General features: G+C 40.0%; 2 protein-coding genes across 3 annotated transcripts in view; both read right to left on the reverse strand.

Annotated features, from left to right (window-relative positions):
• Positions 1–17719, reverse strand: part of wdr19 (WD repeat domain 19) — a 22976-nt gene extending 5257 nt beyond the window's left edge. The window contains exons 1-29 of the mRNA XM_061710198.1: positions 17630–17719; positions 15739–15830; positions 15555–15620; positions 15305–15430; positions 15023–15141; positions 14805–14920; positions 14507–14587; positions 13547–13659; positions 13279–13452; positions 13126–13196; positions 12872–13044; positions 11544–11664; positions 11337–11443; positions 11099–11215; positions 10857–11012; positions 10202–10349; positions 9858–10071; positions 7253–7412; positions 7042–7152; positions 4650–4759; positions 4511–4568; positions 4202–4348; positions 2229–2311; positions 2035–2118; positions 1803–1949; positions 725–849; positions 421–530; positions 260–328; positions 91–168 (exon numbers count right to left, since the gene is read on the reverse strand). Of these exons, the coding sequence (XP_061566182.1) occupies positions 91–168; positions 260–328; positions 421–530; positions 725–849; positions 1803–1949; positions 2035–2118; positions 2229–2311; positions 4202–4348; positions 4511–4568; positions 4650–4759; positions 7042–7152; positions 7253–7412; positions 9858–10071; positions 10202–10349; positions 10857–11012; positions 11099–11215; positions 11337–11443; positions 11544–11664; positions 12872–13044; positions 13126–13196; positions 13279–13452; positions 13547–13659; positions 14507–14587; positions 14805–14920; positions 15023–15141; positions 15305–15430; positions 15555–15620; positions 15739–15830; positions 17630–17635 (3282 nt within the window). The 5' untranslated portion in view covers positions 17636–17719. The remainder of the gene's footprint in view (positions 1–90; positions 169–259; positions 329–420; positions 531–724; positions 850–1802; positions 1950–2034; positions 2119–2228; positions 2312–4201; positions 4349–4510; positions 4569–4649; positions 4760–7041; positions 7153–7252; positions 7413–9857; positions 10072–10201; positions 10350–10856; positions 11013–11098; positions 11216–11336; positions 11444–11543; positions 11665–12871; positions 13045–13125; positions 13197–13278; positions 13453–13546; positions 13660–14506; positions 14588–14804; positions 14921–15022; positions 15142–15304; positions 15431–15554; positions 15621–15738; positions 15831–17629) is intronic.
• Positions 17720–22109: 4390 nt separating this feature from the next.
• On the reverse strand, positions 22110–58225 carry klhl5 (kelch-like family member 5). 2 transcript variants are annotated; one of them, XM_061710498.1, is made up of 13 exons: positions 57510–58223; positions 52569–52760; positions 40696–40832; positions 39564–39760; positions 38102–38314; positions 32326–32512; positions 29877–30101; positions 29371–29446; positions 29089–29175; positions 27383–27457; positions 26948–27085; positions 25774–25945; positions 22110–24288 (listed from the first exon to the last, which is right to left on the reverse strand). In XM_061710498.1, exons 1-13 carry the CDS (start codon positions 58040–58042, stop codon positions 24232–24234), a joined length of 2289 nt encoding a protein of 762 aa, XP_061566482.1. In that variant the 5' UTR covers positions 58043–58223; the 3' UTR covers positions 22110–24231. The 2 variants fall into 2 exon arrangements, 1 of the variants encoding a protein (XP_061566482.1); XR_009770625.1 differs by lacking the exon at positions 22110–24288 and having other exon boundaries at positions 25810–25945; positions 29093–29175; positions 57510–58225.
• Positions 58226–72089: the final 13864 nt, after the last annotated feature.

Here is a 72089-nt window from a genome sequence, read left to right on the forward strand (position 1 = left end):
GCGCATTGCAGCTTTAAAACACAAACCATTTATAAGTAGAAATATGGCAACAGTTTAAACAAAAACACAAGGCTCCTGTGTATTGATTACCTTGGGTATACCATCACTTTCCCCCATCAGGTAATCTATCAGCTGATTGGTCAGAGAGCCGTCCTTGGCCTGGCCCACCTGGAGCAGACATGCACATAACCATAAAAACTCATAACTGAATGGGATTGTTCAGCACACATGGACTCATCTTGCACGACACCACTCTCACCGTCTCAATCGCCATCTCGATCGCCTGGTTGTCGTCCGTGTTCGGACACTTAAGAAAGTGCTTCAGAGCCTGAGAGGAAGTCATATTGTCAAAGAAGCAGTACAAGTGATAGGAATCTTTAGGATGACTGATGAGTAAATAAGCGAAGCGCTGGCTCCTACCCTGCTGTACTGCCCACACTTCTGAAAGAACTTGCCAGCCTGCAGGTTTATCTTCTCTCCCTCGAAGTACAGAGCGATGCTCTGGTAGTCCTCCTGTGTTGCCTGAGAGCCTGCAGAGCACAAACTCTGTGAGCCAAGAAGTTATAGACAATTATGACTTAATTCATTGTCCGTTTAATTAGAATTGCACTGTTAAAAAAAAGGACAGCAGAGGCCATTAGGTAAAGGAAATGAAGGGTGACCCATGGAGAGTGTAGTTTCAAGTCCACCTGCTCTGGATACACGGATTCGGACACACACTGACCGATGATGGCTGCGTAGATTTCCATCTGTCCGTGCTGCTGCGCCAGCTGGAACGCTTCATCATTGCACTGAGACAGAACCAGGAAGTGGATGGCCGAGCCGTAGTCGTTCAACCGCAGAAAGAACCTGGAACACGCAAGTTTTAATGTCAATCATTATAGGCAGTACTGGAGTTGAGGAGGGATGAGGGGGGATGGCATCCCCCCCTGAAATAAAAACAGTCAAAATCATCCCCCCTTTCCATCCCTTATGTCATTTCATCAATCAATGTGGTTTTACTGCTATTTCAACATTTAGGATCATCACCTGAAAAATAACACTAGAAAAATGTGACAATTTTCACCTGTTTCAGGTAAATTTTAACCTGAAATAAGTAGGAAAATATGCCAGTGGGACAAGATTTATATTCTTATTACAAGCAAAAACATCTGGCAGATTTTTCAACTTATTTCAAGTGAAAATCTACTTGAAACAGGTGAAAATTGTTGTTTTTTCCAGTGATGAGTCTTGTTTTAAGTGTAATGAGATTCTTTTACTAAAATGAGACATTTTAACTAGAAAAAAAAAAAAAAATTATCAACCAAAACTTTGGCCAAACTTTCAGCCCTCCGAACTTTCTCAGCCGTATTCAAATAACAAATATTCTTGTTAAGATTGTGAGTTTTTGCAGTGATCCATTTTACTTATCCTGTGAAGGACAGAATCATATTGATAAGTTCATAAAACAGTTTTTTATTGTTGTGTTTTGATGTATTTGATGTAAGCCCAGTGGATATTTAAAGCTTACAGAAGGCTGCATTTAACTGCTGCTATGTCAGTCCTGCAGTATTTCTGCAGGTGTTTTGGTCAGTGCTATTATTTGTAATATATTATATTATTTGTAATCAGCACAAATTATCTGTCTCCATATGATAAAATCCACCACCGCCCCTGATTCTTTTTTACAACTTGAGTACTGATTATAGGAATGCAAAAGCAACAAGCTCATTCTGAAAATTAATCATCAGCAGGTAAATTCAGGTATTTATTCAAAATAATTGATTCATTTTAAAGTGCATCTATTATTAATTTTGTGTCACCTGGCTACCATCTTTGCTCCATCGATGCTCTGTGTCTGCCTGACGATGCGAACGGCTTCCTCTGGACTCTTCAGGTGGTCCAGCAGCACACGGATCATGTTGTCCCAGTCTTTTGCATTCTCGTAGGCCTGCGCTGCCTCCTTGTACCTGACGCACAAACTCCTCGTTACACCAGTGCTGGTTTTAATACACTTGTCTGTGAAGAAGGAAGAAGCAGAAACTGGAAACCTACTTTCCATCAGCCTCTTTGGCCTTCGCATACTGCAGGTGAATCTTCGGAGAGGAGACATTCGGGAGCAACTCTCCCACCTTCGGCCTGAGGACAACGTGGTAAAAAGAGGAATTCAACCAGGAAGGAGAGAAATAAAGAAATGCTAATCATAAGAAACAAGAAGAAGGGAAACTGAAAGCTGAAAGCCGTCTCACCAGTTTTTGCAGCGAATAAAAACGGATGCAGCCTTGTCATAATACTGGCCTTTTTCATATAGCTGAGCAGCTTCAGAGAATTGCTGTAATGAAAGAAAAACCCACCATGAATCAAAATATGTCAAAAATGACTTCAAAATCAGTAGCTGATGCTCATTTGTTGCAGATTTTGAAACATGTGGAAGCATCTCAATAAAAAAAGATGAAGACGCAGGACGGACTGAAGACAGGTGAACACTGAATCTTCCCTGGATTTAGTATCAGATGTAATTTCCTCAGTTCTGGACAATTTTCCACACCTTCTAAATAGGAAAAAAAACAACATCTTCACAGTATGATGCTGCCACCACTGTGCTTCCTTGTGATTGTGTGAGTTATTTGCACTGTAATGGGCTTGTGTCATACGTGTGATTTTTATTCAGTTTTTAGCCTCATCTGACCAGATTACATTCTTCTACGCGTCTGAAAAGTCTCCAGTGGATTTTGGATTTCACCAAAAATACATTCCTGACAGCATTTCTGGCATCTGGGACTTAAAACGGACAAACTTACTGCTGTGGCAGTTTGCATCTCCTTCATAGAGCACAAACTTACATCAGAATCAGAATCACGTTTATTTGGCCAGGTCGGTCAGACAAGACATGGAATTTGATTCGGTTGTTATCGCTCACACTACAGTAAATAGGTTAATAGGTATAGACAAATGACAGCTCTTATTAACATATATACAATTTAAAAGTGAAAGGTGCAGCAGAATGAGGTAGATATGATTATTAGGTGCATTGTTACAGCATATGATTGTGTTATTATAATTACTGTTATTATTGTTATTGTTATTATTGCACAGTGATTACTCTGAGACTCTATGAGTGTTGAGAGTTCATCAGAGCAACAGCTTGGGGGAAGAAACTGTCTCTGAGTCTGGAGGTTTTGGCGTACAGTGCTCTGTAGCGCCGTCCAGAAGGGAGGAGTTCAAACAGACTGTGTCCTGGGTGTGAGGGGTCTGCAGAGATGCTACCTGCCCGCTTCCTGGTCCTGGACCGGTACAGGTCCTGGATAGATGTTAGTCCCAATTATCATCTCTGCAAACCTAATTGTCCGTTGCAGTCTGTGCCTGTCTAGTTTGGTGGCCGATCTGAACCAGAAGTGCAGAGAACAGACTGTATGATGGCAGAGTAGAAGGTGGGCAGCAGCTGCTGTGGCAGGTTAAACTCTCCTGAACTGACGCAGGAAGTACAACCTCTGCTGAGCTTCTTCCGGACAGAGGTCTCTGCATTTAACCCGTCTCTGATTAGACTACAGAGCAGTGGGCTGCCATATGAACGGCGCCCGGGGAGCGGTTGGGATTGAGGGCCTTGCTCAGGGGCCCAGGGTGGTTGACCTGGGTTGCATTCTAGGGGTTTGAACCTGGATCCTCTAGACTCCAGTCCACTTCTGTAACCACTAGGGTGCCACTTCCCGTCACATCTCTGATTAATAAATATTTGTTTATATTTTTAATGAACACCAGCCCAGATTTTTCTTTCTCCAGAATTTCCACATCTGTTTGTGGAGCTTCTTGGTCTTCATTGTGCTACCTGCTTGTTGGTGCCTCTTTTTTAGTGATGTTGCAAACCCTGGAGCTTTTTATGACAGATGTTCATGCACTGAAGTCATGTGACACTTTAATTACCGGTAGAGGAATTGATTGAACTAATAATGTGATTTCTGGAGGTTCTGAGGAGCACCAGATCTAAATTTAGGACTTCAAAGCAAAAGGGGGTAAATAAATGTGCATACACTGAACTTTTCATTGTTTCTTCTTAAGAATTTATCCAAATACTTTCATTCTAAGTCACCAATTTGAACTATTTGTGTTGGCATTCATAGCAATATCCATTGACATAATGCATAAACTGATCACAAACATGTTTACTGTGGTAACAGATCTCGTGATCTCGACATAACCTCCATCTATTTTCATACGAACCTACCTTCATGCTCTCCAGAATGGCTCCACATTCCTTTTTGAGGACTCTGCTCGGGTGCTGAATGGCCTGAGCGGCTCCTCGGCGAATGTCGCCCATCCTGATGGACATTCTGGCTAGTCCTGCCTGGCACGCCTCATCGTGCTCTTGGAACTGCACAGAAGGACGATCACAGCGAGAGGAGAGCCAAGATTATCATATTATCATATGTTCTATGCAACCTTTACAACTCTGAAGGATATTATTACTACTGTACGTTTAGCAAAAATATGCTAAAAATCAACTGAAGCAGCTGAGAAATGAGAGTGCACCTACTTTATTATTGTGAGTAATCCCTTTTTCATAGTGTGCCAGTGCATTAACATAATCTCCACTGCAAAGAGACAAAGAGAGATTTATCATCATTTCGATTGATCTGAATAGTACAATGTATGAGATCTGTGTATTCACTTACATAAACTCCAGATGGACTGCATACTCTTTGGATATAAAGGGAATCTGGTCCTCTGCAAGCCTCTTGGCCAGCTTCAGAGCCATGTCCCAGTGCAGTAAATCTCTTCTCATCTATTGTAAAAAACAAAGCCCCCCCACACACACATAATTACATCACATCAGATTCAATACATCTGATACGCTCTTTTCCAGATAATTGTACATTCGGACACCTTTCCTGCTCATCTATTTAAAGATATTGTCAACACAGCTGGGTTTTTCTTCCAGCTTGGGTGAATAAATCCCTGAGACCAGGTGTCGTTCCAACTGCTTTTAAACTTACTGTTGTCTAGCCACTTCCAAAAAAGAAGAATTTGGACTTCCATCCCATCCCCTCATCCCCTTTTTGATTTCAAGTCTTGGAGAGAGTTCTTAAACATTACAAAACGTTTTTTTTTGCCTTTTTATGAGTTTAGTATCTATTTGTTTGATTTTAAGCTTCACCACAGCACTCAAACTGCCCTTTTAAGAGTTTTCAATTAGCTTTTTCCAACTGTTGATGCAGGAAACTTGAGGTAAGTGCCGCTTTAGAGCTTTTTTGATGCGACTGCTGCTTTTGACACGGTTAACAGATCCACTTTTTTGACCCATCTTAAATACCCTTTGTTTGCTTTAATTTTAATTGAAAGAAACTTTTTAGTACAGTTCGGTGATTTTTTACATTTAAATCTAGAGGTTGTGATTCACTGCAGCTCTTGATGAATTATCTGTATCGCAGGAATAAGACAGAAACTTGTTTTTAATTTTAATTTATTTTGATCACTCGGATCAGATGCAAGACGGTGCTGCCACAATTGTTATTCTGTTCCTTGTGTGATGGATCATATACGATACAAATGTAACTGCCTGCATTCATGGCTGGGTCATGGATCATGGGAGAGGTGACTGGGAGATTGGATTTTTTAATTTAGAATATTGTAGAAAGCCGGTTTAATTATGCCTTGATCTTGATATATGTATGTATGTATGCACAGCAATGTATACTATATATAGGTGGGTTTGGTGTGTGTGGGTGAATCTATGCACGCGTGTAAATATGAACATCTTGATGCTGTTAAGCCGAGATAGGCCAGTTTGAGCAACATTTATTTCTTTTTCTTATTTATTTACTTTGTTTCTTTCTTTCTCTCATATATACATATATATATATATATATTTTTTTTTCTCATGTAGTTATTTTGTTTTTGTTTTTTCAAATCTTGCACTATAGTGGTTACATTGTGTTTAAAGGGTAGACAAAATAAGCTTTGGCTTCAGTCTACACCTTTTGGTCCTTGTTTGATATACATGCAAAAAAAACATTGTATTGACTACTGACTTCTATAACGTGACCAAATAAACATATCAAATCAAAAATCAAATCAAATCAATTTTTTATTGGTTGTTTGTGTTGTATTTATTTATTTTTTTGTTGTTATCTTGTCTTTTCTTTCTTTTCTAATTTTCTTTTATTTTAATTTTTAAATTGTAATTATTTTTTTGTATGGCATATATCATATGATATTGTGAGGAAGGGACAGGACTAAATAAGCGTTCTGCTTCCTCCTGTTCCCTCTTGAACACATTGTTTTGCTGTTGTGCTTTTTTTTTGGATGAGACTGTTAAATTGTTTTGCTTGTTTTGATATTTTGACGCTTTTAATTTGATGGGTTTTGTGGTGTTCGAGACAAAGCCAACAATAAACAAAATAAACTCATGGCCCTTTAAGGTAATTTGCTCATTTGTGTTTTAAAATAGTTGTTAAATGTTAGAAAAACCCATTTAAACTGAATGAATAGATCAGCCATGTTGTTGTACTAGCTTCCTCCAGTTAAAACTGTTAACCAAAGTGAATTTGAAAGAGTAATGAATGCCTATATATATATATATATATATATATATATATATATATATATATATATATATATATATATAGATATCAGGGTTTAGAACAGTTGTCAGTTTGTCATCTTCGGAGAGAGCAAAATACTGCTGCTCAGCACTTGACTGGGACAAGCAAACGTGGGCATATTAATCCCAGTTCTGGTATCCCTCCTCTGGATTCCTGTCCATCTTAGAACAGATTATACGATTTTATTGTTTCTTCTTAAAGTTTAAAGAACTGGCATCACCATATTTGTCTGAACACTTTAAAACTTATTTCCACTGTCTCATTTTAAATTTGGTTTGAGCTTAGACATCCTGTCATTAGATGGTATTTTAAATGGTCTTTATTCAATTGATTTATTTGTATTAGTAAAGCACTTTGGTCAACTTTGGCTGTTTTCAAAAGTGCTATGTAAGTAAATTGGATCTTGACCTTAGACAAGTTCATGTCAGGATAAAAGCAGGCAGCGGGTCTAACACGTACACACCTCCAGAGCAGCAATTGGACAACTAGATGAAAGATAAAGGTCTTGGGCCAGGTCGTAGTCATCCAGAAACATGGCCAAATGTCCTGCCAGTAAATTCTTATCCTCTATACCCTGGAAAGAGTAAAATATAGAGAAGGATTATGTACAATTTGTTAGAACAGGAAGAGCATTTGCCTGGTAACATTCAGACATACTGTATATGCAAACGTACCTGGATTTTCTGGAGTGACATGACCATACCCACGTTTCTGCTCATGCGGTAGACATGGATGGCAAGCTCAACCTCCATGTGGACCAGACAGGCTCTGCCTAACTCAGACCAATCTTCATCGCTGCCTCCAGACTTGCACAAGGTCCAGGCCTCATGAAACCTAGCGAGGGGTACTTGGATTACATTCATATGCCGTTTGATTATGACAGAAAAAGTGTACTGAAGTTTAAGTCAGGCGAGATGGACCGAAAACAGTCACAAGTCAGAAGTAGGGAGGAAGTTGGGGTGGATGAATAGGGAAAATCTGGATACCCACCAAAAAGAGACCAGTTATCCAGTTCCCTACCAAACTAAAAGCCAAGTTTTTGGGCAAGTATAGACTCTTTTATAACTTTAGCCATGTCATACAGGCATTTAGACCGTCTGGAAGAAATCTCTCTAGGTCTCCTAAAACAGAATTAGCTTTGTTTAACAAAAAAAAACAAACAACCTAATTGCTTGAATCAAAACTAATTTTGACTGAAAACTGAAAATTTAACATAAAGTGTCACAACACTGACTTTTTCTTTCTGAAGACATTTTTAGTCATGAAATTTCCTTTTTTCCCTCTAAGTCTGGAAATCTGCAAGGAATGCAAACTTGATTCGTGCACATTTAACGAGCCGGCTTCCTAAAAATAAGCCCATAAAATTATTGATTGAGACCATGGAGAAACTTTACTACCGCTGCCTCAGTCTGAGGCAAAGCAATATATCTGCAAAATTGTGTTTTTTCCCCCTGATATTTAATAACCAAAACATGAATACTAATCACTTTTAGGTTGCAGGTCTCTCACAATCTTTAAAATGTTAGCATTATTCTACAAATAGCCCTGTACAAAGTTAAAGGAGATATAGTATGCCATACTAATACTGACTTCAAAAGTTCAGCTACTTGAGGTCTTTTACATGAAATATCTGTGACATTGTGGAAATACCAAATAAACGCTCTTTAATATGTTCTCTCCAACTTGATGATCCAGATTTCAGAAGATTTAATTAAGCAGTTGCATCCCAAAGGGTCAGAAGAAACATCAGGCGTCTAGATGCAGAATGACAATGAAACAAAGGAAGCATATCCAATTTAAGGCATAAAAGATGATTAATTCTTACGATTCGAGTAGACAAAATCATTTTTAAAGTAAATGTTAATCTTTTGGGGCAGTGTACCAGTCTGTATATTTAGTCGGCCCAAGGTTATATTTTGCTGCTCTCAGCAGTTTTGGTTTAATCAAGGCTACATTTTACAACACAACATATTTTAACCAAAATACCACAAAGATACAACACAGCAGCAGCAGTCTCAGCCATGTAATTTACACCTTCGTTCATAGCAGGAAGTTTCAGGGATGAATTGAGCTGTGGAGTACTGCATTCTAGAACCATGCAATCTTAAATCTTGGACATAAATTACATTTGCTTTACCTATAAGCATGTAATTTAAACCTGTACTTAACCTGAGAGCTCCAGCAAACACAAAGTGGCAAATATTTCAATGCAATTTTACTCTAAAACACTAAGATTTCCCTAATCTGAAGTTCAGATAAGAAAAATGTGTTACTTTTTAAGTCTTTAGAAACCTGCCCTTGTCATGAACTGGCATAATTTGTTAAAAAAAAAAAGATGCCTGGTGCTTCCACCACAACATGGCGTGAAATCAGTAGCTAGATTCTTCTCCTCCATTGTTCTCCGGTGGTGGAACAACCTACCAAACTCTGTCCGATCTGCAGGGTCTGTACCTACTTTCAGGAGCAAGCTAAAGACTCAGCTCTTTAAGGAGCACTTCTGCATCTAGTAAACTTCTCTGCTCATCAGAATTAGTTAGAAGATCCAGCTCTTTGCAGGACTCAGCACTGAGTAAACTGCATGCACTTATGACAAGATCGCATGATGGTGTCTTTTTAGACATAGCTTTCTTGTATAAAGGGACTGTTGTGTTGAGTGAGAAGGGAACAAAAAATGTTTTTTTAAATTCTAGCACTGGCATGGCAGCATCTGTGTCCAACTGGACTCTCACCAGTCTGACCAGCACTGATCCAGCTGTACCCTCCTATGTGATTTATTGCTTGTGTTGTTCTCTCAGATGTAAGTCGCTTTGGATAAAAGCGTCTGCTAAATGACAGTAGTAGTTAAAACATGCACATCACAGGTAGGAATGCTGAAGTAACACAAAGGGAAACTAATGAGCATTATAAACCAGTTTAAAATCACATCTTAATTCTTATTAATGTCATTGATATATGTTGATTATTTATTTTTTATTTTTTTTATGTTGATTATATTTATTTTTTTTAGAAAGAGAAATTTGAAATGTAGTATTTTTTTCTCAAGCAGAGAAAAAGTTTTTTTTTTTTTTTTTTTGCACAATATGTCCCCTGTAATGTAACTGTATCCACAAGAGGCAATTTTCAGCAGCTGCATCTTCTCAAACCAAAACAGACTGGACTAAGTGTGAGGTCAAGGAAACTTTAAAACCTATGAAAAAGTAAAACAAAAGAAGTATGTTTCTAAACCTTTTTACTGTACATTAGAAGCAGACACGAGATAATAATAATGGAGTGGCTGACCTTTTGAGCATGAGAGCCTGGGCGAGCTGGTTTTTGAGGTCTGGCGGTGAATCGGTCGCTGTGTCACTCGGGCTCTTGAGGAACGAGTGCGTGCTCAGAGCCACTTCGCTGGTTTTACCACTTGTCGTCTGACAGGTCAGCTCGCCGTTGTACAGGAGCAAAGGTTTCTGGGAAAAGAGGAGAGCAGTGCTGCCCACCAACACCACCTGTGGGCCTAAACAGAGTGACAGATGGACAAAAAATGAAGTTTAAAACAAACCGAGAAAAGAAGGCAGACAGCTTTTACAGGGCTGTCATTTCATTTTTAAAAACATGCCACTGCAAGACGGCGTGGCCGTCCCTACCGTGTATTGTAGTTTTATGGAGGGCGTAGGTGTAGACCTTATCATCGTCATAGGCAACAAACACTCCTCTGTCTGCATGCCAGGTGTCCCACAGCACTCCTGTGATGGTGGGGGAAAAATTGGGAAGCTCAAAGCAGGAGGCTGTTGCCTGAACAGAAACACACACACAATATTTAGTAACACTGTTACGGTATACTTGAGATAATTGATCAGAAAAACAATTTAATCATGCCATTTCATGGATATTGCCATATACAGGACTGTCTCAGAAAATTAGAATATTGTGATTTTCTGTAATGCAATTACAAAAACAAAAATGTCATACATTCTGGATTCATTACAAATCAACTGAAATATTGCAAGCCTTTTATTATTTTAATATTGCTGATCATGGCTTACAGCTTAAGAAAACTAAAATATCCTATCTCAAAAAATTAGAATATTCTGGGAATCTTAATCTTAAACTGTAAGGCATAATCAGCAATATTAAAATAATAAAAGGCTTGCAATATTATATATATAATTGCATTACAGAAAATAAAGAACTTTATCACAATATTCTAATTTTCTGAGACAGTCCTGTATTTAACCACAATATAAATAACTTTTAATTTGGCTGTGTGGATTCAGAAAAGAGTGATATAAATGTACTGACATTTGCAGGAAGGTACAGGAAGCCGCCGTTTTTGTCATCGATGAACACCAGCCCTGTGCCGTTTAGGTCAGGAAACACTTTCCTCACACCGACTGAATGGCTGTAGCTGCTCACCGTCTCCCAATCTTCCACCAACACACACACCACGTTGCCCAACTGAGAAGAAAACACAAAGAAATAGAGCTAGAATAGCAGCAATAAAATGACAGTGTGGCTGATGGAGACAGCGAGCTGAACCTTACGTCAGTGCCGTAGTAGAGGAAGTCAGCGGTGAGGGCGTGGCAAAGGATCCGGCCTTTTCTGTCATCATCTGGAAAAAGCTTCATCTGCTTCCTCTCCTCCTGATCTCTCCCTTCAATCTGAAACACAACACAGACTTGTGGCTCATTAATGCTGAAGTCACAGACGCTGTAGCGTGTTCTGTCATAGTTCAGGGGTTAATAAAAAGTGAAGCAAAACAAGAACAAATAAGTGACACACCATATGCAGCTGCACTTTTCCTTCAAACAAAGCTGCCGCGTAGTCTGAGTTAAGGCACATGCTGGCGATTGTCCCCAGATACTCGATGTCCTTTAGCTTTCTGAAACCTGAGTGACACATTAATAACATCTCAGCGATGTAAACGTGAAGACTCTCACTCACTCAAACACAACTCAAGTGTTTCAGACTGAAGCAGCATGAACATACCAGGTTTTTGCTCCACCGGGGCGTAAAACCAGGCTCTGTTGTTCATCCCCACTGCCACGTGATAGGGTCCCAAGGCAATGAATGTGGGCTCCACTTCCACCTCTATGGCCACGGGACTCTCCTATAACACAAATTGATTGAAGAAAGAAAAAATAACTTGAAGAATTACACTAATCACTATTTTTTTTCTATTCTACCCCCTGGAGTCTGATGATGAATATGATCATAATGTATTGTAAGTCTCAAACATGACACCTATGTGGATGGGTTTCTTTTTTACAAACAATGCTAGATGTGTGTGCATTATGGACTTGTGGAAAATCTTAAACTAATTGTGACCTGGTTGTTTTGACATGAGTTGAGTGTTTTTGCTCAGCAGTTACTTTCACTGGGGTCAATATAAAAACTGTTCAGGACAACGATACCTGAAACAGAAATGAACACTTTAAACTATCAGTGCAAAAGAGCATGTTCAGTTAATTTTATGGCAACAAAGTCAACCGTGACCACACTGATGGTATAAATAATCTACCGTGATAAGAATTTAACAGATTCCTACACTTTGAATGGTTAGACATTTCCAGATGATCCACTGCAAGGAAATATGTAAATATTTTATTGAAAAGCCTAATATTTACACAAAGGAAAACTTAGATGCTCACAAAAGTTGATGGGTGTGTCCTAAGAAAAGAAGAATATGAAAAAAAAGGGGAAATTCTTTTGCAGTGGAGTCAGACTTTTGTACCTAAAGAAATTCCTCCCCCGTCTGAACTTTTACTGGCCGGGAACCACAAATTTAATTTGCTCCTTACAAAAGGCTGGGATCCCTTCCAAATATTGAACAATTCATCTTATGTACAACGCAAATTCATCCCTTCTTTGGAGGTTGCAACGGTTCACTGGTTCATAATCTTTTTAGGAACTCAGCTGTCAGACTGAGATGAGCCAGTTGCATGTGGACACTTGTAATGCAGAAACTCATCTATAACCCTGCTGTCTCTCAAGAATTTGCTATCACGAGCAATAACAAAAACTAAAATAAAAAATTCACTCAACTGAAAGGGCATCTTGTCTCTGGACAGGTTTTAGGTGTTTCCAACCTCAGAGCTACCGTCCCAAATCAGGATTTTTACAATAACAGCAGAAATCCATAACATTTTCTCAAGTTAAACTACAGCCTTTAAGGACTGTGAGGCCTCAGCATGGAGTTTTACTTTCTTTGTGCTGCACATATATAGCCTCTCTTTGCTGGTTTAAGACTAATTTCCATTATTTAGGTGAGCTGTTTTAATGTTATGCTCTTTTTGGGTACATTTGCGTGCTCTCACCCCGTCCACCTGGTTGGAGACGGTGACCTCGAGCAGGGAGGTGAGGTAGGCCAGCCGCGTACCGAAACTGTCCCCCAGGATGGGCAGCTTAAACAAGAACACATGGAGCGTCCCTTTCTGTGTAGAAACCGCTAACAGCTGACCATCATCCGTCCAGCTGAGCTGATCCAGCCCTGCAGAAGGAGAGACGAAGACATGGATGACTTGTTCGAGACAGCCTATCAAGATGACTCTTGATGGAAAAGACATTTTACCTTTAATTTCATCATCCAGTTTAACTACGTTGCTGATGCCTTTGGATTCAGAGAGCTCGTGGATCTTTATGCTGCAACAAAAGTAAAAAAAGCAGTTTTTTCTTTTATCCATGGCAGAGTAAAAGATGGGGCTCCATGCAGGTCCATATGTACCTGTTCTCTCCACAAGAAGCAGCTTTGTTTAGTGCAGGTGAGTAGGCCACACTGTTGAGACAATCTTCATGATTGCGAGTCTGGTAGATCTCACACCCTATCTCCCTGATATGTGTGGAAATAACCACAAAGTATCCGTGGGAGAAGCCGATGAGTATATATCCATCACCATACCTAGACAGCCACAGAGAAAGAGAAGAAAGACATTTTAGCTCAGAGCTCAGTACCAATGTAGAGTAGAGTGTAAGTGTATGAGCGGGTGCAATACCAGTGGTAGGACACAATATTTCCATAGCGTCGCTGAAAGGCCAACTTTATTGGGTTTTCCAGGTCATTGATGTTGAAAAGAATCAGTGACTTCTTGTCCAAAGACAAACTAATCTGAAAGGTCAGAGTTTGTTATTTTGTGAACATCTGCTGTAGTATTACACAAAGCTCTTGATCCAACTCATCAAATTGCATTACTAACAAATGTACTTGAACTAAGAGCCTGTCCTAGACGGTCTTAAAGTTAAGACACAAAGACATTTTTCTTTATAGAATAGAATAGAATATCCTTTATTTTCTCCCTCAGTGGGGAAACGTATTTGTTGACAGCAGTACACACATATAGGGGAGGGGTAAAAAGACTGAAAAGTCAGAAATAAAAAATATATAAAAAATACAAAAGATACGTATAAAATATGTATAAACAGGATATGAACAGTATATACAATTAAACAGTGCAGAAAAGCAGGTGGAGTGTTTTGAGGTAGATTGGCATTATTTTCAACATTTTAACTTTTTTTATTTGTCTCTAGTATTGATTCATAGAAGATAGATTAGATGGCTTGGTAGCAGGATATACATTGAATTTTTCAGATCAACATTCCAGCATGGTCAGTGCTCTTTTGGCCAACAGTTGCACTGCTGCACTTTATTAATCGTCCATAGCTAATACCATCCACAGGCACTTTACCTGATAAAACACCAAGACATAGTTTTCCTTTTACCTAAAACCAGGACTATGCTTTGGGCAACAAACTGCAGACCTGCATCACTGCTTTGATCAGTGGAAGACCAGAATACAACATTATGTAGGTGCAGAGGGGGACTATACTGAGAGAAAAAGGAATGAAAATGTTCTTACTAAAGATTGAATTACAGCATTTGAAAAGGTTATCTCAATGTAAGACCGTAGCCAACAACATATAATGCTTAAAATAACCAACAGAAGTTGAACACTTACGGTGCTCTCCCCTTGAGAAGACCTTTCATCTGTTTTCATCAAGGAAAAGAACATGTCTGCAGGCTCGCCACGAAACGTTGTCTAAGAAAATAAAAAGAAAGAAACTCAGAAATGCTAACTAAATCCTTGTTTTCTTGTCTTTTATAACATTAACAAAATTGTTTTGCTCTATGAAAATGCACAAGATGAACATAAGAGCAATACAGGCATCATCAAGTAAAGTGAAAAACTTTACAGTGTCAGTGGTGGAAAGATGTCTTTGCTTCCATACACACATGCTTCTTATTAGAGTGGCTACCTGTCTGATGGTGTCTCCCTCATGATTGCTGATGCTCAGAATGTTGTCATCACTTCCAAGAGCCAGTAAATTTTGTGAACTCCAGCACCCACAGGTGATTTTCTTGGTGTGTTTACCTACCAAGTGCAGATAAAGAGGTACACTTGATCAGTACAATAAAAGTGACTAAAGACTAACAAGCTATCAAAAAGTAGCTGCGTTGAGCATGTGGATTTTACCCAGTACGGGGATCTTGCGTGACGTTTGCTGATTGTAGATCAACAGGTTTCCTTTTGCCGTTCCAACAGCCAACAGAGGACCAGTCTTTGACCACAAAATGAACGACATCTGATCTTTGCTAAAGCCAAAAGCAAGAAAAAAAACGCTAATTATTAGGAACGTGAACAGAAATACTTTCACTAATATGAACCATCATAAACGGTTCTGTGTCAGAATTTTTTTTTTTTTTTACCAGTGCCAACTTCTCCCATATCAAAAAATAGGATGCAGGGTTGTCATACCTCAGCCCACTTTCTATATGGGTCGTTTTATTGACGCTGGCATCCCAGAGACAGATGGAGTTGGATTTTGAGGCTATTACTGCTAGAATGTCACCATCCTTATCCCAGTCCATCCCCACACAACGCCTGACAGAAGTGGGAGAAAGAGAGCAGAATAGAGAGAGGAAATTAACGTACTGTGAAAACGTTTGAAAAATGAGCTGTAATCAATTAAACTAAAAAGACCCCTAAAAGATATCCTCACACTTACCCTGGAAGGTTGAGTTCTGTCCATTTGTGTCCATGTCGGTCAAATATTTTCACTGTGTTGTCCTGTCTGCATAACAAGAAGCACAATTTTCAAATAAAGTGCTGATTTTAAGCCTGGATTAGTAGATTATTATATGGTTTTCAATGTTACTTTTTCTTTTTTTGTACCACAACAGCCAACTCACCCAGCAACAGCGATGTAATTACCAAGGCTTTTCTGCCACTTATACAGCAGGTTAGAACCCACCCAGGCTTTGTCAGCAAGGACAAAAACACTCTGTGAAGATAAAGTTTATCATTCAATCTGTTATCTAGTCAAGGGGTCTCGAGTAATACATTTCATATTAAATAGTGAGAATTCTCTCCTTTGTGAGAAAAGTATTGAAATGAGATCCCTGAAGTTGTTCTTTGACCCATTAAGAGAAAGATAAAATGTAATGAAGAACTGTGGAAATTCACTGTTGGGAGCTTTTGTCAGCATTTAAGAGCCAAGGTATCACAGCTTCTCTTAATTCCGCTGTAAACATTTTTTCTCCTATTTTGTTAGTTTCCAAACTGTATGGATAACCAATACTAATTTGGTGAAGTATAAGTTTAAAATATATAGTCCTGACTATAGTCAGGACTAGTATAAAAGTCTCTCTAAAAGTGCATTCAAAGCCACGTGGAGAAGTTTCAGCTAACACAAGTTTGAGCAGTTTCTCAGTGTATTAGTTTCAACCACAAAACATGTGAACGCATTGCATAGCAAACTCTTACACTGATAGAAACTACAAAATATGACTTAAAGATATATCCACTAAAATGATTCTACCAGTGTTCAGTAGAGGGCATCCTGATTGAGAACATAACCACCTCATATGGTATCAGTATCTCTCAAGACAAGATGGGTTTACAGAAGACTGCAGACGGAAACAGAACTGTCCATCCAGAGTTCATACAAGTGCACAAAGTGAAGGATGTCCACAACACAAGACCTTGACCACGTTGATTTTCACTTGATTTTCTTTTCACTGGCTCATGAAAGTTTGTTTTTGCTAAGGACTTTCCCTTAAACATGTCACGCCTTACACCACTGCCATATACAGGACTGTCTATGAAAATTAGAATATTGTGATAAAGTTCTTTATTTTCTGTAATGCAATTAAAAAAACTAAAAAATTGTCATACATTCTGGATTCATTACAAATCAACTGAAATATTGCAAGACTTTTATTATTTTAATATTGCTGATTATTGCTTACATTTTAAGATTAAGATTCCCAGAATATTCTAATTTTTTGAGATAGGATATTTGAGTTTTCTTAAGCTGTAAGCCATGATCAGCAATATTAAAATAATAAAAGGCTTGCAATATTTCAGTTGATTTGTAATGAATCCAGAATGTATGACATTTTTGTTTTTGTAATTGCATTACAGAAAATCACAATATTCTAATTTTCTGAGACAGTCTTGTAAATGCATCAATTAGACTGTTTGAACTGTTGGCTTTCTTTGGATGATTAGTATCATTACATGCATTTTTTTTCCTGGAAAGGTTTCTTAGTTTACTGTTTTGACATACATATGTGAGATATTTGCAGAGGATCCAACTTTAACAGTATATAATCCAGAGTTTATACTTTGCATTGTCTTATCTGATGCATTTCATTCCTGATTGTGTATGCATCTGTGATACATATCCTTAAACAACTAGACTTCTTAGTACTTTACCATGCACATAAAATATAAAAAGTAAACGAGGTCCTAATCTTGTCTTTGTGAGTCAGAATCCACTTCAATACGTTTGGTTATCTAACATTACAATTTGATTCACTAAATACACGCTGGAGCGTCCTACGATGACACGTGTGGAAATGTAGTTTGATAGATGTCACCAGTCCACATAATACCAACCAACAGAGGTGTTTTTTTTATCCAAACACGATGTAAATATTGTGTAAAACTGTGATAGTAACGTGATAGCCTGGAGCTAGCCAGTAAACTGCTAGCTCGGTTAAACATGCGATAAAAGTCAACTTGCGAGTCACAAATCTACAGAAAGCTGGTGCTTTGTGCCCTTTCGGTGGTACCGACCTTCATAGTGAAGTATTTTGTTCACCATATAAGTGTGAGTTGTTGTCTTCTCTTCTGAACATTTTCCACACGACTGTTTTACCCACAATGCTTCACTCGAAGCGTCTACGGCGCCATTGTCATGGCAACAGCGAGTAGCCAATCAGGCGCCTCCAACTTACAACACAAGCAACAGGCGTGGCATTTTTATTACATTTTATTCATTCAATGCAATTAAAAACACTAAAATGTCATACATTATGGATTCATTACAAATCAACTGAAATATTGCAAGCATTTTATTATTTTAATATTGCTGATTATGGTTTACAGTTTAAGATTAAGATTCCCAGAATATTCTAATTTTTTGAGATAGGATATTTGAGTTTTCTTAAACTGTAAGCCATGATCAGCAATATTAAAATAATAAAAGGCTTGCAATATTTCAGTTGATTTTTAATGAATCCAGAATGTATGACATTTTTGCATTACAGAAAATAAAGGACTTTATCACAATATTCTAATTTTCTGAGACAGTCCTGTATGTTTTTTTAGTTTTTAAGTATTTCTTTATTTGAAAAAACAGTGTTGGGATTTATCATACATTTATTAGTAGCTCAAGAACTGTTCCTGTTATCTTTGCACCGATTTTACTATGTTAGAGTTTTTTTTTAAAGTTATTGTTATTTTTCTAGTGTAGTTAACCTACATAACAATAGGCATGTAATAATGATTTTAAAAAGGTGCATAGTTAGAAAATTGATTGTTAGTTAGAAAAAACTAACAATGAATTCATATGAAAATCTGTAATAAATTAGTAAATTAAAAGACAGCCAATGATTCTGTTTTCCATTCCTCTTTATTCTTTTTTTAATGGGAAAAAATTGAAATTTTTCTCATTCCATTTTAAATTGTTTACTTATTTCATCCTATTTCTCCTAATTTCCTTTCATTCATTCGTAATCATTGATACTTCTTTGGAGCACATGTCTTATGACCTCACAGTTACTTATTTCACCTAGATAAATGAATAAATAGTAAATGAATAAACAAACAAACAAACAAACAAACAAACAAACAAACAAAAAATAATAATTTCTCACAAGTCAAGTAGAACTGAAAAGACTTTCAGACAACATAATAAACGAATCCCTAATGAAGACCATAGAACTCCATTTAACTTTTTTTCCTACAAATCCACAGAAATTCAGAAATAAAATTTAGTTGGATGTCTGGTGTTACTAAAACAGGAAACCAATTTTCATGTGGTTATTCTTACATTTATTGAACAAAACTGCAAAATTGCACTTTAAAATGAGGTTCTATACACACACTTTTAATATTGTATAACTATATACACACACACAAATATATATATATATATATATATATATATATATATATATATATATATATATATATATATATATGTATATATATATATATATAAATAATATGATGTATATAAAACATCATATTTTTCTAAAGGAATGAAGGAAATACATGTCATATGGTGAATATTTTTTGTACATTCACCACTGATCCAGAGAGGGGCAGCTTTGCGCAGCTGCTTTTGACTCCTTGACAGGAAGACAAGTCCATCTTCAGTTTTTGTGATTCAGCATTTGACAGCATTTAGCAGCAATGCTCCGTTCATTTGAAATAAAAGAAGGTCAATTCATGCTTCCCGGGGTAATGTCATTACTGATGCAGGACAGGGAAAACTCTGCAGTTACCTATAGGCTCATGGAAGAATGACAGCTCATATTTCCAGTAGGGTAATGAGATGAAACAGCAGCTGGGTGACACAAATACTCCTTAGTGTCCTCTGGGATACCGAAGCAAAATACACTATGATGACTCACATCTCATTAAGATGCACAGCAGGGAGCAGCTGAATGATTTTTCAAGTAAAAAATGGATAAAACTAAGAGGCGAGAAAAAAACCCAACTCAAATGAAATATGAAAATTGCAAAAAGATTTTAATAGTGAGATAGCAAACCCCAAATGGAGTTTTACCAAGTGGAACTTCTGTTGTTTTTTTGTTTTTTTTTGCAGGGTGTGCTACATTTTTTCAAATGCTTTGCTTTTCCAAAAATAAAGCAAAGAATTATTGGTTCCAAGCATCGTATTCCAGTCCGCTAAGAACGCATGGAACTTGATTAATTCATCTACAAGCATTAATCTTTGCTGATATTGCCGAACCTCTTGTTTCTGCAGCTGTAGAGAACAAGGGAATTTAATTAGTTTATTTATTTATTATGCAGACTATGGCATTATATTTGTTTAGTATTGATTCTGTTTATAGGATAATCATACAGAGCTTTGTCCTATTGCTTTACATTTCTTCAGGTTATTGTGCATGTGTTACAAATGATAACAAACTGTCCTAAAGGGGCATATTGAGATGACAATTTGAGATCTCCTTGTATAGGCCATTATATGTGCAAGACATCTTTATACTTTGCAGGACTTTGTCCTGACCCTATTTGTTCTTAGCATTAACTGTCTTGCTGGACGTCTGTACACATTCAGGACAGTGGTCTGTGGCAAGATAGTGACATAGATACCTGCTTCATAAAGCAGTTAAGGGTTATTCCTGCAGCACCATCCCAATTTTGTAAGATATAGTGGATCAGCATAACCCAAATTTCATCCTATGAAGTTCACCGCTCATGTACTTTGCTTCTTTTTTTTTATTACTGTAAAAATTAGGAAAAAAATATATAATTATGTTGCATAGAACCTATTGTTCATAACGCTTCACACAATTGGAAATGCATTGGAGAGTGAAAATTAAACCCCCATAAAGACTGCACATAGATGAAACTGGGTCATAATTTACAGCTACACGTGTAATGAGAATCCTTGTGACTTAAATAATACATGCTAAAACAAATTTACAGCAAAGTATTTTCACAAATCAAATGCAAATGATTCTCCAATAAGGCACTGGGCTCTTTCCTCACTCGGTTCTCTTAACTGTTTTTGCATAAATGTCCTTATTGCAATTAAAAAGCTCAGACTAGTAACCTGTTGAAACAGGTGGCATCCTGCCTGACTGCAGAGGGATTAAAAAAATGAAAATCCATGTTAATTACATTTTCTTCCTCTCCACTGTCACCTTGTGTGTGCTTATGAGCGGCTGCACTGAAAGAAAGATCTCATGCAATCTGTTGGGTTCTTCAGCCAGGTTTTTTATTTTTTAATTGGCATTATCAGTTTTGAATCTGGAATCTTTTTGAATGAATTGGATTAACTATATTTTACAAATTGGACTGAATTGGAACATATTTGAACCAAACTGTATTATCTTTAATTGGAAAAAGTGTCTCAAGATGCCTCTTGGTTTGATTTGGCACAATACAAATAGGATTAACTAAACTCAATTAGAAATGCACATTTTCAGATTGAATAATATGACAGTTCTTTTTCTCATTAGTGTCTACAATAAACCTCGTTTCTGACAATTACATTGGTACATGAGGAGTAAAATGTCACTAGTACAATGCTAATGTGAGAATGTATAAACCCACATTTCTTAAAACTGTGATAACATCTTAAAGTTGTCGACCAAAGACCTGAGAAGCATTTACATGAGCAAATTACTGACACTATAAATGAGGGTTTGTAGATGTGTCAATACTGATCACACTAATGACAGTGAAGACTCACAGCTATTGCTTTACTTCCTATTAAATTAACATCATTTGAATATTCCTAATACACTTTTAGAATTTATTATGCTTTTAACCAAGCTGGCTGCACTATATTTCTACATGGGGATGTTGAACACGTAGGAGTACAGCACTCTCGGTCCACCTCTTATTTATGTCAGGTTTAAGGGAATCAGGTACTGTTAAGGCTGCAAGACAAGGTCACTCGCATCATTTCTCAGCCCCAGGAGCCATCTGTCAGAACTGCTTATGAGTTAAAGCGTTACCTGCAATAAATAACAGCGCTTCAGTTGACTACCGGTCGCTGTCCCAGGGTTAAAGTATCTATAAATTGTGAGCAATCCTTCTTTAACACTTCTTTTAGTCAACAAACACTTCAACTGGCTGCTGCATCTCTGGTTTGACTACAGCCTCTAAGTTAGAAGCTCTTAAGAGCAATGAGCACCTATATTAGCCTCCAGGCGCAGAAAATTAATGCAGAGGCACGCTTAAGCAGCAAAAACTGCTGAGCTGCGAAGGCCGTCACTGGAGCCGAACTGATGTGGGTGTTGCTGGAGATACGAACTACGTATAAACAAACAAATTTACAAATGACATTTATAGTGATTGTGACAAATGCAGACTGCCTCCAAAAACATTTGAACCATAAACCCGAGTAGCTGGTGCTGGTAGGAAATACAGGGAAACACGTTTTAAATCACATGTTGACTTTAATCTATAAAAGACAACAGCAGCAGCAGCATATGGTTTATTATATATACAGAATTCCTTTGTTAAAAGAGGTGTAACATTTGGTACAAAAAAAAACCCAAACTACATGAGCGTCTGTGGCACCACCTTCCTTTATTACAACTGTTTATCTTCTGAATTTGTAGAAAAAAAAATTAAGCACAGAATTACACATATACTTAATGGGATGTTTATACAGAACAATGCAATAACACTACATAGAGATTTTCTATGTATTTACATAAATAATATACAATCTATATTTACACATTTACTTGGAATGTTGTTGCTGTTATTGTTAATCTTTGCCTGAATTCCCACTGCAGAGATGCTGCACTTCTTCTGCTGACATCTAAAGAGAATTAGTGTAAAGAAACAGCAGGCAGGCTTGAAGGGCAGAAACAGAATAATGCAGAAGTGCATCAGGCAACATCATAACTTCAGCTCAGCTGTGGGGAATTACGAGTCGCATGCTGGAATATTAGGGCATCTTTTCAATTTTCCCCCGTTCTTGGGGTGCTTTCGGCTTTAAGGAAGTCTTTGCACAAATCAAGTGTTTATGATGAATCATGTGAGGATGTAAAGCACATGCTGAGGGCTGCTTTAGCCCTGCATCTCTGGGCTCAGACACGATGCTTGCTTTTATTCTCACTGTAAGTTTTCTGTCTGCATACCAGTTAAATGTACAAAAAATGAAATTGCTGTCAAATGTGTCTGTTCTGTTCATGCTTCGTGAAAACACGAGTTTGTCCCACAGATTCAGATTCCCCTACCTGTCTGCCACTTTGCAGCAGCATCAAATCAAGTAACGCTTTGAACTTGATACCAAGCGAAACACCTACACCGTGTGAAAGAACATGATTAAATTTATAGTCTCGTTATATGGGCTGCTGTTCACTTTTATCGGTGTGTTCAATTTTGATCCTGCTACAAAAGGTAACGGTTTGTGTGTGGTCATGTGCGTGTGTCTCCGAGTGTGTGCACGAGGTAATGAAATGGGAACATGTGGATAAGAAGAGAGCAGCAGGGAATTGAGGATGTGGAGAGACAAAGAAAAGGAAGATTCTCATTTGAGATAAAAAATAAACTCCTTAGAGTTTCAGAAGACAGACAGACAGACAGACACACACACACATTCACAGACAATGACTTAACATTTAAGAAGAGAATTAAGGTAGCTGGTAGAAAAGCTTAACTGATCTTGTGGAGAAAAAAAAAACATGTCTGTAAATAGCTGACCTTGGGCTCTGGGGGAAATTGAAAACAAATTTTCCCTGCAGGGATCAACACAGGGCTTCAGTGTTATTATTACCACTCAGGCTGTAAACCCATTAACACTGCTTAATGGAGCTCACTGTGAAAAAGGAAAATCGCACAGTTAGAAAAATGACTGAGGAATAAGGCGAGATAATCTCTCCATGTAGTGTAACTCATCAAGAAAAGAAAAAAAACCCTCTACAGCCCGTACAAGCTCCAGATCTGAGCTGATGCAGCACAGAAGACATTACACACAAAAATATGAGATGAAACACGATGGTTTTTTTTTAAATGACAAAAACAAAGTGCTTCATAGTTCTGTATAGAAAAGCTGTTTTTGGAGTTGTGCTGATTATGTCAAACTCTTGCTTTCATCTGTCGGTGGGCAAACGCTGCAAAACAGAGCAGAAATGCTCTTACCAACCGCTGAACGAAAATACCAGGGAATGCATTAAAATAGCAACATCAGACAATATCACATGTTGTTAGGAGAGCAGCAAGAAAATGATGAGGCAGTCTTGACAATCTCTCTGTCTCATCAGAAATAGATGCTGAGAGTGATTGTGTAGGTTTACACTGCATGTGTGTCCTGCACCGTTGAGAGAAAAGGAATAATAAGCAGATTTAAATAAAGCTGTTAAGACAGCTTTTTCTCTCGTATGCAGATACATGCTGCAGATGCCTCTTCAACATGCAAGGCAGTACCCTAACCGGATGTGAAAATTTGTCGGGGAGTTCACCTGTACCTTAACCCTAATCATTCCCTGAAAGGTAGAGTATTGTGAGAATTAAGGAGGAATAGAAAAATGAGGGAAAAACCTGAAGAGAGCTCAGAAATAAATAATTCATTTCCCATTGAAGGCAGCTGGTTCACTTTTTGTCCCGTCGGTGTCAGCTGTGACGATGAGGACGGCCTCTGAGTGAAAGCATGTGCGGACAGTCATCAGTTGTTCGTGTTTTCACAATCTGACGACCACCACGCACGCGCCGGCCCTGCCCAAACATAGAGGCGCTACCTGGAGGACAACACAGGAAACGCAAGAATCACAAACCCAGTCGGACACAGGTAACAGGCGCGGCTGCAGCGTGCATAGAACCGTACTCTGATAGTTACATTAGATCATGCCATCACTTTAAAGATTTTATTCTGCAATCTGGGTATGGAAAATATGATGCATTTGGAAAATAATCAAGATTAAACCAGCAACAAATCTTGAAAACAAACAGGGACAGATAGTCAGTCAGTACCTATGTGTTTTAAAATTCAAATGAGTGTAAGCGATTGGATCATTGCTTGCCAGTTTACATGCTGAAGTGACTAATGTGTTCCTCAGTTGTAAACTGTTTTGGATAAAAGCATTTGGTAAATAAATAGAAAAATAATGTACCATTTAATGTTTTGGCAGTAGTGAAGATTATCATCTGAATGTGGATTTTCCCTGAGCTACTGAGTCAGACTTGGTTTAGTTCTGGTCTGCTTCACTATGTTAGTTCTCTAAATGAAGCTTTCTTTATGAAAAAGAAAAAAATCCTTCATGCATGCCTAACACATCCAAGACACGCTCAGCAGTCTGTCTCAACCAAAAACTGAGCTAAAAATAAAGTTGTATTTCTTGGAAAAGCAGAATCACACCTCCAAGCGAAACATGGATGTTTTGTTTTTGTGGTTGGGGTGCTCATGTTTGCTGCATCTCGTGCAGCATCTGTTAGCTGGCAGGATCAACATAAACATCAGCTTAAAGTTGGGGTATATTAGTGTTTATATTTACAACATCACATAACCACTAAAAGGCTGCTTCATCTGCTTATAAAGACCTTGTGGCACTCCAGAAACTGTTTTTATTTTATGTTTTAAGGACAAGAATGAGCTTTGACACTTAAGGGAATGATTTATTTGATATAAAACACAGAAATCTGTCAAATTTCTTGACTTCCGTGCATAAAATTAATACTCATGTTAACTGAAGATAATATGATTGACAGATTTGTGCTGAAAATACTGTAAAAGATGTTACAGGGACAAGACGAGCAAAACACCCGCTGGTTTGTTAGTCTGACTTACTGACAAACGCATGGTGGTCACATGTTATGATCTCAACATGCTCCCTCACGTCTCCGTTTGTCCCTATCCGTCTGGCAGCTTGAACAGTTCCCTGCATTTTATATCCGACCACCCACACCTCTTTTATTCTCAGCATGGTGCATGCCTCTAAAATGTCAAATTTCCAGTAACTTCAGTCGGCAATCCTCTGAGGCTTTGCAGGAGATGAAGCATAAAGAGAAGTGTAATACAGATCCCTGAAAGCAGCTGAATGAGATTGTTCAACTTTTAAACAATCCTCTCTAACTCCCACTGCTGCAGCTGCAAGGACAATATTAGCATCGGGGAAAAGCATATTTGCATAACAAAGAAAACATGCCAAGATACTCGGGGAGAGGAGCTGGATGAAAGTCGGCTATGTGTGTATAAAGCAACTTTCTCGGTGTTAACGTGTGCATACCTGTGTCCACTCATTCGTCTGAGGGTCGTAGGCTTCCACAGTATTTAGATACACCTGCCCATCATAACCGCCCACCGCATAGAGGCGGTCACCGAGGAGACAAACACCAACGGCATCCCTGCTGATACTCATGGGAGCTACAGCTGTCCACACATCTGTCTGAGGGTCGTATCTGGAAACATGCAACATCCACAGGAGTTTAAATATGACAAAATATTCTTTATTTTGTTCCAGATTGTATGGCTCATACAATAACTAACGTTTAGGACAAAGACATTCTTCAGCATTAGAGTAGATCGATATTAAACACTTAAATGCATAAAGGTATATCTGATCCAAGAGCTGGTTTGGTTGAGTAGCGTTACTAGGAAAAAAATGAAAAAGTTGGCATGCCAGTGGAGAAATCAATAAACATGACGGTTCTGAGTTCCAGTAAGAGTTATATGCTGTAAACCTTTCATGCCAAACAGTTGGCTTGTGAAAAATGTGAAGAAATTTTTCCTTTTGCAGAGATTTAGAGATGTCTGTCAAAGGCTGTGCTCGAAAGGATGGAAATAATCATGTAACCTCTTTTTTGGGTTTGGAAAGTTATTTATTTTTCCTACATGTCATAATTTTAAGGTAAGTTAGGTCACGACTACAAAAACAGAGACACATGTTCTTTTGGAAATAAACATCCTTCCAAAATGCTGAGCTCTCGATTTAAATAAACCATCAGGAATCAGTTATACAGTATATATCTACTAAACTAGAGAAGTGCAGGAGCCCCACAGTAAGTGCTGAGTTCATAAAGTTTATAAAAGTCAGATTGGAAAAATAAATAAATAAATCACTGTGGATATCAGTATAGGTCGTGTAAATTTAACCTTGTAATTATTTTCGAGGATGTTGTTTCTAATTGTAATATTAAGAGCTATTTGCATGGAAAGTGTGGTCAAAACGTAGAAGTATGTTAAAAGCTATGGTAAAAGTGCTCATGCATATTCAAGTTTAAGACAATTCAGTTCCAACTCAAGTTGTATCCCGCAAGGGAAAGGACTGGAGTAGATGAATAAATGGATGGTTGAATGAATGAAGGAACAAATGACTGAACAAACTTACACCTGAGTATGTCCTAAATTCAAAATAAACAACAAATAACCTCACAAGTACACATGCAATCATTTCTCCTCACCTTTCCACACAGTCACTTAACCGAGATGCCAGAGATGACGCCGGGGCATCGTGACCGCCGATGGCGTACAGGAAGCCATGCCACGTGGCCACACCCACACCGCCCCGCCTCTTCACCATAGGAGCACAAGCGGTCCACCTGAAAATGCAGATTACGACCATCAGGGACAGAAAACAGTCTGGAGAACGTGTAAACTTATTATCTGCATTTGAGGCCATGGGCCGGAACTTATTTTCAGGCTCCCCGTAAGACCTTAATGAAGCTATGTTATGAATAAAAATCGTTTGATTATGTGCTGTTCCAATTTTCTAAGAGGGTTTTAATCTCTTTTGATCTATGGATAAATAAGCTTAGGAGAAGAGGAACTTCATTAGAGGCACCAGCAGACAGGAGAAATAATTTATTCTAGTCAAATGAAGCCCCCTGTCCTCTTACCTGTTTGTGTGGGGGTCAAAGCACTCCACCGAACGTAAGCAGGACGAGCCGTCACGACCTCCAACTGCGTACAACCTGAGAAAGCCATATAATAGATAACCCTTCTGGACATGAACATACAAGACACTGTTCACATTACTGGAAACCTTTTCAACCCCGTGACAGTGAAACAGATGGTAAAAAGGTGTGCAGGGCTTTTAGGGGGCAAAATGAGGTGAAAAGAAAAAAAAAGAAACACTCAGCCAACACTCTTGGGGCATCACATCCCTAGACAGTCACTCAGTGTGCATTTGTGTGTGTGTCCTTGTGCGCATGCACACACACATCAGTGGATGTGAAGTTGGGATGCTGAAGAAGGAAGTGTACGAGAGCAAGTCAAGCAAGTAATGAGTTCCATCAGGCAAAGAGCCCAGAGACTACACAACCCGTATATGCCACACTCACTAAAGCATAGACACCTACACACAGCACACACACGACTGCTGGGCATGGTTAGCACAAATCAGTTGTTTCTGTATTAATTAGCATCTATTCAGTCTTTTTCTGCGGCATCTCTCTGAGGCACTGAATAATGAAAACAACAGAATTTATTAGAGTCAAAATGGCACGCGGTCTGTTTCTAAGGCATCTGGATGGCTGGAGCTCTGAGCCTAATCAAATCCTGCTATTAAAATCTACATCTGTATGTGTGTCATTGTGAATGATATCAGCTTCACAAGTACGGCTGGAAATGAGACTGGGTCTGTAGAGGAAGAGCGGGACTTTGTACAGCAGTCTTTGCAACTGTGTCGATGTAATCTTCAATACTAGCAGAACTGAAGCTCCGGGGAGATTCTTTCTAATCCACAAGCAAAAAAATACTTCATAATGACTTATATTTTACAGCTACGGGAACTAGTCATCAACATACAGACTTGTACATTATATGTGGTACTGGTATGAATTGGGACATTGCTGACGTGTAAAGTAGAGAATTTAAAATATATTTAGGAAAAAAATACAATTGTGAAGATGAGATGCATCTCATACACAACATATTCCCACTTAGAATCCCTTGCAACTAATGTAAAGATGTTATTTTTGAGGTTGGAGGTGTTATTTCCCACTGCTAAAGTCCTACATTTTTACATCAAAACTACCTATCTGACAGTGGGAGGACATCGCACTAAAACATGTGTAGGACATCTTCTAATTTCTTTATTTGTTTAGTTTTTTTTCCATGTCTTCAGTTACTTTCTTCCTAGAGGTGACCTTTCCAAAATCATAAATGAGTTTTGCGTTGGGAACTATAAATGATTATTCTTATTCACAGTGTCACATTCATTTCAATCAACTCAGCTTTAAATTATTCAAATTACTTGATACATTATTAAATGACTTTCGATTTAAATCCAGTATTTAACATATCATCATCGGATTACTTGGATTTTTATAAGCTTCATTTTATTTATTTCACAAAGCTACATTTTTTATTTGGTAAAATAATTTTTCACTGATTCATTTTGGTAAAGTCAACACTGAAAATTTAACTCAGATCCGTCTCATTCTTTCGGTCAACACAATGGCTCGCAGTGTTCACGGTGCATAATTCAGATTATGCAAAACATGCAACAAACGCCTGAAGGCTCTCAGCACTAAAGTGATGCTGATAGGACTGTATCCTGCACGCGACGGAGCAAAATTAATTAATTTGAAAGATCACTCACTTGCCGTTGAGAACCGCTACGCCGACTGTGCTTCTCGGCGTGGCCATGCTTGCAACAAAGCTCCACTGGCGAGCTTGGGGGTCCCACCTGGAAGACGGGGAGAAAAGGTCTCGTCTCAGCTGAAGGTGGGAAATAGATTTCCACTTTACCGGATCTTTCAACAACAACAAATCCTCATTAAAATGTAATCCTTACTACTCGAGACAATCCACAGAGGTGGCTGCCCACAGCTTTTCTCATTAATTATTATAACATTACTATCATTATACAGCATTGTCTAACCTCTCCACTGTACTGAGGTAGCTCCAGCCGTCATGCCCTCCAACTGCGTACATGGGCCCCCCTAGGACGGCGACACCTGTAACAACAACCTCAAGTGTATCACACGCTTAAATCATGGCAAGTCTCCAAAACAACCAGCTGGGCCAAGTTCTTCAAACACTTTCTTAACAGTGACTGGGAGTTCATATCGTGTGTGCAACCCAATCCAGAGCAGAAGAACTTTAGGGACTTATCTGCCAGAACATCTGTGCCACCAGATGTGTGTCTGAATCCTCATTTTCCTTGATTAACATGCACACATTTATAAACATGCAGAAGTGGCACAGTGCATCTTATCACATTTCTGTCACAGCAACAGCAGGCTGGAGCATCGAGTGGGGGATACAGTAATTCAGTTGACCTTTTTCAAGTGTTCCTCCTGTACTGTATTGCTCACAAAAGGAGTTGCAGACTAAACTGAACAGGAACCTTTTTTCAGTGTGTATACACGATGTCAGAGTGCTCACCTAAGCCATGCCTGTGTGTGGACATGGGAGGCATGACGCTCCAGGTCTTGTTGTGTGGACTGTAACACTCCACTGTGTTGAGGGTTTTTAGGCCGTCTCTGCCTCCCACCACGTAAAGACGGTCGTCGAGGACGGCGACACCAAACTGAAGTCTCCGTCCGCTCATGGTGGCCACTTGCCTCCAAGAGTCCTGACGCAGACAGTACTGCTCGATGCTCGTAGCACCTGGAAAGAACAAAAAAAATAAAAATAAATCGCGTTGAAATGAAGAAACCTCTTCCATTTCCTGTTAAACTGTTAAGACATCGTTTCTTTTGTCCTTTATTTTAAGAATACCACTAAAGTGATGTTTAGTGCAATTGTAAAGTGTTAAGAAAGTGAACTAGTTGAGATGTTAAAATAGGTGGGGAACAAATCTCTGATTATGGTCATCTGCTGATAATAACATGTATATATATTTAATATCATCATTAAGTTTTATTTCCAACCCTCATGATGGATAATTTCATCTCCCTTTGGACAAAGTAAGGATTTGGTATAGTGTGAATTATCACCTCAATGTAATGTGTGAGTTTTTACGAGGTGCTGCTAATGTTCTTTTTGGCAGCCTGTTTCAATTTTAGTCTAGTCTTTGGGTCAAGCTATCATTTCAGTTTTTATTAGTTTTAGTCATGTTCATTCTCCTTTTAGTCGTGTCAACTTCAGTCGACTAAAAGTCTGAGCATTTTAGTCTTATTTTAGTCAGAACTGTCCAGGACCATTTTAGTCTAGTTTTAGTCAAAGATTGTATTTAGCCAAACTCATTTGAATTACAATTCAAACAATGTTATCTTATTAGGGCCCGAGCACTTACAGTGCGAAGGCCCTATTGTATCTGTAGGAATTTTTCTTTATTCTGACGGAAGGAGGGCCTTTTTGCCCCCCTAAACGTGCCCCAAAAGTCACCAAATTTTGCACGCAAGCCAAGCCTGGCGGAAAATTTGATATTTAATGGTTTGCATTAATGGGCGTGGCAAAATGGCTCAACAGCACCCCCTAGAAAACTTTGTGCCTCAAGCCCCACAATACGGTTTGACGTACATGCACGAAAACCGGTACACACCTGTATCATGGCGCAACTTAAAGAAAAGTCTCTTGGCGCCATGGCCGAAACCGAACAGGAAGTCGGCCATTTTGAACATTTTGAATTAATCGTCGTCATTTTGGCGAAATTTATGCCATTCCTTCAGCTCCTTCAGAGCCCGAACCGTAACGTGCACCCAGGTGTGTTATACATCAAAATGGTCGTCTCCATCCACCAACGACGCGTATTACTTTTCTCTTTCAAAAGCGTTACCGTGCCGACGCCAGACGCCAAAAAGCGCGCCCACGTTCATCTGATTGGTTCAGACAGAAAAAACTTTGTACCTCAAGCCCCACAATACAGTTTGACGTACATGAACGAAAATCGGTACACACCTGTCCATATTTGATAGTTCCCCAAAAGTCACCAAATTTTGCATGCAAGCCAGGCCTGGTGATAAATTTGATATTTCATGGTTTGCATTAATGGGCGTGGCCTAATGGCTCAACAGCGGCCCCTAGAATACTATTCTCTGCCATAACTTTTGAACGGGTTGTGATAAAGACATGTGGGTGGTGTCATCGGACTCTGTATTGAGTCCTTGACCTTCATTGTTGCAAATTAGCCCCGCCCCTTCCTCTGATTGGTCGAGATTTCATAGTTCCTATTTTCGGCCCTAACTTTTGAATGGTTTCACATAAAGACTCGTGGGTGGTGTCATTGGACATGGTTTTAAATCCCTTGACCATAATTGGTGTGAATTAGCCCCGCCCCTTCTTCTGATTGGTCGATATTTCAGAGCTCCTATTTTCTGCCATAACTTTTGAATGGTTTGACATATAGAGTCGTGGGTGGTGTCATCGGACTTAGTTTTGAGTCCTTGACCTTAATTGGTGCAAATTGCACACGCGAGGGCCCGTTCATCGCTGCTTGCAGCTTTAATTACTATTGTTACCTTATAGGATCACGAATACATTCATTCCAGCTCTGCGTTAACTGCATCAGCCTCTAACATGCAGCTGCATCTTCTGGACCTAATTCCCTGCTGCAGCGACTGGGATTGAGGACGTGACGTCACCCAGCAGCAGAACTAAACCAGAGGAAACTACTTAAAAATGGACATTAAGGATCTTTGTTAAACATTTCGTCTCGTTTTGGTCAACGAAAATGAAGACACATTTTAGCAGAGTTTTTATTTGTAATCTACATTTTAGTGTTGTTTTTATTCATCTACGATATTACATTATATATTTAATTATCGTTATCGTCATATGACGAGCATTTTCGTTGCGTCTCATCTCGTTTTCCTCAGGTGATAAAGGTTCGTTGACGACGATATTTAGTCATAATTTTCGTTGACGAAAGCAACTTGAGGTGCTGCTCTACCTTTTGAGGCGTCCATACCCCCCACAGCGAACATGGCCCCGACGGTGGCCTTGCGAGGTCGTGTGCGAGGACTCTGAAGCAGGGGCCGGTGCTGGGGCAACAGATGATACTTCATCCCCTCCATCAGGAGTCGCTGACACTCCACGCTGTCGCGGAGGAGAGGGTTCGATGCCAGGTCCGCCAGGAACTACACACATGTAGAGAAAGAAAAAAAACAAAAACAAAGATCATGTGACGGTTGGTGCTGAAACATGCTGGTTACACGCTTGCAGTGCATCAAGACGGCTGTAGCCCCGTGTCAGTTACCATGTTGCCACTGATTGAGCGGGTTTGAGAGTTTAAGGAAAGCTGCTCTCTCATTGATTGAGAGATTAGATGAGATCAACAGCTATGTGTGCGTCGTCTCTCACGTACACACTCACATACACCACCGATCATCTGACACACTAGACCGCTAATCTCTCCTCAACATCTCATCAGCTCTGCATTCAATACCCTCTAACCTCATCACATGTCACACACACACGCACACCAACAGCTGCAGCACAAAGCCTTCAATCCACAAGACCGATCCTTAAAATACATCCAGAGGAAGCTGCTGCTTGAGAGGCTGAGCGGTTTCCCTGGCGGCAAGAAATACATGATTTACATTTAGATAGCCGTGCGTTCGTGTGTCTCTATGCTTGTGTGTGTTAACGAGCAGGTCGTAACACTTACTTGGAATTTTAATCAATTTTCAGGTTTTTCATCTTATGTGTGGGAAAATATATAAGGATTATATCAAAGAGAAAATACGATTCACATCTTTTTTTTTTCTTCAATATTGCTCACACCCACAAAATAAGTTATTTTGCCCGAATAACCCCATTTGCTGATTAAATAGAAAAACCTAATATCAACAGCAGAAGTGGAACGCGTAACACAAGCACAGAAAACCGATAAGCAGCCTGCTCCCCAGGGCTGCACTCCACTTCGATTACATACCATCACAGAGGGACGCGTTTCGGGGACTCCTTTTTTGCATATTTATTTGTGTATGTGTGAGCTGGGAAATTGCAAATCTAAAGAAACATGTTTGCACTTCTCTGCGGTAATTTATCCACGGCAGTGTGAAGGATTGAATGTTGAGGGGGAGATAAGGCCGAGTACAGCGGGCGCACCACTTTCTCCTCCCTGTACTCTCTTTACATCACAGCGTTGCAGAGGGAGCCCTGTTATCCTCTGTCTCAGCTTACGCTTAGAAGAGACATCATGGGCGCCGTCCACTTTTAAGAAACACGTTCACACTCTGACACGCTTTGAAAACACATCTTTTAGCTATGTACATTTTTCATGCTTTATGCCTCTCACAGGTTTGCAAGACAAACTTCTGAGAACGCAACATGCTCAAGACTGAAATAATTCAGCTTTTAGATGCAGCAGAATTCAGTAAAATCATCAAAACCTGAAATTCCAAAGTGGATCTGTAGGTCAAGCTTTATATCTTTTCAATAAGTCAAAGTGGCACTGAGAAGTTTTTATGTTAAAATATCAGGCTGATTTCATTTGAAGCCATATTTGATCATTTTTAAGAAGAGCCGTATAATTCTTGCGTTCTCCCGTCCCAAGAGTGACAGAGCGAACAATCAAACAAGTAAATCTTGGGCAGTGTCATAAAAGTGATTTAACCTCCACAGCTATGGGGAAACCATCAATCCAGTAGCAGTAACCTCAGCATGTTTACATCCAGGGGGCAGTTGTCCAAGTAGGGAAGTCCAGACTATCTTCTCTGTGGCCACTTCGTCCAGCTCATCTGACGGTATACCGAGGTGGCATCTGAGAAACATAGTCCCTCCAGTGTGTCCTGGGTCTTCCTCTGGGTCTCCTCACAGTGGGACGTGCCAGAGAGACCTCACCAGGGAAACGTGCAGGAAGCATCCTCACCACATGCCCAAGCTACCTTATCTGGCTCCTGTCGATGGAAAGGAGCAGCAGCTCTACTCTGAGCCCTTCCTGGATGTCTGAGCTTCTCATCCTAACTCTCCGGGAGAGCCTGCACACCCTGCGGAGGAAACTCATTTCCAGCACTTGTATCTGCGATCTTGTTCTCTCTGCAACTACCCAGAGCTTGTGACCATAGGTGAGGGCAGGAACAAAGACTGACTGGTAAATCGAGAGCTTAGCCTCTCGGCTCAGCTCCTACTTCACCATTACAGACTGATGCGGCATCCATATCACTGGATGCTGCACCGACCCCCTTATCAATCTCCCCCTTCATGCTTTCCTCCCTCGTGGACATGAGCCTGAGATACTTCAACTCCGCCACTCGAGGCAGGATCTAATCCCTGACCTGGAGAGGGACGGCCTTTTCTTTTCTGACTGAGGACCGTAGGAACCTCTGAGCTAAAACTGGCAAAAGTTCCTCTGTGATCCTTTAACGTGCTAAACTGAAATTTTGAGCATAGTCCATTATCACTAACTGTTGGTCAAAGCGCTAAATATCAATTAATGTGCTCCAGAAGAAAGGCATGCACTGATTATCTCATGTTTAAATGCACCTCCCTTTAACACTCGGCTTTTATACCCGTCTTCCCATTAACACCAATATAACCCTGAACTGTTATTGGTCACAAAAAGTAGCGCAGCTTACCAGACCAAAGACGCTCCTCTGAGCAGATTGACTCAGATCTGCATTTATGTGGCAGGAGTAACGGGGAGGCGGGACAAAAGGTATTCATTGTATGAATCGACACACTCTTGATCAGCAATGGCAGCGTAGCGTAGATAGAAGGTTGAATAATTGGTTGATGAGTATTGATCGGTAGTCTGTGCAGTTTATGGCCCACTTTACTGGCATTTCACAGCTCATGAGGTTGTTAAATGTTAATTCATTTATCAGTAAGAGATGGCGGTGATGTGCTGTCACACATGATGCAGTGTTTAAGGAAGAATCAGACCTAAGCTCTGTGCCTCCCTCATTTTCATCCTCTCTGACCCACAACCATTTTACCGCTTTACTTTGCTCACATCCATCTCTGCCCCCTGATTAGATGGTTACGGCTAACATTTTAGCTGACCCGGGCAAAGTCATCTATCTAATGTGTCCACCATACAGTACACAAGTGAAGAACAGGAAGACGTATGCAGGGTCGACATGATGGTAAAAGTGGAAGGGGCACGCTTTATCGCTACAGCTTCCTTATTTATGGTGAGGGAAATTAATGATAGGGGAGATCAAAAGAGATTACTCTGCTGCAGTTAAGAGAGATATCAGACTTAAAAGATTTCAAGTGTGGGTGTATGTGAGAGAGAGAGTGAGCGAGTGTTTCTGTATTCAAAGGCTCGATCAGAGGGTGAGGTTCTGCCAAGTATTCAGTCAATGCTGCACAAGCAAGCCAAAATAGTGAAATTAACACTCAAAATTTAACAAATTGTTACACAGTTGAAGAGAAATGAGAAACCTATTTAAAAAAACACTCAAACACAAACTAATGAGAGAGACCACACGACAGGACTAACGACTAAAATCATTACTCTGTCTGAGTACATGCATCGTTTAAGCTACTGTATGTGAAACAATGATCACAATTTATGTAAATTTGTTTGGCTGACAAGGTGTCAGTTGATGTTTGTATGTTTTATGTATGCTTGTATTGTCTTAGTGCTGTATGATTTTATGTGGACCCCAGGAAGATTAGCAACCGCTGCAGCGGAAGCTAATGGGGATCCGAATAAAGAATAAATGGTTAAATATCTATTGTTAACATAATATAGTCCCTATAACTGAAAAATAGACAAATGAGGAGTGCACATAATTATTGGTCGTCATTCTCAGACTTTATCTTAAATCGATGGGTGTTTCACATATTTAAGTTTACTGTGTTTCTTAATATAGAGTTGATTAACCTGACTTGACATGCTGACAGCCTCCCCCGTGTAACTAATGGTTACCTGAAGGTCAGGTGGTTGTGTTTGGACGCAAGCAGCAGCAACCTGCTCTATAAAGTCAAGGAGGTGTCCAAAATAATCCTGGCTTGCTGCGTCCTGCAATACATGGCCCGATGCCCAATGTCAAATCTACTCACAGAATAATTAAGATTTCATGATTGAGGCCTAGTGTGCTCTAAAATAAATCCATTCCTTTATCAATGTAGAAATTGATTGCTTATTTAAGAGCAAGAATGCAACCATGTTGTTATTATTTTACCATAAATAGGGAATAGGGAATCTCCCTATGGAATCACAAAAGCTTTGATACACATCAGGACACCTCAGTTAGACCTCACGTGTGCTGGAGGTAGCTCTTCATTTAAATGTCAACGACACGTCTGTAAAGTGGACATGTGACTATCTTGTACCCGTGAGCCCTCACAGTGTTAAACTCCATGCAGGCATATAATCACATCCCAGAAACCCTCTTTGTTGTATTTTTATGTAAACATAGATTCTGTGTATATTTAAAATTCTGTTTAAACCACTAGATTTATTCCATCGTGACAGGCTGCCAACTCACTTTTCAAAGCCGCAGCAAGGGGAAAGATTTTATCTGCCAAATATTAAGCTTCAGTTTCAAGTTTTCTTAGTTCTGTTTTAAATCTATTTTGAAAATTACTTTATGGTTGTATTGATTAATCCTGTTTGACCCAGGTTTTGGCTGTATAAAGGTCAGCTGTCTGTTTAGAAAGCAAAAGTCTGTATTGCATTGTTATTAAGCTGTTTATTAGCAGTTATACTTTGCCTGCAGTTGTTTGTCTTGCCTTGGATACACAAGAAGCACCGAAGCATTTGATGTTGTCTCTCTGGTCCAAGTCAGCAGAATAGATGATGAATTACCACCTTGCCCAACACAAGTTATTTTAAGCCGGGCATACACTGTGCGATTATCGGCTCGTTTTGAGCCGATTTTCCAGTCGTGCAACTTTTTTTTGACCAGGCCCGATTTTGACCCAATTGTTGCTCGTGCCTCGTGCAGTGCACGTGGGGTAACGACGAGAGATTAACACCTCACGACGAGCTCCCGATCACAAATCGTGTTTGAAATCCTGGTCGCTCCTCGTGAAGGAATCGTACAGTTGAAGCAGTGCTGCGACCCGATTTGCCTCATCCTTTCGCAGAGAGCATGCGCAATCTCTGATGTCACGTCAAAAACTATTATTTGCAGTTTAAGTGTTGCAAATTCACATTACAAATCATGTTTTAATAGCAAAAAAAGACCGCATTTCCACGGACGGTGCGGGTCGCCGCGTACCCTGCGCCGTAGGCTCTGCGTTGGTGTAACGCGGAACCATAAATCAGCCTTTAGTGTGTGCGCTGTCTGCTGTTCGCAACAACTCTTTTTTCTCTTCTCATTTTGCTGGGACGTCGGGTTCCTCCGCCGAGACACAACTTTTGCGGTATGCGTTCTTTGTTGTGTCAAAAAATGATGCGCAGTGCCCACCCAATCAGAAACGGTACAGATATTTTGGGATTTTTTATATTATATATATATATATATATATATATATATATATATATAAAATTATAAAAAAATAAAGGATCCCATAACCTTTGATCAGGTGGGCAGGACACACGTTTGGGGTGGAACAGCCTGCCCCTGCCCCAAAACCGGCCAGAGTTCCAGTACACAGAGGTCCGACGGGAGGATTATGATCGTACAGTGTGAGCAGAGGAACTAAAGAGCTCATCTGAAGAGGAAAAAGTTTAACTAATGTGTTATTAATCATTTCATTTTAACCCTCAAATCTTACTGCGATATCTTACACTACTGTACATGAAGGTGATTCTTTGCAGCTCTCACCTGAGGTTGTAGTAGTGGCAGTCTGACGTGAGCCAGCAACACGGGCAGGTGGTGCAGCCGAACGGCGTTGTCGTGACTGACCCAGGTTAACAAAGAAGTAACTACGGTTTCCTCGTCTGGCACATTAACGTCATCAGATTTGAGCAGCCTTTCCATCTCCTCCACTGGGAGTAACAGAAACTCCTGGCCTCCAATGACTGCCAGAAAGTGTTCCTGGGGGATAAGTAAGTAAGTAAGTGAGTGAGTGAGTGAGTGAGTGAGTGAGGAGGAAAAAAACAGAAGGAAACTAAAGGTTTGAGGCTGGATGCTAATGGGGAGAGAAAAGTCAAAGGGATGTGAGAAAAAGGTAAAGGCAGAAGGCTAGAATTGAAATAAGCAATATAAAAAGGCATAAAGTCAACAAATCTCTTGTATTGATCTATCCTCTAAAAACGCCTGTTTTTGTCTGCCAGACACTCCAGAGAGATAACCAAGCATCACAAATCTTATCTCAATTCCAATCTTATTTCCTCTTATTTTTGTTTATGGAAATATAACAGTCCTTAGGGAAAAAAGCATGTAATTATGACCTACTTACATACACAAAAAAAGAGCGAGTGCTTCCACTGAACAATAAAAAAATGCTGTATTTTGACATTTTAGAGGAAAGGATCCTGATCTTCAACCAAAATTTAACGATTTCTTCCTTTAGAAATGCTCCAGCACATAATAAGTTTTATGAAATCTGGTTAGCTAATGTTTGCAAGATGTTGTTTATAGACTAAAAGTCAAATATTTAAAAAGGAAAATAGCACAACCTCACCCTGAATGATGGAGGGATAAATAATGCTGACTGCTTTGTCAATTGATGAAAAAAAAAAAAAAAAAGGATGTAATTTAATCATATAAATTGTGTTTGTTCATGTGAGAAACATTTTAACGAGAATAAACCACTTCTAAAACAAAAACAGATTAAATCTCAACCATAATCCCAACGGGGAGAATGACACAGGATCAAGCTCCTGACAGGCACAGACACAGACACACACACACACACACACACACACACACACACACACACACACACACACACACAAGGAAGCTGGTCGCAAGCAAAGCACGGAAAGACAAGAGTGCACAAGAAAAGAAAAAGAATAATCAAGCAGATGAAGAAGCTTTTTCCCCGTTACCATAGCAACTCTGTGCTGAAAAACATCAAAACATCAATTGGGGGAGTAATGGGGTGTAGTGTACAGTGAATAATGGAAAAATGTTACTAAAACTGAGATCAGTGTTGGACGCTGACCAAGGGTTTTTATTGGGTTTTCTTTTTTAATTGAAGTAACTAAAAACCTCCTGTAGTCATCCTGAATTCACATTACCATTAATATTTCTTTTCCAGGCAGTCAATTCATGAATTTTCTTGTGATGGATTTACAAGCTGTGTGAGCAAAGAGATCATTCAAGCGGGCTGTGTGCGCACCATGGTGTAGCAGTGGGCGGCTCTCTGAAGGTCGTGGCAGCCCTGAGCGTCCGCATAGGAGCGGATGCCGAGACAGTTGGAAGGGTGGAGCTGCTTCACGAGGAAGGAGCAGCAGGCTTGGACCACAGATGACAACTGCAGCAGACAGGACGCTGACAACAGAGACTCGATGGTGTCCTCCCTCAGGTCGAGACAGCCTGGGCAAGTCGGCAGTAAAAGGAGGAGGAAAGTCAGTTAACGACATTATATGAACGCTTTCCCACACAAAAGGAGGGATAAACATTGAACATGACTGCATCGTCTATGTTTCATTACGTAAGCTGATAATACACTGTCTGCACAGACCCTTATTCAGTTTAAACATTCAGTTTAATCAGAGGTAAAAACGACCTGCTGACCTGTCAAGAAAACCTGATATACTGAATATTGTTCATTTTAAATAAAAATAAAACTATTGTAGTTTTCTGTAATGCAATTACAAAAACTAAAATGTCATACATTCTGGATTCATTACAAATCAACTGAAATATTGCAACCCTTTTATTATTTTAATATTGCTGATAATGGCTTACAGCTTAAGAAAACTCAAATATCCTATCTCAAAAAATTAGAATATTCTGGGAATCTTAAACTGTAAGCCATAATCAGCAATATGAAAATAATAAAAGGCTTGCAATATTTCAGTTGATTTGTAATGAATCCAGAATGTATGACATTTTTTTTTTTTTTTTTTTTTTTAAATTGCTTTACAGAAAATAAAGAACTTTATCACAATATTATATTATATTATATCTAATTTTCTGAGACAGTCCCGTATATCTGCTTTCTTTATCGTAATCATTTTTGGGTCAAAATCATCAACGGCCAACAGCTATTACCTAAACAAATCTACCAAATTAATCAGCTGACACCCTTTGCATTTTAAGATGTGTTCATTATTTCACCCCGAGCATGTGCATTGTCTTCAAGATCTTTGTTATGGCGCTATTAACAATCATAACAACAAATCCCCTGAAAACATCAATAATGAGTCACTTTCTGTACAATTTCTCTGTCTATGTGACAAAGCAACAAGCACATCTAATCTTGAAGCCGTCTTATTTCCACAGTAAAAAACAAGATATGTGTGCACCTGTGTATGCATATTGAACCAGGACCCACAATGCATCAGGGTCTACTCCCTCCATCTTCACCTCATCCTGCTTGGCCTCCCGCACATCGCTGGTGAACATGGCGGCAAAGTAGTCGGACACGGATGAGAGGACCAGTCTGTGGGAGGAGAGAGCGTCAGGCGTCAGCGGTGATGGGCAGCTGTAATGGAGGAACAGGCTACTCTGATCACGCTGACAGGATGAAACTGGACTGAGAGTAAAAGTGAAAACAGAAAGCAGAGATAGAAAGAACAGCCTGGATATTATGACACAGGCAGATGAGGCCCAATGTGGCAAGTCTGCAAACGGGTCGGAAGGAAGATGCCCAAGTAAGGCTACTTACGGGATATTATGCAGTAGTGTTACACTACAGGAAAGATGTGATTTCATATGTCAGCTTCAAAACATGGGTAACAAATTTAAGAATAAACTGAACCTTTGACCCCACGGAGTGAGTGGGAATAGTGGGTGTATGGTAAAGATATTGATTGATATTTAAGGTCAAAGCAAATGTGCGTGTTCCTCTACATTGTGGTTCACTCAACCTTTGTGGAGAGTGGAAAATCATTATCACAGTTTGGGGTAGGAGGTTTCAAGTTGGCCTCTGCGGCAGAAATGTGGTATAACGGACGGTGAGCCCTGTGGGCTGGAAAATGGAGACCTTTCCATAGCCATGTGAAAGTCGAGCAAAAATAAGCATGTATGATAGACGAGAGAAATGAAATCACAAACAGAACAAGGCCCCGTCAACAGGGTTTTGGTTAATACTGAGTGATTCAAACCGTCAGTGGTGAACATGATGGTTATAAAAATGCTGGCTTCTTGTTTTTTTTTTTTTCATATCTGAGTCGTCATTTTAAATGAATGTTTACTTTTCGATTGACAGTGTTAAGATTTAGAATTTCTGCAAACATTGTTTTTGGCAGTCAGTCTTATGTGTCGAAAATCCTCCTGATCAGTGTCACATTCAAGTCACAATTGTTGGTTTGGCTTTTTTCTAACCCCTGACTGTCATACCCATTGCATTTGACTGGAATTGTGTTACCTTCCTGTTTTCTGATTCTCTTTTTACTCAGTGTGCTTGCCTGTCTTCCCCTGTCTGTTTCTATCCCACCAGCGTTTGGATTTTTGCTCTATTGATCTCTGCCCCGTCTAATCCTTGTTTTCCTCTCTGTTCTTAGGGTTCCTGCCCCTGCCATTTTGTCAACCAGCCTGTCTAACTTCCTGCTTGGCAGTTTGTCAGCCAACTTGTCCATCTTCCTGCCTCACTGCTACCCGACAAGCTTAGCAATGACTTGATTCTTTTGTTTTCATGACTAACTTAACTTCTGTATTTTATTCTGCATTGGAGCTGTTACCTACATTCATTACAGGGATGTACTAACTGGCTCATTGGAAAGACACACGTTGAAGCAATTAAATTATACGTCCAAAAATGTATTTAAAATTAAAATGTATTCAAAGGTGACATCGAAGGACTTTTTCTGCCTCTAGCCTATCAGAATCCAAAGGTCACAATAAGCTGTTACAGGAGAACACCACAAACCCAACATGCGTCGGGGCCTCACATCGGTTGTGCAACACTGTCGTACTTGCATCACTCACACAATAACTTGTGTAATACCCAACATCTTTAATATTGTAACTTATACCACGGTCTGTGTGAATACTTGATTCTGATTGGCTGGCAGGTGTAGGTTAAAAGTGATAACCTACACCTAGAAAACAAGTTTGCTCAAATTGCCTGATAACTTTAAAGGTATTCATTGCAATCGTATTAAAAAACATGTATTGTTATACTGGGTGAAATGGTCCTTCCATCCTGAGAGTAGTCAGTGAATAATGTGTTCAGAAAAAGGAAAGAAAAAAAATCAATCCTCTCTGAAAGCTGTAATCCTGTAAAAACTCTAACCAATCAGTTATTTGCGCACCGAATGGCTCGGATTGGTCAGAAGACCAGAGGCTTGGCAGGAAGGGAAAGAACCAATCAGATGCCTTCATTTTAAACCACGCCCCCCCCCCCCCTCTGTCCCATGCGCGCACTCGCTTCCAGCCCCCCGTGTCCACTTCCCACGGGTCCTCCTGGGCTCACAGTGTCCCTTACAGGTGAATGAGACATGGGGTAGTTTTGTTGAAAATTTGCTGTCCAAAATGTCCTGGAAACCTCGACTCCTGCAAATGCGCGTTCCCCAAAGTTTGTGGGGGCGTGGCTTTGGACGGAGCACTGACGGGAGGGGGAGGAGGGGGCGGGGCTTAGAGGAGGCGCCACTTTCAAATCTTGCTAGCTCTCAGAAGTTGCATATAATACCTTTAATATCATTGCGCTGGATCAACTGCCAGGTGGTAACCACAGCAACGGAGATTCGGAGAAGAAGAGCCGGCTACCGCAGGACGGCAACATGAGTAATTTTGTAATTTCTTTTAATTTATTTGGTGAATTTAACAATTTTGATGACTGGGATGCAGAAGAGGAGAGAAAGGAAAATGAAATAAATATATTTACTGTTTGTTACTCTACCATAGCCGAGAGGAGCTGAGTGGACTAGAATATCTTCCGTTGCTAAGTCGTATCTCAGGTCCGTCCTAGTTACTGGAGAAGTCAACACTGTCCATTGCATAAGGACCTTATGGGACGGTAGTGATTGTTCCAGGTATTAGTCAGACCCTCAGGTGTTACCAAGAAAACTGAGTTGTGGCTTGTTAAAAAAAAAACTTTGTAACTTACCAGGTTACAACGGCTGCAGATGAGAGATTAAATAGTCCGCTCAGCCGCTCAGCTGTGGCTTGTTATAAAACGAATGATTTCAACTGAAAACACATTAAAGCATGAATAACTGATTTAATATTTATGTTTTTTTGGTAAGTGAAGTGGTATAAGCAGGATAATGCCCTTCGAGGTGTACATTATCAGAAATATATGGTTGTTGCCATAATGACTTCTTATCTACCATGTTTCATTTAACTGTTGACCCCTTGGTAATTTGCATATGGCAAGTATTCAATCTTATTATTTGAATATAAATAAATAAATAACTTGCACAACAGATATTGTGAACTGACTGGAAATGCACCTTCTGAATCGTTTGACATGCGCCATCCTGACATGTGATACCATATCATCAAATAATGTCTACATCTTTTGAATGCATTTGAAAGAAGACGTGGATATATGTACAGGTATTTAAAATTACTTAAGAATTATTGTTGTGGGCGTGGTTTCACGCATTGGAGGCCAACCTATGTAAATCGCATTTTTGTTACGTAACAACAGGAGCAGAATCTGAACGGCTCGTAGAAGCCACATCACACTGGATGGCTCATCCGGGCGGCTGTACAGACACTGCAGAATTTGGTTGCTTTCCTCCTTCTCTGAGTTGGCAGGCTGAGGGGAGACCACTTTATATAAGTTAATGAAAGAAAAAAAAATGGGTTTTTCATAATAGGTCCCCTTTAATATTCAAAAAAGGTTAAGGATGAGGGTTAGCATGATACAATACTTAGAAAATAGGGAAAGCATGCAGAACGAGGAGGATGCAAGAGTAAAAGTGCAGAAGGTAAAGGAGTTTATTGCTTGTAAAGTATACAAGTAAAAGAGGAGAGTACACACATGGTGGAGTTGATGAAGGTTTTTTTTTTTCAAATGCATACAATTAATTGAGGTTTTTTTTGCATTTGCAGCTAAAGTTCATGTGCAACTCTAATTTCCCCAAACTATTTGGCTTCTAAAAATCATAAAGCAGTGATGTCTTGATCCGACCACATGGTCAGAAATTGGGGCACATCATGTGATTTCTGAATGATCAGGACACAGGGACTTTTTTCATTTTTATTTCACTAAATTACATTATTTATCATGTATCCCCAAGTTTCACTGTTAACAAATTCAAATTTATGTCAGCCCGGGAGTAGGCGTAACCTTAAACCTGCAGCAGTAGTAGTAGACCCTGAGTTGACATAAAGGAAGTTCAAACTGGAAGAAGCCTCGTCAGCATTTGTTGGAAATATCTGCAATTTGTAAACATTTCAAATTAAAAAGGAAATGCACAGCTACAGCTACTCCTACCATTTGGAAATAGGAGTTTCACGTGATGGAAAGGACAACACTGCCTCGTGACTCGGAACCGGGAGCAACATAAATCGGGACACCCCTATCACAAAAGGACATTTCCTTGAGTCGAGCTCAAAGAAATCTAGCTGATTTAAAGCACAATACAAAAGACAGACCTATTTCGAAGTTAAGATCATGAAAGAATTGTGACCGTAACTTAATTATTCGAGCTCTGTATATGTATTTAAACTCAGTACCTCAAAATTTGGTCAGCAATAAGGATATATTTATTAAAAGTGTCAAGTTATAGCTTTTGGACAATATGAATTTGCTGCAAGTTTATTATGCTGTCAGAATTCCAGCCTTAAAGTAATTCATATAAAAGAGTGCACAGTCACAACAACACAGCAGCTCCACAAACAAGGTTCAAATAGTATTTGTGCTGTGGTTTAATACAATGATTACAAAGACTGATGGCCGTATTGCTTCTCCTGTTCTGATTAAAAGGTTGTTTTTTTTCCCCATTAGCTGTTACAACTGCCTGAACTGGAGGTACTTCGAGAACGTAATTAAACTCCCGTCACGTCTCCCATCACAAGTATCTGAATCTGTGGGCTTCACAGCAGTGGAATGTTAGAATAATTAGAAAAGCATGACTATGTTTCTGTTGGCAATGTCAAAGCATGTGAGCATTACAAGTTTCCATTGGATTATTAAACATCCATCTCCTTTAGCTCTATTCTGGCCTACTACATCCATGTTGAATGTATGAATACACAAACCTGACAGAGCACATCAAAATGTCCCTGAATTTTAAAATAGTAATATTGTGTACAATGTTTCTCCGATGCTTTCACAACAACAAAATGAGTCATGTCCAGTTGGAATATGCACTATAAAAAAGGACTGTGTGCATTCAGAGGATTTTAAAGTTTGCATGAGTCAACTTCAACAGCTGAGCTCATGAATGTGAGATAAAGAGATGGTAAATAGAAAATAAATAAACTAGCTACACCTCGTATAAGAAGGCACTGATGCCCTAAATGGCCCCCTTAGTTACACCTGCCCCTCTGATGTCATGCCCTCTTCTGTAATGCCCCATTTGCCAAGTTTCACACTCGGACAAACGATATTTTGGAAGAAAAAGTACCCAAAAGTACTTTTTGCTGGGTATTTAAAATGCAACATCGTCCTCTCCTTCAGACGTCTTAGTAAATTAGACATGTTCAAGATTAAGAATGAACAATTCAAGTGAAATCGTGTTTGACATCTTCATCAAACTGTGGCTGATAAGTAAAGCCAACAACAGCAACTAACTATTTTGATAAGTGACAAATGGAGTCATTGTTCCAGCAAAACTGCCAAATGTGTCCTTGCCCCGGCTTCGGGAGGTTTGTGTGCTTTTCTCTCTTTTATAATCGCTCAAACACTGATGTATTGATTTACCATCAAGACACCACCTTGGAATTCAGGAGTAAAAGAGGAAATAACCTTCAGATTATTTTTACAAGCAATCATAACTTGCAAATTGACTCAAATGGGACACATTCATCATGTTTAAATGGCTTTCTGTGCCTCGGCAGTTGTATGTCCTTGCGTATTTTAGACTTCATGGTGAGCCGAACGTGTGTGGGCATTCACTGAGTGTGTATATCTTGAGCACATGAGTCTAACCTTATTATTAAGTGTGACACTGAGACCGTGACGGATAGCCGGAAGCAAAAAAAGAGCTTTGTACACATGAGTGTGTGTGCGTGTGTGCACTGCACAGACAGAGATGTCAAAATGCACTAAACTCAGCAGGAAGTTTTTCCAGCGAGAATCCCAGTCAGGTATCTCTATTTTTGCCCCTCGTCTTGTGACACAGACACACACACACACACACACACACACACACAGGGCTCTGACATGGTATGAGTGACGTGAGTGATATAGAGCACCGGGTAATTCACACACCAACACACCGTGCTGCTGTGGAGAGGCACAGGACAGTCAGAGAGAGTGTTGCTCTGACACTGAATGAGCAAAGAGCCAAAGCGCTGACTAAACGCTTGAGTGATATTGTCAGGAAACAGACAAAACTGAACTCAGGAAACGAGGGCAAACCTGAAAAACTGTGTCACCCTCTATTTTTTTTAAAAAAACAAACACTGTACAGTATCTTTGTAACAGGCTGCACATCTGCACTCAAACACAGAGTGTGGTACACCAACAAGCAAGTCATAAAAGACTGCAACATATCAGTTTGCTGAAGAACAAGTTAATGACTTCAGCAATCTTGTTGTTTAACGTGAAATATCTCAATAATTATTAGTTTGAGATACATTTTTTTTATCATGAATGTTTAGTAGTACACACATTTATATTCCTCATAGGATGGACTGATAATAGTTAACTATTGCCACAATATGCTATGATGCATCGACAGTGCTCATTCAAGCCTGGAAGCCCTTTTATAAAGATACTGAACAGATCTACGCCCTGCTCAGTATGTCATTATGAACTGATGCAACATTCACTTAGGTCAGCTGTGTTTAGACAATTATAGAGTTGTTATGGGTTTGCCTTTACACAATGAAATAAAGCAATCAAGATGTGATTCAAGCGTAGATTTTCAGCTTTATGTCAAGAGGTTTCACCAAAATGTGTCATTTACCGTTTACAGATTGCAGCAATTTTGTAAAAAGACCTACCCCCATTTTCAAGGGCTGAAAAGTATTTTGTCAAAGTGCCATTTTCAGTTAGTTGCTGCCTGAATTCTGAGTTTATTTCCTTTAGATACTTTGCTGGGCCTTTCAATTTGTAATTGTTTGTGGACCATTCTGCCCTTAGCTTTGTCTTGGGTAATTAAAAAAGAAAAAAGAAAAAAAAGGGCTATTGGATTGAGCTCAGACAACTGTTTTGGCCCCTGAAAACATTTTTGCTTCTCTGCCTCCAAACAATTGTGTTTAGTGCCAACCTTGTGTGAATGTGAGCAGAAAGCGCAGCCCTGTGCACCCCTGAACTCACCTTGCTCCTTTTGTTAGTCACATCATCAATAAACACCAGTGAGCCTGTCCTATTGGCAGCTATACATGCCGATGCCATAACACTGCCTGCACCGTGTGATGTGGGAAGCTTTGGATTGTGCTCTGTTCTTTTTATTCTCCTGACTTTCCTCCTCCCATCATTCTGATACCAAATTTATCCTGGTAACATCCATCCGAAGAATCGGATTCCCGTGCACGGGAGTTTTTTCAGGTGGTTTTGTGGTGAAGCTTCATCCGACTTTCTTGTTCTCAAAGCTCAGCAGTAGTTTGCATCTAGTTGTAAACCCTCTGTATTTTACATTCAACTTGGTGTCTCTTGACTGTAGTTGTTGACTGTGATACGCCTACCTTCTCCTTCTCAAGTGTATTCTTGGCTTCCGTTGGGAAGGAGGGTTTTTTTTCTTTTCCTACTACCACCAAGGATTCTGTGATCATCAACTTTAGTTTTCACGTTGAGTTTACCAGGGCTATTTTCCCCCCCAAGAATCTACCACAGTTAATTTGGCCATGGCAAAGGTTTTTGCTCTCATAGATTTGTTGTTTTTTTAGCTAAATTATGGCCTCCTCCACTTGCACTGAGATGCAATTGGACTTCCTGTTTGTAGCTCCAGTGAAATACAAACTCAATACCTGACATCAACTCCAGATCTTTTCTTCTGCTTTGTCTTAAAGTGAGGTAATTCACTTCTTTTCAGTCAAATGTCCAATACGTTTGAGAGCATGAGAATGAAGTTACTTTGGTTAAAACAGCTGTAATTCCTAAATGCTTAATCACATATGGATGGAACGTGTAGTGTCACACCGCAGAGCTGCATGTCTTGAAAATGATGATGTGACATTTAAAAACGGGCAGTTTGTAAGATTGTAGGTTACAATATCCCAAAATAACCTAGAAAAAGCAAGAGAATGAGACGAAAACACACAACAAACACAATTATATTTGTATATAATGTATTTGGCTGCTGAGTTAGGGTGCTAAATAACTAGCTTCGGGCCATCCAGTCTCGTAATTCTAGTTTTTGCCATGTGTGGCGGTAGTGAGCAAAATGGTGACCTCAGTACAACATGGTGACACGAAGAAGTCACACGTTTGTGGGCGTACTTGAACTTGTTGCCAGCAGCCCCCGGGGCTGGCAGTCAGAAGGCGCGCCGATTTTTCCCAGTGGCCAGCCGCGGTACTGCAACCAAAAATCCCATGCGGCCCAGAAAGCTTTTTTCCCATAGACCGCAATAGTAAAAGAGAAGCCTCTAAAACTGTTCACAGAACACCTCCAGCTGTAATCACCGGCAATTACTAATCTTTATATTCTATATTTTTAAGTCATGGACTTTATATCCGTCAAAAATGTTTTATAACGGCCAGAAAAGTAAAAGAAAAGTCTCTTTCTGGGCGTGACGTCACGGCTGACGTCACAGCCGTGTCCGTGCATTCCACGGATGTTTATATTAATATATATTATGTAATTATATTATATTAATACATTAATAATATATGTAATACTACACATGTAATAATATACATTAATTAATATATTATATTAATACATATTATATTAATATTCGCGGCATTGCCCCGGGGCATGATGGGAGGCCCCAGAGCATCATGGGAGGTGACTCAACTGCGCATGCTCTATGGGCCGCTGTATGCGGAAGTAAACCCGGAAGTCAGGAACTTTTTCAGCGTATGCGCTGAGTGAGTAAAATGCATTGAAATGAATGGGCGGCCATTTTCAAAGTCCCATCCAGTTTTTATTAATACATCCATGGTTGCCAGTCATGTAGGTACCGCCCTCAAGTAACCATCGTAGGATAGGTGAACAGAAACAGCAAGGGTGACTGAATCTCCCGGGAAGAGAACTTTTCCACCACCACAAAAAAAAAAAAAAAAATAGAGCAGATAAGAATAGAGCCAAAACCAGAGTCAATATCGGCAGTGCTTTCCCCTGTTCGGGACCACCTATGGAGAGCAAAGAAATGAATTTAGATGCGAAACCTGAAACGGTTTATTTTAGATTGGCAAGTAAACCCCTGCAATTTTTATTTTGCCAAAACATTTTTGTTGGTAGAGGAAGTCAATTTACTATGGCATTAATTCAACGCCACATGTACTGATCTCAACTATGTCCCGCCCGCTTGTAGTAGACTGGCCTCATTTCAGAATTGCAACCGCAAAAAGAAAAAGCGCAAGTGAGAAAGATGGCGTGGAAACAGAGATGGTCCTGGAAAGGATGGCGAGAAAAGAAATCTGACTGAGAAAAATGAATGTGCTCTCTGTTAGAGCTTCTTGAGTTCTTGGTTACAGAGTCTAAGTATTAATTCTCAGATTTTGGGTTTTGATTTACAATACATTTGCTGCTGAATGTTTTTTTTTTTTGTTTCTTACGTGAGGGTTTCACTTAGGTGTGTATATGAAAGCAAAGGTAAACTGCATAAAACATCTCAAATTACTTGGGTGTTGAATTTGTCTTGTTTATTCAAAGGCAGATGAGGTTTAACAAGGCACTTTTAAAACAAAGCCTCAAGTTTGACGGAGTTAACAGATGGCTTAGGTTGCCTAAATGTACATTTGCAAAACCAACCAGCTGGGCTTCATCCTTCGCATTTTTTCCCCTTCTAAAACCAACCTTGTAAAGCCACTGTTAAAGTGCAGCACACAGCTGACCGCCTAAGCTTTTCCACAGGGACTCCCAGTGCTGTCTCCAACACAGAGCATCAGAGTAACCTGAGCCGGGCTTGCATGGCTGCAGAGTCTGAGTCTTGTGCAAAATACAAACATAGCGTGCATAACCACTGATCTACACTAATGATAAAATGAGGTAATGATGTACTGACTGAAAATCCTTTATGGCAGCATTTTCAGAGGCACTGAATGAGGTCACAGAAATGTGCAAGGCAATGTATTTGTGTGCAGCAATGCCACAAACACAAAATGTATAATTGTGCACCACATCCTTGAGAAAAGACTCAAAAAGTCTTCACTCAAAGTGCTTTGTTTGCAGCAAACCACATAAGAAATGTAGGGCTGTGCACAGTAAAAGTAGCCTTTTCAGCAGTTAAAATGCATTTGTCTGTCAGCGCATGTAAGACGGGGAGAGAACAAGCAGGGAAGGTGTACGTTTGGTTCCAAGAAAAGCACTTCATACACATACGATAAATCAATCCCCAACAAAACAGCGACTTTCAAAAAGAGATTTCTTACTCCTACATCCTTATTCGCGCACGCACGTCGAGCACACATACAAAACGCAAGAACTTCAGGCATTATAACGCTCTTTAATATACACCATTAGGATTCTTGTACAGCAGGGTCTTTGTTTGTCACCATCTGTGCCTGGAGAACTAAATCAAATGAGGCAGCAGAGGAAGACAGCGAGAGAAAGGGAGCCTTTCTGCTGGTGGAGGACCACTTTTCTGTCCCATACGAGTGCAAATGGACCCTGCTGCTACAGCAGTGGCCTCGTGCCCAGAGAGGAGAACAACAGAGATGAAGCGGGTAGTGGAGGCTTTGAGGTGGATGACTGATGCATGACTCACTGACTGCTGACTATAGTACATATGGTACAGGCTGCCATATGACTGACTGCTTCAGCTGCATGTGAGGAACATCCTAACCAAATAGTTTCCTGTGTGTGGAGTGTGTATCATCATCAGATGTTATGGCACATCTGCCAGCATAACTATCTATTTATTAGGGGTGTAACGATACACTAATCTCACGATACGGTACACGATATTGAGGTCATGATAACGATACGATATTATAGCAGTATTTTTTTAACAACCTTGAATGAGGAACATATGACTGGAAAGAATTGTCTTTCATTTGAAAGACACAAAATACAAAACAATACTGTACGTTTGCCCTATTGTTACAGTTTGTAATGCTGTATAACTGTTTAAGTTTAAAAGAGAAAGCCAGGACAACCATTTTCCACAAACTGAACTAAAAGTAAATGTCAGGTTTGCATTATGCATCTTCAGTTTCATACAAGTAAAAATATTTTGCCACAAACTGAATAGTTTCTCTCATGTATGATTTGACTTTTTTCTTTTCCAGAAATTTAAAAACACAATTAAATAAATAAATAAATAAAAGTAAATAAATGCATACAATTTTACATCATAAAAAAGATTGATTCATGCTCACCTTATAAGTGTAAAAGGAGATTTATTTTTGTTAAGACGGTTATTTTGGTAATTCAGGGTTCATTATTTTATAAATATATTCTTTATATTCTGATGTAAATCAGGGACTATAATGACACTAGTCAGTTTATCTGTAGTTATTAGTCTGTTTTAGATTGGGCGGAGTGATACGCCACAGTACGGCACTAGGTGCTGTGTTGATGTTCTAAAATCCTACACTGTTGAGGGACATTAAAGTACACTGGAACTCAGCAGAAGTTTCCCTGTGTTTGTCCTACTCACGACCCGAAAAAGGTTTAATTTAATAAGGTAAGGCTTAACTCTACACCAGCTTTACATAAGTAAAAGTTCAGAGCTCAAAATGGGACCGCAAAACGGTACTAGTTTCTTCTGAGCGGAGTAAGATTTTGGTCCGCAGGTCGAGGCGCGGTCGGCACGCGCGTTACTAGTCAACACAATAGATTAATATTAATAACCCAATATCGCGATACAGTTTGTCACCTCCACGACATGTTTCGTGACGTTTTTGTATCGCGAAATTTCGTGGCACGATATATTGTTACACCCCTACTATTTATCTATGCATGCATGCATCTATGTATGTGTAATATTTCAGTTTCCTTGCTGTTACCTGTGTGCAGGTATCCGCCTCTCTCCAGCCACCAGTATAACATCACACAGCTGTCTGGTCCTCAGGTAGCCCTCCATCTTGCGGAAAGACGTGTCGGCGTGTCCCGCGCTGACATGTCCCATAGCAGACAACATACAATCCTCTGGCTCCATTGACACACACGAGGACAGCGTTGCACTGCTGTTGGACGTCCTGCGCGACACACACAAACACAGAGAGGGATTAATGAAAACACAAACACACAAAGCTGCAAAGCGAAGGAGACAAAAGCTTTGAGTGAATGCCGAGTCTCTTTCATTCAGGACACGGAGACAGATGTGTTGGAGGGAGCTGCACCAACTGTTATATATTCTCTGTGTTACCATATTTTCCTTCATATTCATTTCCACACTCTCTGACTTCTTAAACAGGGATACTGTATGTTGCCAGAAGCATACAAAAGCTCTTTAATGGTCCAATTACTAGGAGCGAATGGCTGGATAATTTTAGCCCACTTAAAAAGAGAATCTGGCAATTAAATTGCAGTGGGAACAGAACCCATATGATACGCAGTAATCACTCTGCTCTGTAACGGCAACCATTTTCCTTATAGACCAACAATGAGAGACGAAGCAAGAATTCCAGGACAGTCACAACCTGAAAACAGAAGAACTGTTTATTCTTATTTTCCAGGTAAATGCTGATAAGGTATGTGAGCTTGCCTGGTCATGTAGGTGTTAGATAAGCACCAAAAATATCCGAAACTCAATTATCAGCCATTAGGGCTCCCGGATCACATTCCAAATTTTGAAAGTCAGGAGGTGTAATTTCTTCTATTAACTTAAAAGCAGAACTGGAACTACTGGAAGGGGAACTACAGCACAGAGGAGAAATAAAAGATTCCAACAAAACAAAAAATGATCCAGTTTCAACTCCACAACTGGAGAAAATCACACTGAGCTGCATGCGTCAACTAATCCCTTGTCGGTGGAAATCCCACAGTACTAAACAGCAATTTTCCACTTTTGGGAAAATAAACAGGAGAGAATCTTGAAAGAAATGTGATTTGTATACAAGACAAATGCAAAAAAGCGGATAACTAAAAATAGTTCTGTGTATGTGGCGTTTTTTTTCCCGGGTCCAGGTGAAATCCTGCACTGTGCCGGAGGTTACTACAGCTCCTCTGCCATTGTGTCTTTTCAGAACAAATCTCAATTTAGACAAGCTTGAGAGTCAAAAGGAGCCATCTATCTTCTGGATAGCTCATAGTTTATCACAATAATGGAGGATTTCTCAAAATAACCTCTCCATAGCCACAGATGCAAGTGGATCCACCTTTAGGTCCTGCAGTTGGGCGTCAGATTTTTGGCACTGGCATCACTGCTTTTAGTGGAAATGGTAGCGCCCCAGAGGCTAATACTCATCCAAGTAATTGATGGAAACGGCAGTAAAAGGAGAATGAATAATGCACTTTAGTGGACAGAGGCACAACTCATAATTAAAATCAGTTTTGCTCTCTAAAATATATCAGTCCAATTCTCAGAGAAGCAAGAAAAAAAAATCTATTAAATGAAAGCAGGTTCAGGAATAATCCGCATTACTGTCAAGAAAAACACTTGCACACATGTTGAGCACACAGTATGAGTATTTATACTGTCTGTTTCCCTGTATTTCCTTCGGGATTAATAAAGTATGCATCTATCTATCGATCCATCTTTATATACCCATGTCGTTGTGTGTGTGCGTATTGTTGCTGATGATTTGTAACAGGAGTCATCTCACCGCTTCCATTTCCTTTATCCATCTCCTGTTTCCACTTTTATATCCTCAACTAATCTCATCATTCACCCCCTTCATTCCACCTCATCACATCATCCATTTTTTTACCTTCCTTTTCTCTCCTTCCCATCCAGATATAACCCTCCAATGAAGCCAGATTTCCTGCGCTCAAGTGTACAACTGTGTGTGCATGCGTTTGTGCAAGTGTGTATGTAGATGCATGTTGTGGCCAAATACTGCCAAAGGAGATGGCTTTGAAGCAGCAGACGCTGCCCTCCAGTCCCTTCAACTGAGCCTGGCAGCCACTCAACATGGACAGAGAGAGAGACAAAGAGAAAAAAAGGGGAAAAAGAGAATGTCTCACCATGCAGCCAGATTTTTTTTAAACCCCTGCATCAGGCAAGGACACTCACCCAACTGTCATTCAGTGTCTCTTTCTCTCCGTCTCTCTCATACACACAAACACACACGCGTTCCAGCACATTAATTGGAGTGGGGGGATGTAAATGTCCAAGGGTGGGTGGAGATGAACATGGGACAGAAGGACAGACAGAGAGGGTAAGTAAATGAAGCACACCAGGATTAAATGGAGGAGAGCTGCGTGGTGTGAAAGTGAAAGGGAGAGGAGAAGAGGAGTGGAGCCGAGCCCAGCAGAGCCCTCAGGCACTCTGGGATTCTATATGCATCCTTTCTCATGATCCCATATGGGATTTTGCCACCCGGGCTCTTGAGGTATCATAGAGTACGCGGGAGCTTTCTGAGGAAGATGAGGAGTTGCATACAGAAGGGGAAAAAACACACACGAAAAATAAACATGCTCACAGTTTCACATGTATTCTTCAAAAACTAATCCGTCTGTTGGTATGGCAACCATGAAATGTGCAGGGATGTAGCTGTGTACATGTACCATATGTAATCAAAATCCATATTTGCTTTCTCCTTTGCACATGTAGATGAGATATGTGCGCCTGTGTGTGAAGTTATTTTCCGGGCAAGCGCTGCCAAACAATCATAACGATGACTGAAGATGAGACATCGAGCCTCGTCTAACAATAGGATCATAATATTAGTCGTAAATGAAAGACCAGACATTCACAAAAAAACCCATCAATGCTCACTTCCACCAAAAGCTCTTTGAAATTGTGTGTGTGAGATGTCTTATAAATCATTTATATTTTCTGATGTGTGTCTTGGGAACAATGATTGCAGGCTTTCAAATACATAATTCTGCCCAATATAGCAAAATAAAAACACTATCTTGTCTACAGTCTCTCTTTACATCATTACATTTATTGTTGCAATATAATAAAAACACGTGTGCATGTGCAGGGGATGAGTAACGTTATTGCTTTGTTTAGCTGTCTCCATGGCAACTATTATCTAAATGTCTTCTAACTTCACTACAGGTGGATGGCCACACTGATGCAGAAAACATCTCTATATGTCCACCAAAGCGCACAAACATTTCAGATTTTAGGTGAAACATGTAACTACATAATCTTTTATAGTTGATCACCTCCTCTCTCAAAAGCAAAACACACAGAAAAGTCAATGTAAAAAAAAAAGAAAAAAAAAGCACAATTTCTTGTGCTTATCATACATCTGAGCCTGGTGAAGTGTTATTAGGGAGGTTGTGGCGGAAAATGAGTAGACCCCACCCAAAAGCAATCAGCTTTTCTCTCTCACACACACTTTTTTTTTTTTATATAGGTGTTTAAAGTAGCAACTGCAGATTTCCGGGAAAGATTCCTGTTTAGTAAACAGTTATAGTTTCCACTTACTGTAGTTGCCCGTAATAGGGACTCTGGTAACTCTGGTAATGCATCATTACCACACTTAAGATGAAGAAAACGCTGGTTACGTCTACCATCTAGGCTGGATTATCCATTTATTGAACCGGGCGAGCGCCCAGGAGCACCAGCCAATGAGGGGGCACCAAATCAAATGACTAACTGGACCATATATGTCATATTTTGTTATTTTCTCTATATATTTGCTGGAAGAGGAGCAAACAGGTACAGCAGTAACCAATGATATAATAAAATTACATTAAAATAATAATTGTGTTTGAGTGAGGGCCTTAACAACCTTAAATCTAACAGCCTACACATTGCTATTTTATTAATAGCTGTATTAGTTTTGCATGTAGTCCTCAGACAGGCCATATATGATGGAAATGATGATAGTTAACATGTGGTGTTACATTGGCATTTGAGTTGCATTCTGATTGGAGCATCAGTGTAATTGGCGTTTGTAGACTCATGTCTATCTGTGGTGTTACTCTTAGTTGGTTGCTTGTCTTACATTTATTTGTAGTATGAGTGTTGAGCATGTACTTCAGCAAAACGTTCATGTAAATGTATGGTCTTTATAGTACATTTCCCTTTTTACCGTAAAACATGGGAGGAGGGGGCACTTCAAGTCTGGTCAGTCACCCTGGGGAACCACACTGAATTAATCCGGGTCTGTCTACTACGGAAGAGTATTAGGGCCATGGAGTAGAAAAAAATATTTGAGAGGGGAAGATTTTTTTTTTTATTGTGCACTTCGAGAAAAAAGTTGAAATGTCGAGATTAATGTTGAAATACAATTTCAAGAATAAAGTAAAAATTTCGTGAATAAAGTCGAAATTTGGCCTTTTTTCTCAACATTTCGAGTTTTTTCTCGAAATTGTACTTCAACATTAATCTCGACATTTCGACTTTTTTCTCGACATTTCGTCTTTTTTCCTCAACATTTCGTCTTTTTTCTCAAAAATTGTACTTCAACATTAATCTCGACATTTCGACTTTTTTCTCGACATTTTGACTTTTTTATTGACATTTCGACCTTTTTCTCAACATTTCGATTTTTTCCTTAACATTTTGATTTTTTCTCAACATTTCGATTTTTTTCTCAAAAATTGTACTTCAACATTAATCTCGACATTTCGACTTTTGAAAAAAATTCTTCCTCCTCTAAAATATTATTGTTATATTATTGTTATACCTAATACCCTGGCTTCCATAGTCTACCATGCTCACTTGTCAAAACTTTTTTTCTTCTTTCAAGGAAGTTATTGCTTTTTGTGCTTTTAAAAAAAAATAGATATTCTTCTTTTGACCAAATATTGGCAACTTTCAGAAAGAAAAAAAACTCCAAAAAGCGCCAGCCCCAGCATCTCCATCCCTCCATCCATCCTACCTGCAGGAGCTGGAGTCTGTCTCCAGGTGCGGGATCTCCTCGCATCCTCCCGCCGCCTCCTCCTGCTCGACCCCGGGTACCGGCGGGGGCAGTGGGGCCTCGCCGGGGGGCTCCATGCTCGACACCGGCCGGGAGCGCCGCCGGAGCGGCGGGGAGACCCAGGAGAGAGCCGCGGCGGGGCTCCTGCACTCCGGCTGGCTGAGGGAGCGGGTGCAGGAGCTGCCCGTGGCTCCGGCCGCCGCTCCGCCCGGACCGGGAAACTTTCCGCTGCACAGGTTAGAGCCCGCGCTGCCGCTGGCCACCAGCCCGCCCGGGTGACCGCTGGCCGCCGTGGAGGAGTCGCCGCTGCAGCCGCTCACTGAGGCTCCGTCCCCGGAACCACCGCCGCCCGCTCTCCTCCTGGCGGCGGGATCTAGCGCCGGGGAGTGCGGCGGAGGGACCGCGGGGTGACCGAACCACCGCCATCGGATCCTGAGGATCTGCTTCACATCGAAGTCCCTCCGCGAGGAAGAGCCCGAGCCGCCGCTCGACATTCCAGCGAGGAAATGCGGCTTTTTCCCCCCTTTACAAAACCTCCACGCTGCAAGGCTGTGCGTCTCTCTTGGCAACCGCACGCCCGCTGACCGCGAGTGAGCGGAATTAAGCGGACTATGTGGAGCCGGGGAGGTGGAGAAACAGAGAGAAAGAGAGAGAGAGAGGGAAGGAGGTCTACTCTTTGAGTTGAACGTCAGTGCCGAAGCCTTAAAAACTCCTAAAGCCTGAATTATGGTTCTGCGTTAAATAGACGCAGCACTTACGCCGTAGGGTACGGCGTAATGTACGCGGAGACGCGCATCGTACGGTGCGTGTCGCCGCGTACCCTACGCCGTAGGCTCTACGTTGGTGTAACGCAGAACCATAAATCAGCCTTAAGTGCAAACATCTGCTCGAGGGAATATGCAATGCCACATTTCTTCCAGATCATGCGTTGCAAATAGGGATGCAAACTCCCTGAAACATGAATAAGGGACACCTCATCGGCAGCTTTCACCTTTCCTGGCGTGGTGAATTTTTTTTAGCCCCTTTTTTTGCAAGTGAAACGATTTTTTTTACTAAGTACTCTTTTCACTTTAATACAAAATAACAAAATGAACTGAATAAAATTAGTATCTTTCTTAAACAGAAACCTGTCCTGCTTAACTTAAAATTGCATAAATTGATACAAAACATTAGAAAGAGAGCAGAACATCCATTCTGTAATAGTGGACATTTTTAGTGCAATAACAAAAAGTGCAAACAGAAAGTGTGTAGAAAACGTGTAAACATATTTGTGCCTCAAAGGCCATGACTGTAGGCTACAGCTGTATTAAAACAGAAAAAAATAACTTATGAACTCAACAGCTCAGTGCCATTTTCCATTGGCATTTTATGACTATTTTTTGACTCTCACAGTAATAAAGGGACAAAGTGCGTCCCTTTTCAGCTCAATACGGGATGATTCAGTTTTTCAAGGAACGGTTGGCAACCCTAGCTGCAAACCACAGAGAGGAGGCATGACAATTATCGGCATAACTCAGCAGGGAGAATACTCAATTAATAATAATACTCAACAGAGCTGCATTGAAATCTGTGCCAGGCAGTATAGGTCAGAGAATGTTGAGAGCAAATTAAAACGCCAGCCTGTCTCCAATTAATCTTCAATAAACTGATTTAACTGTAAATCTATGAAACCTTTCATCTGCAAAAACAGATTTTTAAAATAGGTGCAATATATCCATATGCAACAGACTCAGAGAAATGCAATATACAATTCTACAAAATGTCTATACATCTCCATATATATGTGGTAACTATACAGCAGAGGCCTCTGCAAACTGTCAAAAATGTAAGACTACTCTAGGAACAAGATTGCACTGTCTTTGGGAATGTGAAAAGATTCAACATTTCTGGCAAACTATGTGATGAGGTTAGTGTGATAATTGAACAATTACAGCCAAACCCACTACTATGTCTATTAGGATGTATCCCTGAATCACTAAGATGGCATAAAAACACTTTACAGTTTTTGCTTATGTTGGGCCGAAAGGCTATTATGACTAAGTGGATGGCAGAAGAACCTCCCTCAGCACATTTGTGAAAGTCGTTGATAGCGGACTATGTTTCTCTGGAAAGACTTGGAATTAGTGGTCAGAGGTGCCTTTTTACGGCAAAATTTGGCAAAGTGTTGGAGTACCTGGGAACTGCCTGAAATGTTGGATTCACTGAGGACCTTAGGAATCATTGTTGTGTATGTATTCTGGATCTGCTACGTATTTCAAATTATTTACACACACACACACACACACACACACACACACACACACACACACACACACACACACACACACACACACACACACACACACACACACACACACACACACACACACACACACACACACACACACACACACACACACACACACACACTTTAAAAATGTATAATAAAAAGAATGTTAAAAAAAAAAGGTGCAATATAATTTTCTGTTTGATTGCTTTAACTCTCCCTCAATTTTGATGGTCATTTAAACACTTGTCACATTGCAACTAAACGTCTACATTTTGATGATTAAGTTGCTTTAAATGGAATATCTAGTTTAGATTTTACTCACTGAAAAAACAGTGAACATTTTCAGTTAAAAAAAGGCTCATGTTATGATCAAAAACAGAAGTATAGTGTTTAAATGCATGTTTGTATGCAAGTGAGTAAAAAGCTCATTAAGGTTTGTAAGGCTAGATCAATCATTAAATGTTCATTTAAGACTTAAACGTAACGAGGCAAGGAAGCATCCTTTACTCCTCATTTCCCACCTCATCTAGGTGTTTTGCACTGCTTCTCAGCACCGTCCCTTCAACAAGCTCCGGTCTGTCTTATTCCCTCACAACAGTCACAGTCTGTTGCTGTAAACTGGTGTGCCAAACTGTGCAGAGTTGAATTTAGAAAACATCCAGCATTATTGCTTTCAGTCACCACAATGGGGGACCTGAGTGTCCTTGCAAATGAAATTTCTCTCGAGTCCCACCCACCATCTGAAGTGCACAATCACAGCACTTATACACCATCTTCTTTTCCTTTCTCCCCCCCATCTTTCCACAAACCATTCCCTTCGCCATCCATTATTACAGCCATCCATCCATTACAGCCGTCCTCTCCATTTCCCTGAGTTCCCTCCATCTGCAATGCAGCAGCTATTCATAGAAAATAACGATCAGTGGGGAGTGGGCCCTGTGGGAGCCATACTATTCAAACACCTGGGGCACCCCACAGACCAGCCAACCATAACTCTTTTTACCTTTCATTGTAACCCCTGGACAACCACAGCATGCTGGGACTCCATTCAGAGCAATGGTGTTTTCTGGATGGGCTCCCTCCAACAGGATGAGAGGGATGCTTTAAGAGCCCCAGTCTCACAGAAATCAATAAGTCAAACGGCTGAGGTCAGTTTGTGAATTACACAAATGGTGGATGTGTTACTCATAAATTGGCTCTGCAGACTAACAGTCAGGCCTGCAGACTCAGTTTTTCCATAAATAAGACTGAAGGGAGCTGTTGAATGAGGCAGATTTAACTTTTACCACTTGTGTTTGCAAGGCCTTTTAAAAAAAAAGAAAAAAAAAAAAAGGCTGTTCTACAGTTTCAAGGGACACCGATCTGGACCACCTTGGTATTTTATCTGATCAATACAATGCAGTCAATATCCACACAGAAGGCACACAGCACACACACAGGCAAAGGCTAAGCATGAAAACAAGCAGCTGCATAACAGTCTCAGCACTCTGGATGAAAGATTTCACTTTGACAAATCCAGCTTTTTGGGAGCAGTTTTGATTTTTGCAAGCATTTCTCAACATAAACTCAGATTATACATAAATGTTTCCAATGAAAGAATTTTAATTTCTTTATTGTTTCAGGCTGGTTCACTTTTAACTCCATCTCACTACTTTTTAATCAGGCATCATTATCTAAATGTATTGATGTTTAACTCCTGAATCAAATCCTTAAATGAATGCTTAAAAAAAAAAGAAAAGCTGTGCACAGGAGTTTTATTGTTTTGTTTGTTTTTAATGAAGCAGGAAGAGAATGAATAATTTGTGTTTGTTGTACATTTTGATTTAATCACTTTATCCCTTGTCTGAGAATAAATTTGCCAACGCCATCAAGTTGGCCTCATTCCCCGTTACTGTTGTACCACCTCCAGGTAAGAGTGGTAATATATTTACATGAGTATGAGTTCTGGGAAAGCGGAACAGCTTCCACATTTCATTTTAAATAGTGCTGAATTTTAAAAGCTATTGTAATAAAGAGCTATCTTCTTACAGAGCTCTGCACACGGTTATGAAGAGCAAGGGACCCAGAAAGTAAACCAAAACATTTCTGCAAGACTCATGATGAAAAATGTCATCCTGTTATTGGGGGAGTTTTGGAATGGGACTCCGAGGGGGAATGAAGTTGAGGAATGACGGGCCATTCAGGTCCGGTCTCCTTCAGTTGGATCTAATGATTGGCCACTTGGCAGTGGCCTCCTTTGAGTTGCCCATGTTATTGGTCTCCTGGCTGTAGCAGTCCGAGGCCATCACTCAACGGTTTCTAGTGCAACTTTATGGCTTCATAGCGCTCTGTACACACACAGATCCCTACACAAAAATGTCACTATGATATCATATTTAATAACTTCACATTTATTAATCATCCTGTTTTATGTGCATTTATGCAAGCCTGCATAGGCACGCACGCACACACGCACACACACACACACACACACGTCAATCGTATCATGCAATCTTCTTTATGCCCACTCTGCTCTCACACTCACCCATAAACACAAGCACATAGCAGGATAAAAACAGGTAGCCATCATTTGAGAGGAAAGATGTTGTAAAAATATTTTGTGGGGCCAGAGAGTGAAAGATTATCTGTCTGGTCTGGTGGTTTTGATGAGCTCATCTTTCATGGCTGATGTTCATCCTGCAAAGACGCAAAGACCTCCATTCCAATTGCTCTCTTTTTCTTTCACCACGCTTTTATCAGTTTTCCTTGCCACCCACACTCGCTGCTTTTCTCGCCAATCCCCTTCCCAACCTCAATTTCCTGCTCCCCATCCCTGCTATTATAGTGTGACACACTAGGGAAAGTCTGTGTGGGTGTGTGTGTGTGTGTAAAATGGTGGGACTTGGTGTGCATTCCCCGAGGTGATAGATCTGCAGGCAGAATTCTGCAAAATCTATTGTTTTGTAGGTGAATATAGGCACATGTGCCATGACCCAACCCTAAAAAATACACACACTTACACAAAAAAGCTCTGGAAATATGAGTCGCATAGCCACTATACAGTCTGCATGCAAATACATAGAAACACAAAGTCAAATCCCTGTTTCGTAGATTGCTTTTGTGGCTGTGGCTGCGGCTGCAGGCGAGTCCACCCTTGAAATTCAAAGCAAGCTCAGGCTGGCCAAGCAAATAATTAACTCTACACAAAAAAAATCCACCCGCACACACAAGGGAGTGTGTGTATGAAATTGCAGTTGGATTGATCCAGAGAAACAACATTCAATATTTATTCATAGCCAAATATTTTTTACTCCTATTAACATTGAATTCAGATCGGCTTTATTTATATAGCACTAAATCACAACAAATGTAATCTCAAGGCACTCCAGCAATCCTATTCAACTAATTCCGAATTAGTCCAAATAATACCAGCCAATAAAGTTACAATAATAATTAAAGCTGCAAGCAGCGATGAACGGGCCCTCGCGTGTGCGATTTTCACAAATAAAAGTCAAGGACTCAAAACTAATTCCGATGACACCACCCACGAGTCTTTATGTCAAACCATTCAAAAGTTCTTGCAGAAAATAGGAACTATCACATATCGACCAATCAGAAGAAGGGGCGGGGTTAATTTGCACCAATTATGGTCAAGGACTCAAAACCGACTCTGATGACACTATCCACGAGTCTTTGTCAAACCATTCGAAAGTTATGGCAGAAAGTAAGGACCATCAAATATCGACCAATCACATGAAGGGTGGGGGCGCGCTTTTTGGCATCTATCGTCGCCACGGTAATGCTTTTGACTGAGAAAAGTAATGCCCTTCGGCGCAGGATGGAGACGCACATTTTGATGTATAACGCACCTGGGTGCACGTTACAGTTTGGGCCGCATTAACGGCCCGGAGAAATGTCATAAATTGCGCCAAAATTACACAGTTAATTAAAAATGGCCGACTTCCTGTTCGTTTTCGGCCATGGTGCAAAGAGACTTTTCTTTAAGTTGCGACATGATATAGATGTGTACCGATTTTCGTGCATGTACGTCAAACCGTATTGTGGGTCTTGAGGCACAAAGTTTTCTAGGGGGCGCTGTTGAGCCATTAGGCCACGCCCATTAATGCAAACCATTAAATATTACATTTCGCCAGGCCTGGCTTGCGTGCAAAATTTGGTGACTTTTGGGGCACGTTTAGGGGGGCAAAAAGGCCCTAATTTCGTCGGAAGAAAAACGAGGATAAAAACGAGAAAAACTAAAATTCCTACAGATACAATAGGGCCTTCGCACTATAAGTGCTTGGGCCCTAATTATTGCTTCACTAAGGAGCAAAACCTTCCTTCGATTCAATCCCCAGTCTTGAGCAAGAACCCAGGCGACTGTAGAAAGGAAAAACTCCCCTTCCACAGTAAGAAACGTCTGGCAGAACCAGACTCAGGAAAGGTGGCCATCTGCTTTGACTGGTTGTGAGTTGAGGACAGGAAAGAGAAGAGACAAGAAAAGATCAAAATAAATGTGAGCTTTAAGGAAAAAGGACTATAAATCAAGGCAACTCTGTGATTCCTTTTTATATTTTGCATCTAAGTGGTAAATGCTAACAAACATTTAAAATTACTTTAAAAACTGTTAAGTGTTAATTTACTCCGATTTAGTTTTTTCAGTTTTGTCATTTAGGTTTCAAAGCTGATCACGACAGCTTTTAATGATCTAGTAGTTATTGCAATCCTTGTGATGAAAATATCCATCTGGAAAGGTGCAACTACATCTCCAGAATGCTACTTACGCTGTGAAATGGTGTCATATTAGGAAAAAAAAAAAAGCATGTATTTAGTGATGCTTCCCTTGGCAAGTATCGCAGCTTGTGAACTGTTTTTGAAGCCTGCCAAGAGTTTTGCAGGTTTGTTTGGGGAAACATTGTGTTTTCTTCCCTCGAAAAGTTGTAAATGCTTGTGTTGTCTTACGGCCCTTTTCGACTACCACCTACTCAGCGCGCAACGACTCGGTACGGCTCGTCACGCCTCCACCCGCTTTGTCCTCGTTCGTTTTTCTACACCCAGGTGAGAAGTGGGCGGGTTGGAGCGAAGCTGCTGTGACGTATTTGATTTTGTGATCTAAACAGAGAAGACAACAACACTAAAGATGTAGAACCTGGAGGAGATGATATACAGCACTGTCTCAGAAAATTTGAATATTGTGATAAAGTTCTTTATTTTCTGTAATGCAATTAAAAAAACAAAAATGTCATACATTCTGGATTCATTACAAATCAACTGAAATATTGCAAGCCTTTTATTATTTTAATATTGCTGATTATTGATTCCCGCCGGGGGACGCTGTGGGTGCTGAAGTGCGTGTTAGTTCCCTCATGACTTCAGCGCCCACACCATGGGTGGGGTTGGCGAAAGGGCCTTTCTGTGTGGAGTTTGTATGTTCTCCCCGTGTTCCCTTGGGTAGCTAATGTGAGCTACCCTCACAAAAACATGCACACAGTCCTGGGCTACACATGCCCCCTCTGGCCAACCGGGGCGCCAGATGGGGTGGGGAGGATCCGGCCGGAATAACGTGATCCTTCCACGCGCTACGTCCGGCCGGAGAAACCCCACCCTGTCTGGTGAAAAGATGCGGCCTGCTCACTCCTCAGGTTAAGGAGGAGACCTGAGCTCAGTGCGGGGCCCTCCCGGGGTTGGTAGAGGATGGCAATGCCCAGGACCGTCACTTAGGTAGGAGCACGGGGTGGTAAAAATGGGAAAAAAAAAAAAAAAAAAAAAAAAATATTGCTGATTATGGTTTACAGTTTAAGATTAAGATTCCCAGAATATTCTATTTTTTTTAGATAGGATATTTGAGTTTTCTTAAGCTGCGAGCGGCTTGGAAGTGACCGAGAGCTTGGTGGATCTTGTCGTTCCTTATCGCCCGTCTAGATCCCTTTTTAATTCTCTCCTCAGCCACCAGGTTTATGAACATCTGCACCTCAGAGTTGGATCATCAAACAGACCTTTGCTCTGCCATTCCCTGTCGGATAAAATGAGGAAGCCGCGGGCTGCTCTGGCGCTGACTCCCCGCTTCCTGATTCAAACTTCTGACGGCCCCGCCCCCCGACCAATCAGTGGCGTGTATTGTGATGACGTCAGATACAGGGCCGACTCAGCACGCTCAGAACCTCGGCAGAATAGATAGAGAAAAACTTGGCCAGCCTCTACCCGTCTCGGCCCGTAGTGGAAAAGCGCAAGACGGGGGCGTGGCGAGTAGAGGCGCGCAGAGTAGGTACTAGTGGAAAAGGGCCATTAGAGTTAACCCTGCGCCAATGGCTGCAAGACAAGTCCAAAGAAATATTGATCCACCTCCACACTCAGTACAGTTGGAGGGGAGTTATTACCATAACATTCTGTGCCTTTCTCCAAGCACATGCTTGCTACATCCAAAAAGTTCCCTTTTAAATGAATTAATCCACTGGACTTTAACATTTAAAAAAAATAAAATCTACAAGGTTTGTTTCAGCTCAGTTTCACTGCTGAAAGTGAAACAGCACAAAAATAGACTGATGTCCAAGCAAAGTCATAGGAATTGTGAGATTGCAATGTTTTTTATTAGTTACATTTTCTTATTTGGCATATTGCTTTGTATAGGCCAGTATTCATCTCAACTGTTTTTTTTTTTAAATTTCAAATCGTAAACACCTTTTTTTCTAAAGTTGAAATAAATTTGACTGCAAGTGGCCGCCAAGTTGAAAAGTGAAAGAACTTCAGTCAGATTTATGCTGTCAGCCAAACCTTTCATCACTAAAAGTGTATTGTTGCCTCTAAGATGTAGACGTTTTACAAATGTTGAACTTTTGTGAAAACGTCACGTTTTTTGCCATGGACCTACGAAGCTGTTACGCATAGTTGGAGTATGACTGCATTTTGATTAATTTATTTTTTAATCACCTGAAACCAATGAAGCTGAATTTTGTGGTCTTTTGCAGTCAAGTTGGAGGACAGTTCTTTAAATTGTGTTAAGAACTTCAAGTTTTTCGCTCCTGCAAATTTCTTAACCTCTTAAACACAAAAGGCGCCGTGAGGTGTCATTTATACTGATATAAAGTGTCATTGACAGTGACAAAAGCTGAGGAAACTGTTCCCTGAAAATACTCCACTGTCTTTTTCAACTTCTTTTACACTTTCTTTGTAGAAATCAAATACTTAAATCATGATATGCAACCAAAGAATGCAAAAGTTTATCACAGATTCAGGAGTCTTATTCTGAAAGACTGCTGCTCAAAGTACTAACCTCAGGCCCACATGACTGATACACTCACTTTTCCACACTTCTAAATAGTTTTTAAATCCACAGCAAAAAAAACCCACAAAAAACCTTGTTTACAAAAGTGACATCACATAACACTGTTCATCTGATCTTTTCTTCTGCTATTCTCTGTGGAGCGTCACGACACATGAACTGCTTTTTAACTCATGCAAAATAGTTCAGATCTGCAAGTAGATATTACAGCGAAAAATTGATTGGCTTTCCATTTTAAAAGGTCAGAGTTAATGGAAACAGGTATGTGGTTTGCAAAAGATGATCCTCACAAGCATAGACATGGGAGGTCTGTAAATGTTTGTCTGATTTGAATACAGTCAGACCACCTTCAGTTTGTAATTTCTCCTCTTATCCTTCAAGGCATCAGTCAATAACGGAACTAAACAGATCAAGGAAAACATGTGTCGGGCTCTATCTGTATTCAAGAAGAGCATATTTTAGTTCAAAATGGATTATATTGTCCCAGTTTCCAGATTAATAACTAAAAGGAGATGAAAGAAACAACACTATGTCATGCTATTTTTGTGTTATCAGACATAACACATGGGACAAAGTTGATAAAGCAGCGTCATTGTTGCTTTATTTGGTGGTTCAGTAGAGCAGCTTCCTCACATGTTTAATGTGCCTCCTTTTTATGCATCTTTAGATTATTTCCTGCAACACCCTCATTTGTCCATCCATTAGTCTTTGCTCTCTATTTTCTTCTGCTTCAAAAGACAGACAGGGCAGTATTAATTAAATGTGCCTTCATGTGCATGACCGGTATAAGGTCTTGAATACAGATGGGTTACAACGAGTGGGCGTAAAAGAAGGACAGAAAGACAGGGAAGTGTGATCTGAGGCATGGCTACACCGCAGGCAGGGGATCAAAACAACCCAAAGGCCCACAATTACACATACTGCTTCCTCTGCCTCTGGGATGCACACGCTCATTTGATCTGATCTTGTATCAGAGCAGAGGCCCCCTTCCTGCTATCTTTGCACCAATCTGGATATTTTACAGTAAGAAAAAGTCTCAATTTGTCTGTCTGTGTGCGAGTTAGAGACATATTCACACAAGCTTTGGACTGTCCAAGTGTGAACCAAACTGTCCAATTATTTTGATCTGTGCCTTTTCCTGCAAGATGAGAAAGCAGCTCTTCCTTTTTTGCCTTACAGCACACCACCTGGGTACACATGCACACATTTGCACATGCACGAAAGCTTCATAATGGCTTTAGTCTGGGTTGCCGGCAATGGTTGGCCCTAATTGCCTGAGAGGATGGGAGAAGGGAGAGAATATGAACACTCCAAAATGTAACCACATTTGTTGAGTGCTGCATTTTTAAGCAACTCCAGAGCAGTACAAAGTGGATCATGATGATAAAGGTAGTCTTGGAGAAAAACAATAGGCTTTGGGTCCCATGTAGTCTAATGTAGCTCTTTATTATGTAAAAAAAAAAAAAAAAAAACACACAAAGATGTAGAGAACGTGAGAGCAGATATTATACCATTGAAGTTTCGGAGTCCAGTGGCTGTCCATAGTTGTGTTTAAGTCTGACATTGACGTTCCTGCAGGTCAAAGAGAAGGTTATGAATCGATGTGCGATTACAGGAACCTCAATAAATCAGGCTCCGCTCTCCTTCACCACAGATAAAACAATGACAGATAGAATCCATCAAAAAATGCCCAGCATGAAAGTCGGGCTGTTACCCTTCCACACTGAAGTCAATGTTCATCGTTGATTTGTTAAATTGCAGCCATTCAAAATGTGATGTTTTGCAGTAACAAATACCTACTAAGAGGAAAAAAAAAGAAACTAAGAAATGGACAAGTTCATATATTTTGTGGTAGTAGTTCATTATTATCAGTACTCGAGTTGTAAAAAAAAAATCAGGGGGGGGGATGGTGGATTTTATCATATGGGGACAGATAATTTGTGCTGATTACAAATAATAGCAGTGACCAAGACACCTGCAGCAATACTGCAGGAATGACATAGCAGCAGTTAAATGCAGCCTTCTGTAAGCTTTAAATATCCACTGGGCTTACATCAAATACATCAAAACACAACAATAAAAAACAGTTTTCTGAACTTATCAATATGATTCTGTCCTTCACAGGGTAAGTAAAATGGATCACTGCAAAAACTCAAAATCTTAACAAGAATATTTGTCTTATTTCTAGTTAAAATGTCTCATTTTAGTAAAAAAATCTCATTACACTCAAAACAAGACTCATCGCTGGAAAAGACAACAATTTTCACCTGTTTCAAGTAGATTTTCACTTGAAATAAGTAGAAAAATCTGCCAGTGGAAACGTGGAATTTTTTTGCTTGTAATAATAAGATAAATCTTGTCCCACTGGCAGATTTTCCTACTTATTTCAAGTGAAAATTTACTTGAAATAGGTGAAAATTGTCAAATAAGTTATTTTTCTGGTGATGACTCTAAATGTTGAAATAGCAGTAAAACCACATTCATTGATGAAATGACATAAGGGATGGAAAGGGGGGATGGCAGTTTTACAGGGGGGATGATTTTTACTGTTTTTATTTCAGGAGGGATGCCATCCCCCCTCATCCCCCTCAACTCCAGTACTGATTATTATATACAAAATGAAATAACTCTTGCAAACTTACAATATGGGGTTTTTGTTCAAGTTGGCCAGCTTCTCAGTTCCATTTTGTTAGTTCCATTGTACTACACCTATTCACACAAACGTAACTATGACACTTTATAGAGAAAGTTAAAAAAAAAGTCCAAAACAGTCTTAAGTATGTCACAGTCTGCTCATCACCTGTCTCTGCTCCACTCTACCTGTTAGCCCCGCCTCCTCATCAGGCCAACTCTCCACACATGTGACAGGCCTGGCTGCATTCTAGCCTGTCCTGTCTCTGCTTCAGTGCAACATTGTTCTTCTGTTATGCCTGACTTTCCAGTGTTTTTCCCCGGACCGATCATCTGTTGCCGACCTCGCTAGGCTCACTCCTCTGATCTCGCAGAAGATCACCGTGAGCCAAGACTTTTCATTCTGCCACTGAATAAACCGTTAAAGACGGCAGTGAATAATAAAGGTCATTACTGACTGATATCCCATCTGCCTGCGTTGCATTTGGGTCCTCACCATAGCCGTGACAAAGTAGAGTCGGATTCAGTCGCATTATATTCCAATTCTGTCCAGTTTATTATCATCCATTTATTCATTACAGTTGAGTTCTTATGGTGCCAAACCCATCAGGGACAGCATATGAATCATTAGGTTTTGAGAAATTCTTTACAAAATACATTTCCAGTCTCAAATCATTTTTTCCTGTATTAGAAACATGATACACAGAATATAATAGAATAGGATAGATAGATAGTCTTGTCTTTGTACATTGTTATATAACGACAGCATTCCTTTACATAGCAGCACATAAAATAGCACTTGTATAGTGTTTGAATAACTGTAAGAGGAGTAACATATACAGTAGGATGTATATAAAAACCTACATGGGTTGCAAGTAATGAACATGAAATGGCTATTAAAATATAAGGTGCATATGAGTGTAAATAAATTATATTATATTATATAATGATAGTAATATTCAGCTGACATTCAGAGAACCATGATTCTGATTTGTGCCTCCTAACTGACTTAAGCTGTTTAATATTCACAGTCTTTCCACCTTATTCATGGACTTCAGAGTCCGGAGGGAGACATTTGGCTCTTTAGCCCCTAAAAGCTCCAGTGTATTCACCAGAAAGCTGCTCACTTTTCTTGCCATTTGGTGCACGGTGGATCAATAACAGAAAGAAGCATTCTGTTGATGGGTAGAATGTGGCAAAGTGGTCAAAAATGTGAAACATAATAAAAAAATTGTGAAATTCAAGGAATTTTAATTAAAGAAAAATTAAAGGAATGGTTGATATGGGAATCGGAATAAAAGATGAATCGATTATGTTTTATTGAACAGCAGTGCAGAATTATGCAAAACACATAGTCAACAGATAAAATAAATTTATGAGCAACGGTGTGGCGGCCCTTTACTGATGTACTAACCGGATAAATGGTACAAAATATTGGACTGATGAATTTGCAAACCTGTGAAAACACTCACTTGTGCAACCTTCCTGGTTGGGAAGGCGAGAGAACCCGATTGAAAGTCTGAGTGGACATTTGAACTGTGGGGGTGTGAGGTCATAACAGAGATGGGATTATGTGTGTGGGATCATAGGGGCGTTTGGGGCTATTGAGGATATTTAGGGCTTTTGTGTTGTTGTAGAACTGTCTTTATATACAATAATTGTCTTTTGATAGAAGTGTTTTGTAGTAAGATGTTAAATGGATGTGATGAATTTTAAACAGAATATGTATTTTGAATAGTTAATTGATTTTAGGAGTAATGTGCAATGGACTAGTCCAGTGAGTTAAATACCTGGCCAGATTTGGGTTTGAGAGAGATTTTTTTTTCTGTCAATACAGGAACAATGGAATGCAGGAATTGAGGGTTATGAATTCAGTTAAATTAGTGTAATATGTTAAGTTAGTGATTGATTAGATTTGGAGTTGTTTTTTTCTTTTCTTGTGTGTTTTTTTTCTTTTTCTCCTGGCTGGCAATTCTTGCGGCTAAGAACCATGAGATAATAAAGTTATCTTGCCTTTTAAAAAACTAACACTGCCTCCAGTTTATAATGTTCGACTAGCTTGGACACAAACCTGCTGGTTCTCTAGTCAGAGTTTCCCAGGAAAAAAAATCCACATTTACATAAATAACCAATCTGCCTGCAGAATGGATTGTACGTGTGTTTGTGTGTGTACACAGGACTGTGTCGACTTGTTTGACGCTGTTAAAATCGCTGATGCATGAAGTTTGCAGCTGCACACAATAGGAGATGATATACATCCTGAATAATTGATAGAAATGAAAACGTTATGTTTTTCTCTCAGCTCTCCGTCTCTAAAAGCATCTCTTTCCCTCCGTCTTCCCTTCTCTCTTGCCCTCAGCCCTTTGGCAGTTTAATAGCACGT

This window comes from Cololabis saira, chromosome 1 (assembly GCF_033807715.1).
Source record: "Cololabis saira isolate AMF1-May2022 chromosome 1, fColSai1.1, whole genome shotgun sequence".
In the NCBI taxonomy this organism is placed as follows: Eukaryota; Metazoa; Chordata; class Actinopteri; order Beloniformes; family Belonidae; genus Cololabis; species Cololabis saira.

What these genes read in the sequence shown, in the direction of transcription:
- klhl5 (XM_061710498.1), bottom strand. Translation starts at nt 58,042, where the DNA reads ATGTCGAGCGGCGGCTCGGGCTCTTCCTCGCGGAGGGACTTCGATGTG. An exon ending in ACAGACTCCAGCTCCTGCAG is followed by an intron (nt 52,761 to 57,509) that starts GTAGGATGGATG and finishes TGTGTCGCGCAG; the next exon opens with GACGTCCAACAGCAGTGCAA. An exon ending in GGGTATGGACGCCTCAAAAG is followed by an intron (nt 30,102 to 32,325) that starts GTAGAGCAGCAC and finishes TGTTCTTTCCAG; the next exon opens with GTGCTACGAGCATCGAGCAG.